Source organism: Numenius arquata, chromosome 7 (genome assembly GCF_964106895.1).
Source record: "Numenius arquata chromosome 7, bNumArq3.hap1.1, whole genome shotgun sequence".
Taxonomy (NCBI): domain Eukaryota; kingdom Metazoa; phylum Chordata; class Aves; order Charadriiformes; family Scolopacidae; genus Numenius; species Numenius arquata.
The window spans coordinates 21,561,902-21,633,990 of NC_133582.1; the positions used below are offsets into that span (position 1 = coordinate 21,561,902).

General features: G+C 40.6%; 1 protein-coding gene across 1 annotated transcript; it reads left to right on the top strand.

The window, feature by feature from the left end:
- The first annotated feature begins 8,570 nt into the window (after nucleotides 1-8,570).
- Nucleotides 8,571-59,671, top strand: CLVS2 (clavesin 2). The gene is made up of 5 exons (XM_074150761.1): nucleotides 8,571-9,022; nucleotides 18,928-19,102; nucleotides 50,954-51,064; nucleotides 54,068-54,288; nucleotides 59,390-59,671. The coding sequence occupies exons 1-5, from the start codon at nucleotides 8,634-8,636 to the stop codon at nucleotides 59,475-59,477; spliced, it is 984 nt and encodes a 327-aa protein (XP_074006862.1). The 5' UTR covers nucleotides 8,571-8,633; the 3' UTR covers nucleotides 59,478-59,671.
- The last annotated feature ends 12,418 nt before the right edge of the window (nucleotides 59,672-72,089 follow it).

Genomic DNA, 72,089 nt, shown 5'->3' on the forward strand with positions numbered 1-72,089 from the left:
ACTGTTGCCATTTAATAGGGCTTAATTTGTTTTTCAAAAGGCAGGTGTCCAGCACTATGTAAGATTCCCTGAGATACGGATGGCACCTGCGTAGGACTGGCAGGTGGAACGCAAGAGCTATGGGTGACCCACGCCTTCCAGAGCAGTGGCTGAAGACCGGGTGCAATTACTGAAGGCACCTCAAAAGACTCTAAATGCCTGTGCTTTGCCAGCTGAATTGAATCCTAAGTGACTAAGTGAAGTTTAAACTTAGCATTTTTCAGGTGCTAAAATTAAATGACCTGCAGCAGTGGCAGAATTAACTTCATTTCCAAAACCAAATGTGCCTACATTTGTCAGCGTTGAGCTGGTTCCATCATTGCTTTCAAAGAAAACGGAATGTCTGTTGCCTGCTACCATTACTGTCTGTAAAATGCCGTGACAACAAGCTCTCTGTGTGTGTAAGTTTAGAAAATAAGGCCACCTTTCTGCCCATTCTGGTTTAATGACTTTCAATGGCTCCATTTATTTTGAAACAAGTTACAGCATAAGGCAATTTTGCTACTCGATAGCTTTTGGGTGCAATCTGTTTTTGACTTAGTAAATAGATGAAGCTCTCAAACAGCTTGAATTCTTTAACTAAAAAAAAAAAGGCTACAGACAAACTTGAGAGGCAGCAAGCTTCCTCATGCCTTATGATATTCTCCAAAAAGAAAATCACAAAATATATGGATGATGTGCACAATTTTCAAAGAAAGGAGAAAAATGGAAAATCCTAATGAAATTATATCACCAAACATAGCCCATGGTAGTTACATTATCTTGCCACATAAGTATTTGTGCTGTGATGGAGTATAAGTACATTTTGCTGAACAAGCTGAAAATGCTGCCTCAGGAGGACAGGCTAACTTCAGCTTTGCTTTGCTTTCGGGCGATTTCTGGTATTTCAAAGTGACCGACAGAATCAAGCCTAATTCACAAGCTCTGTCATTCAAAATGATATAAATTATGACCGTTAAGATCAGAATGGATATTTCTGGTAAAATTTCAGCAAAGTACTATATAGTAATGCTAGATGAAAATAATTAATTTTTACAGAGAGCAGGGGCTTCTATGGCTGCTGTGTGCGGAAGGTGACATTAATGTTCACGAAGAGATCACCTGTAGGTTGCACCAATTAATGTGATCAGTGGTTGTAACAAAGTCAACGATTTAAGATTTGTTATTGTGTCTAGATGTGGGGATCAAACACTGCCAGAAATGGTGTGGTGATATTGTAGGATTAATATCAGACATTGCATCCAGCTTGCAACTGGCAGAGTCACATATATCATTATTGCTGCAGGCATGGTTTGAATTAAGCTTGCCCAGAGAACGCTGAAACTAAAACTGTAATTAAAACTACCTATGAAACTGTTTATGAAACCACATATCATGGGAAGAGTATCCTAAAGGAGATGATATGTTAAAGAGAAAAAATTCCTATGTGTCTTATCAAGAAATATGATGGTGTCCAAAGTGCCACATCTAGAGATAAAACGCGTCATGCTGTGTGTGCCAGCAGGCATCCGTGTCACACGAGGAGTAAAACAGGCTTCCAGTGTAGATATATAGAGTTACCTGATCACGTGGACAGAGTAAGAGTTAAAAAATATTATGAAGAAATACCAGGAAATGAGAGCTTGAAAACAGGATATAATAGTTCAAATAGGAAATGTTTACTTGCCTGGTACAAAATGAGCTCTAAACATGATAAATAGTTAGAAAGACACACAGACAGACAGAAAGATAAGTCAGGGAAACTAATAAGCCACAGAAAACTTCGCAAAGGCTGGATTTTTAGCAACAGAAGACCATTCTTTATGAAACAAAGCACTGCAGTCTTTCCAGTTAGATGAAAGCTGCAACTTATTCTAAAAGCAAATCCACTGAGTGATTTTAAAGCTGGAGATACTGAGGTTCCTAAAGATCACTCTTGAAAAGATGAAAACACGTCCATGGATTTGGCAAAGGAGTTTCAGAAGTACCTTCACAGCAGTGAACACATTCTACAGCATCTCTCCCATCAGGATTTGAAGAAAATAGCTGATACTGTCTTAGATGGTGCTCAGCTTCCTGAGCCGTAAACTACATGAGGCTCACTGAAGTCACAAGCACCTTTACTTTGTGCAGTCAAACCAAACACTACCTGGTCTCCAAGGCTGTGAAGTCAGCCGTTATTCCGGCACAGGTAATGCCGGTACCATACAACAACTGAGATTCGTCATTCCACATTGCATCCAAATGTGGCTTTCATCCATCTGATGCATACGCTGGTGTGTGCTCAAGGACAAAAACTGATCACCTTCTACTTAGATATGCAAGTTTGGATAATGACTTCAAGAAAGCCAAGGCGCAGATCATCACTGGGAGCTTTTCAGACTTACGTGTCTTTCTATTACTTGCATTAAAAATGATTTAATGAATAATTTTGTTCCATGACTGCATTCATCCATTTTTAATAAAATGAGCATTTATTCCAAACTTAGCATTCTTCAGCATTCTGTATTAATTCTGTACCGAAATTTCGGAATGTTTAATGTCCTAACTCATCATTTGACTAAGCTTACTGAAACTATTGGCTCAGTTATGAATTCATTATCTTTTATTTCCTACATATCTCTGATATGCAAATTTTTATAGCAGTGAAATATGTCTGACTGCTTTGCTCCCAGTTAATGCAGTATTAATATAACAATGAACTTCATTACATTTCCAGATACCTTTTTACTTACACTAAATTAATATTTGAGCTTGCTTGATAGAGTCCTGCAGTTGCCTAAGTTTGGAGTTGGGCTTATTTTATTTTTTTTCCAAAGTAATACAGCTATTAAGATATTTTGTGTTGGCCTAATGCTGGGTGAAACTTTTATGTACCATCTGTTTGTGAGATGTTGACTTTTTTAAGACAGATTAAATAATTCAATTTAGAATTTCACCTGTGGAAGACTATCTGTTCCAACAGTAAAAATGGCATGGAAAGACCTCATGTAGATAGAAGAGGAAAGCCCACCAAAATACTGTCCCCACCATGCTTCATACTGTACATCTGAAGTGTTTTAAATGCCAGAGATTGAAAAGAACAGAGTTTGTGCAGCCGAAAAAAAAAAGGGGAGAGATTTTACCTGAGACTTTATACCAGTCTCCAAATAAAGAAATTACTCTGTCAGTCTACAGTAGATAAGATAAAAAGCAATGGGCTAAATTGCAGCACGTGACAGATAGGCCAGACATTGGGAAAAATGTACTGCATGGATACTGAAGCTTTGGGACAGACTGTCTAGAGAAGCTGTGGAGTATCTGCTGCTGGAGGTTTTTAAATATCACTCAGACAAACAGCCATCAGGCTGGGGGATAGATAAACTAGGCAATCTCTTAAAATCCCTTCTCCAGTTTTATTTTTTATGATTCTGTGAGTAGGCTTGTCATACTGAAATATTTCTCTGATTAGGGTCTGATGCTATCCCTTGTCTACTGTAAGGCTATTTATCCTTATGTTGTTAGAGACCTATGATGATGAATAAAAGACAGATGACTAGTTTGTTCTCAGAAGCTGATTTTTCAGCTTGTCAGCATCTGAAGTCGCAGACAGATTTCCAACAGAGCTCAGTTCTAGAAGTTCCCTTGTTTCAGATACAAGGGGACTTTCTAGGTCAAGCATCCTGACATTTTCTACAAATACACTTAAGTAAGGATCACCATCATGCTCAGACACGACTGCATTCCCGTAACTTGCCCAATTACAGAATGACACCTGTGGTGAATCCTAAACCTCACATGGCTCCCACTGAGGTCTAAACTGGGAGGTTTTATCAGCCACTTGCAGTGAGATAAGATCATGGCATGAGATCAGTTGTGAAGTCACAGCTGTCATGTGGGAACTTATTAAGTTACAGCACTGTGGTCAACGAATGACTTCCAAGGTTAACTCATATTGAAGACAATATTTCAGGAGTTTAGGACCCTAACACTAACTGATACTGTTCCTTAGGCTTCCACGTTAAGCCACTCTAGAGGCACACTATGAACCTATGAAGATGCTTGTTCTGACCACCTACAGTTGTTCTTGTGCTCTTAAAATGTTTGAATGAAGTTTCTAAATTGATTCTGAAAATGGGACCTACTTTGAATTTAGCTGCTTTTAATTTAGGTGTCATTTAGGTGCTTTTGATAAAGTTCTATTTAGCCCTTTTCAGAATCTTCAAGGACACACTCAGCTATATGCACCTATATAAACACTGCTGAAGAGGAATGGATGTGAGTATATATTCCTGGTTATATGCGCTTTCAAACATATTTCTCATCTCTTTAGCTATATTACGGCTAAATAGGACAAATTCTCTTGGAAGTTTGATCCTATATGCACAGCTGTCCCGAAGGAATACCCAGAGCAGGATGCTGAGGACAATGTAACTGCAAGTCAAAGACAGCAGCAAAAGCCTCCTGGAGTCTTAAACCACCCCAGAGAAAGTGAGGTACCGATATTGGTCTTAATACAGTTATTTCCTTATCCACCATCTCGTATTTAATTTGTTTAGCTTTCTCTGTTGCCTTTTTGTACCAGAATGCCCTGTTCTATTGCTATTTTTAAACAATTTCATTCTGAATGTGAATTGGCGTCTCTGATATCAAACACCTACACAAACACCTTTGTGTCTTAAATTTGTGTTTTATTTTTATTTCTAATCAGGTGCCTAATTGTAGTGCTTACAGGATTGCAGGGCGCTTGGATTTTAATTGTATGAAGTTCAGGCAAAAGTGACTGTAAAAGCATCAAAGAAAAATAATAGTTTGCAAGTGCAAGTGAAAAGATGCTGAGATTTACACAATGGATTTAGTCAGACACCCCCACTGTTTTACAGAGGGGAAAGTGCATGTGTACAATAAATAAATGACACTGTGCCATCAGTATGTTGCATCTAACTGCATTAGTGGCTCCATTTTTCCCCTCATGACTTAGGTAGGATGACATATTGGAAAACACATATTTCTTCATTATACTATTTAAATGCTTTGATAAATCTGCTTACAGATGACAGAAACATTTTTTTATTGCTTCTACCAAGTTATTTATATTTAAAACAAATCTTTCATGTGTTTACATGCAAGATGTCAAAATACTGAAAAAAGGTCATTGTCATAATAAGACCCATCTGGGGCTTGGGTAGAACATGACCAAAATCTTGTTCTTTGACCTACTCTACCTTCAGGCTGCCTGGCTACATGTGTTTTTGTAGTGCCAGCCTTCTAAATCTGCTGTGTTCAGGAAAGAGCTGTGTAAACCATTTCCTTCATGATGAGGACATTTTGATCTACGTTTCAACTATTCCCCGCAAAATGATTTTCTTGAAATACTGTTAATATTTGGTGAATTTCATTTTAATGTGGCAAAGTATCCCTTAGAAATTGTTGAATTATTAAATCAATTTTTATGGAGACTGAACCTTGCTTTGAAAAGGAAATGTACAGAAATTGGTTTTGATGAAATGAATTAATATATTTGGCTTCCAGATATTTTTTTATCATCCTCCTCCACATTTTTCTCTGTGTTTTTCTGTGCTTTTTTATTTTATAAAGGGTAAGAAGAAGAATGGCTTAAATATGGTAAGAAATGGGGAAAACAAAAAAATGGAACAATACTGAAAGTTTTCAGATAAAATTCCATGTATTTTCTTATATTTTTAAAAATTAATAATCTGTAGAATTAATATTTTCTCTAGTTTCAAAATTGTTAATATTTTAATTTTGGCCTTAGCTCACTTCTTTTCTTTGTCCAGTGCATCTACGTGCAGGAATACATAAGAAAATCTAATATATGTGTGTGTTTCCATTCGCAAAAGAAAAATAAAGCAAATTGAGGAATGCGTTACTGGAGGTCATAGACAGGATATATTACGGAGTTGATCTTGTAAGACACTGAATGCCTGCAGCTTGCCTTGCACCGAGTGACTTTAAGGCACTTGTCACGTGACCTGCTCTTTTATTAGCTTAATTGCAGTGGATAAGGCAGAGCAATAGCATCAGGAATGGAAAACGGTGGCAGGAAAAGTTTGGTTGTTGGTTCCTTAGCGGTGATGGAAACAGCTGTTCTCAAAGGATCTTTGCTGAGGAATATGTAAGCAATACAGAGGAAGATAGCAAGAGCAAAGGAAAATGAGGATTTAAGAATAATAGAAAACAGAAAAAAAAAAACCAACACAAACTATTTCTGGAGCAATAGGTGCTCTAAGGAAAAGTTATCAACCCAGATGAATCACATCTACGTAAGGGGGCTAATTTAAAGGCATTTTATCAGACAAAGAAATAAGCATTTCTAGAGAGTAATTCAGTCCTTAGGTAGACTGCGTGTCTTTCTCTCGTGTGAGGCATCTCAAAGCACATCGTGAAATTCAGATGGGATAAAGCGGGGCCATGATGACTGGGCACTATCAGACTGGTCCTTCCAACAGATTTTGCCTCAAGCTGTGCCACTGCAGTCTGGTACCCAGCTCAGGAAGGACTGGTGCTTCTGTCTGCCCTTCCAGCCATCCATACTGCAGGTGTTTTGAGATGAGGCAGCTATGAAGACAGAGGTAAAACTCGATCCCTATTTAGCACAAAGAAGGGATCTGGTGAAGAACTGCAAGACCCTATAAAGGCCTATTAAAATAAAAACTTCCTTTAGTCCCCAGAAGAATGATGATTTTGCCGCCTAACTACTGCTCGCTGCACAGACTCACGCTCAGAACAAGCGCATTGCTGAGGGCTCCCTCCCGCTGTGGAGGTCGTCTCTTTCATCTGATGATGGCCTGCAGAAAATGCAGAGTATCATTTAGATGTTTTTATGAGTACCTTTATTTGCCTTTGAACACATCTTATACTTCCCGCTGGTGTATTCCCCGTGTATACTCTCTGTACGGATCAGTGATCTCAGCGCCTTTTCAATAATTCAGCCTGTGTGCTCTGGCGATGTCATCTTGGGAAAGGAGCCCAATGCAGCATCCAAGAGCTGCGCTTCCTATCGGAAGGAGGAGGCGGCACATGTTTTAGGCTTCCCCGTGTTTGCCGTTATCTTTCGCGTAAGCTTCATTTTCAGCCGTATTTGCATCGGAAAGGTCCGGTCCCTCAGACAAAGGTCAAATGTTCTTCAGTGGGAACTTTTCTTGAAAGCAGATTGCAGCATCAAACTTTCCCGCATGAAAAAACCGGCATCTTTCCTCACTGGAATATTCAATACACAGAAGCAAGATATTTTTGCCCTTTATAATACAACGCAACTTACAACAACGTTGCCTCCGAAACGAGGCCATAAAAGAGGGTTGCTTTATTTTACCCCCAGGTTTCGGAGCTCACAGTGTTTCACGTTAAGCAATTCAGCCAAAAGAGAGGATTGCGCGTAAAGCCATCGCCTGATGAACAACATCTCGCCGCTGGCAGGACCCCGAGATTTACGCGGGGCCCTTGGTCCGACTTCCGCGGGATGCTCCGCCGCCCCCCCGAGGGCCCCGTTAGCCCCTTGGCCATCGCCCCGCCGGCCGCCGCCCCGTCACCGCAGGACAACCACCATCTTGTTCCGCGCAGCCCCGGCGCAAGCTGCCGCGGCGCGCCCTCGCGCAACGGCGTATCCCCCCAGCCCGCCGCGGAGACCCCGCGGTGCGGCCGCAGCCCCCCGGCCCCTCCCCACCGCCGTTCCCCTCGGGGGCGGCTCCCGCCTGGCGTTGTCGGCGGCGGTTCCTCCGCGGCGGCGGGCAGGTGCGGCTGGCGGGTGCGCGCCTGTGCGCGTGCCCGCGTGCGTGTGCAAGGCGGGGCCGCGCAGCCGGCAGACCCGCGCCGGCTGGTGCCATCTGGGAGCCGGGGCGTGGAGCGGAGGAGGGCGCGGGAGGGGGACGAGCATCCTCAAGGCCGAGGCTCCCGTTTGTCTCTGCGGGCTCCGGTACCGGCGAAGCACCTGCGGATCGGCTGCCCTCCTCCTCGCTGGTGGTTTTATTTTTTTTTTTTTTGTTTGGTGGTTTTTCGCTGGTTTTTTTTTTTTTTCTTTTTTCTTTTTTTAAGCCTCCGTCAAATCCAGGGAGACGCTTCCGAAGCGGGGCGAGCGCCGATCTTACGTAAATGGTGCTGCTCCGGGGAGGGCAGCCCCCCTGCCAGCCCCGGGCCGGGGGAGAGCCCCCGGCAGACCCTCGCCCTGCCTAGCGGCCGGGTCCCCCTCGCTGCCGCTGCAGCCCGGCCTGAGATCCGCACCGGTACCGGCACCGGCGGGGGCGGGCGGCAACCGGCAACCCCGTCCCCGGCGGGTTTCGGCGCCTCGGCGGAGCGGGCTGCGGGGATGATGCGGAGCGTCGGACCCCGCGGCGGGGCGGGCGCTATGTCAGAGAGATAACGCGCCTCCGCCAGCAGCCCGGGGCCAGTCTCGGTGCCAGCCTCCCCTCCCGTGCCCGGGACCCGGCTGCCTGGGAGCCGCTCGCTTCTCGGCGGCCGGACTGGCAGCGGCGGCGGGGCCGCGGAGCGGCGGGGCGAGGCCCGGCGGGGCGGGGGAGCGGCGGCCGGCCGTGCCGGGGCACCCCGCCTCCGGGGGGCAAGCGGCCGGGAGGCTGAGGAGCGCAGGCAGCAGAGGCGGGGAGGAGGAGGAGGGCAGCGCCATGACTCATTTGCAGGCAGGTCTCTCCCCGGAGACTCTGGAGAAAGCCCGGCTGGAGCTGAACGAGAACCCCGACACCTTGCACCAGGACATCCAGGAGGTGCGGGACATGGTGATCACCCGGCCGGACATCGGCTTCCTCCGCACCGACGATGCCTTCATCCTGCGATTCCTGCGTGCCAGGAAGTTTCAGCACTTCGAGGCGTTTCGCCTCCTGGCCCAGTACTTTGAATATCGCCAGCAGAACCTGGACATGTTCAAGAGCTTCAAGGCCACGGACCCGGGCATCAAGCAGGCGCTGAAGGATGGTTTCCCCGGTGGGCTGGCCAACCTGGACCACTACGGCAGGAAGATCCTCGTCCTTTTTGCTGCCAACTGGGACCAAAGCAGGTAAAAGCAGAGCCACCCGCTCGCCTGAACCCCTTCTTTCCCTGGGCAATGTGTGGGAAAAGCTGTGCCAGAGCAGAGGATGGGTGGGGGGCAGGGACACACCCTGCTCTGCCCACAGGGGGCTGGGCAGCAGCCTGCAAGGCAGAGAGAAGAGAAAGAAGAAATGTATTTTATGGCTTAGGGCCTTTTCAACCTTCTCATCCTTTAGGCTCTGAATTTTGGGAGGGAAGCAGGAACTGCTCGGGTGGTCTTCTCAACTGGCTGATATGAGGTTTACACTCTTCTGCCTCCCCTTAGCTGAAGTGAGCTGGAACAGTAGATGATGTGCTTAGCCCCCTGACAAAGGCTGGTTGCAATCCCTGTGCTGGTCTGTCTGCTTCAGCACACACAGAGCTGCCCAGTTGCCGTAGGAGAAAGTGGGAGATGCTGTGTGTAGAATAGGAGTATCCATCATGGCTTTTGAACTGAAAAGTTTGCCTGTGCAGGAAACGGAGGCTCTGAATCCTTTCCCACAGCGAAAGAAGGCTCTTCCCGAGCCACCTGGAAATGCCAGGGTGGAACTTAGAGTAACCACTTCTTTTTCCCACTCATGCTGCTCCAAGTGTGAATTCCCTGCATATTAAGATTCAATCACACAAAGCTTTGGCAGCAAATTGAAGGAGACCAATGCAGTCCCTGGAACAATTTCTGATCCTTTTTGGAACTTCTGTGGCCTGAAGATGACTTAGCAGGCTGACCCAAGAGCTGTATCCTACCAAGGCCCTTTCTTCTAGCAATCAGCTTGATACTATGTGACACTATTTGGTTATTCTAAATACCTCATTGGGTGTCATACCTAGTTTCTCCTGCAGTCTAAAATTACATCCACAAAAATTGCTTGATTTTCAGCACATGAAAATGAATGAATTCATTAAGAGTGAGCTCTAAAGCTTACTTCTGTAGGCTTTTCCTAGCTCCTGGAGGCTTTCCCTAGTCTCCCAGCCTGAGAGAAGGTTTAGGATTTGAAGCACTTCATAGTGACAAAACTTAAAAGTCTTGCTAGTCGCCTTCACATGAACCCCAACCATGTTTTGTGCCATCAGCACAGGCAGTGCTGAGTGCTCAGTGCAGATATCCCAAGCTCAGCTATTTTGAAACGTGGGGAGTGTTTCAATAGCTTGCAGTGGGGATAGAAAGGACAACATTTGGGGGACTGGCATGCTTAAGCTTGCCCTTTAAGTGTTTGTGTGGCTGTCCTCTTGCAGGCTGTGTCGATAGCTGTTGCAGGGAGTGACCCCACAGCTCCCTGTAGCAGTCTGTGTTACAGGTTGGGATGACTATCGCCCAGAGAGAGCCATGCCCCCCATGGCTTTCCTCCTCTCCAGACAGGGTGGCCACATCCACACTGCCTATGGGGAGAGTTTCCTGGCCCTTGCTAACCCATGAATCATGGCCAGGGACTGGGAGAAAGCTGTCTGGCACAAATCAAAACTGCCCACGACCTTGTTAACAACTAGAAAGTGTGGGTGAACATATGCAGAGCGGGGGCCAGTGTCCTTTCCCTGCTTCAGTTTTCTGGCAGATGGAGCCAAAGAAGCTGAGTGAGGAAGCAGAGGTGATGAGGCTAAGGACTCTCCGGGTGAGCTTCATTGCCCACATAAGGACCAGGTCAACTTTTTATTTTAAAAACAGCTTCAAAAACTCTTAAAAAATCCCCAAATGAAGAATTAGCAAAGAGGTGGATGTTTAGGCCTTTTATTAAGTCATATGTCTACCATGAAGACGTTCCCTTGTTAAAGATAGTGTGCCTACTTTATACTGTTATTTCTCATTAACAAAAAAAAACCCCAAAGCTTGATGTGACATCTTTCAGATCATTAGTTCCTAGTCAAAAGAACACCAAGAATTCAAATTCAGAGACAAAGTAGCATTTAAAAAAATAATTGCTATGTGAAAAGAATAGATTTATTTTCTTCTTAATTTTGGATGTGCTGATATTTAAACTGCATGGAATCAGCTGACACACCATTAAATTTATTGTAATCTTTTTCATGAAGTCCTGTTGGTACAGTTGGTACCTGTTGGTACATTTATATTATAGTAGCGAAGTGAGTGGGGTACACCAGAGTACCTAATGGCCGTGTTTGCAATTGGGTGCCTATTGCGCTTCAGCACTGCCCGCCCACTGTACGGCTGTAATTCAGAGCCAGGGATTTGTTTTCAGATAGACCACTCAGACAAAGGGGAGAGACCTGAAGCCCAGCTGCCGGGAGTGGCTTGCTCCAAGGCACATGACAAGTCAGTGACAGAGCCGGGAGTGCAGCTAGTTCACTTTCTTTTCTAATTAGTTTAGGGTCTTCCGTTATCAGCAACTGAACCTGGGGAGCACTGTGTATGGAACTGACACTGGAGCTGCTATGCAATATGTCTCAAGCTTATGCCTTAACTGACTTGAGATCTTACAGTAACATAAACTAGTACTCCTCTGGCAGCAGCACTGGGAGGATTACTTCTTGAAGTCTGTCTTGTTAGGGCCTCTTCATATGCTTCATAAACTAAGTTAATAGAGCACAGCAAGCCTCCAAATTTATCATGTGTTTACAACTTATTATGGCCAGCATGTAACAATTAGAAATAAAAAGTTCCAATTTGTTATTTAAATGAATAGCAGACATACTATAGATGATTTATATAGCACCGGCAGCCCATGATTTACATCGTTCCAATTAGAAAGAAAAGTGTGGGAGGCAAAAAATTCCTATGGTAAAACAAGCCTGTGTACTAGATGTTAAATCATTAAGCTAAAGCAGGGCCTGAAAACTGTACCAGATGTCCTACCATCTGAGCAACTAAACCAGACATGTATTTAAAACAAACAAACAAAAAAAAGGACAGGTGAAAGATAAAGCATTGAGTAGCCCAGCAGCTTTTCAATGGGACCCTGCCCAGTTCCCCACCCTCCCCAGTCTCTACTATGGGGAAAGTGAAGAGGGTGGCATTCCTGCCAGGAGGCCGGATAGCCCTCGGGGAGGGATCAGCCTTCCCTATTAGCTTCCAGGTTGTTGATTTGTAACTACATTTGGCGTGTAGGTGTATAAGTGCATTTGAAGACTCCCTTTTCCTTAATGTGTCCAGCTGGTGAAGCTTTTTTCAGTTAATGGTACAATTAACTTCGACACAGTGGCAAGGGATATGTTGTCACACATGTTCTTCTATGTGCTTCGTGGCACCTAGACCCAAATTCCCCAGGAAAATCAGTCTGTTTTGATGCTATTTATTTGAAATCTTTCCCTGTATTAATTATCTCAGAACTTTCCCTAGAAAGTGCAATAGAAAAGTGCAGTAGAAAGGTGCAGCGATACCTAGTGCCTGTCTGTGTCACAGGGACCCAGTCAGCTCACACCATCCTCAGAGAATATGGAAATCCACCGCACTCCGTACCCTTGGCTCTGCTGTTGCATCGGATGAGTGACAGCAAGGCAAAGACAGAGTCCACTGATTTGCTTTCAAAACTATGCTTTCATGTGCAGAAGTGCTAGAAACTTTTCTTTTCCTCACGTTAAATGAAAATTTCAATTCTGTAGCTCTTAGGAGGCTGGGCTGCTCCTCAGCTCACTATTAACCACAGGCAAGTTAGCAGGGTATTTTTCAAGCTCTGATGGAGGCAGTGTGACAAAATAAATAGTAATGCTAACAATAATAACAGATTAACAATAACAAAATATGTGGCTAATAGAGTCAATTTTTGTTTGGAAGTAATATCTTTCAAATAATAATTATTAACTAGTGCAAACACTGTCATTTTTTCTACAGTTTTCCTGCTGACTGATGCTATCTTATTGTTTCCTAGCTTTCCCCCAGGTATCTGTATCTGCCTATTATCACTTGTATTTAGACTGAGTGTTGTGGCTGGGGATCTTTTTTTAATCAATGCTAATGTAAAATTTAGATCAGCTGAATCTTCATCCAGGGCTGTGACTACTAGGCACTGGGCTAACATAAAGGGGTAATAAATGGTATTAAATCTGAATCTAAAAGGTAATCTGGTAAAATATTCGAGGCAGTTTCTATTTTTCTATGCATTTTTGTAACACTGGTGGTGATTTTGGTGTTTAGAATAAGTGTCCCTAGTGGCACGCTGCCACTATTTAAGCAGGATAGCTATAAGAGAAGCTTCAATCCCCCATCTTTTCTACATTCAAATCTGTACCAAGACTGCCAAACTGAGGAGACCTCAAGCATCATTTCTAGGTACTCCTTTGTGTATCTCAAGGGCTCTTGTTTCACTGAAATCCTAAAAATATTAAGCAAGAGCAGTAGGTTAGAAATGGGATGATGGCTCGGAGACTTGACCAGCTTTCTCTTTTAAACCGTAGCTGCACAAGAGCTCATTTGACAGAAACCTTTACTTGTCCAAATGGTGATGATCTTAAAATTCAAGCAAAGAAGAGTTACCATTTATCTCTTATAGCTAACAGTTTGCATCCTGAGAGGAAGGCTCATGCCACTCAGTTTTAATTCTCAAAATAATTTGAAATTTCTTGATATTGGGGGGGTGGGGGAGAGATGACAAATAACAATAAGATAGTACGGTAATTCTGCCGAATCAGATTATGCGTTATTCAGTGCAAGCGTGAATTGACTGGAACCAGAATCTGGTTGAACAGATGATATGGTGGATGCCACCCATCATCAAGAACATAAAATACTGAAAACAGCTGACACAGCTGGATTTGACGAGATATCTGTACCCTGCATCTCTCTGTCTCTTCTCTTTCTGTTGGCCTGGTGGAAATTACAGGGGCCTCTGGGAGTGAAGAGGATGCATAGACCACATCACTATGATCTTTCACCTTTGCCTCTTGGTTAAGTACTACCAAGAGCTGACAGCAGTGTCTGCCAGACTGTTTTTTCCAGAAATCCTTGAATTTGTTCATGTCCCATGGAAAATTCTCAAATAATTTCTTTTTTGTAAAGGAGAAATTGCTGCCACTGTTAAATTACAAGAGAGCAGGATGCTCAGTTAATTGTTTGAGCTGTTCTGTTCTTGACAAATCAAGACCTCAGTGAGGCATTACCCTAGAAAACTCTGTTGCTGTCGTGGTACAAATGGTAGCCATCCCGAAGCCTTTGAAAGAATCGCTGTCAGTGTGGCTATTAACTTGTCAGGCCTTCCCAGGCTCTTTGCTTTAAAGTCAACCTGAATGAAAAATTTCAAGAAGTAGCAGAATGTGTCCGCACACCAGTCCCCACCTCATTTGAGCTCAGGCTGGGACTCACATAGAAAAGAAACATGAACAGTACATTATATATGTGATAACATATTTCCAGCATTTGTTATTCCCAGTAACAACTGGGCAAAAAAAAAAGTTGTCTAAGCTCTCCGTTGAATTAATCACGGTTCTATAAATAGAGGGCATTAAATACATTTAAATTAACTGTGAGTTCTCGATTATCCTAGCAATTAGTAATACCTTGCTAGCTACGCTATGTCCCATAAGAGTCTGTTTAAACAAGTGAATGCAACTGAATTTAGCCATAAATAAATAAGGATTTATTTCTGCACAGCCTAACTCCAGGGTACTACAGCCACTGCAGCAAATCAGGCCCAGCACACCCTGCCTACCCGGCAGCACTGGAGCAGCCCTTGTGAAACTGGGGCCAGGGCAAAAGGAGTGACTTGCTGTCCCCTAAATACACACTGTTACTTAACACAGATTGGTAAGAATGACACCATATCATCTTCCCTCAGACTGAACATCATGGTCCCTTAAAATTAAAGGCTAATATGTTGATTTTTTTTTTTTTTTCTTTAAAGTAGAAAGGCAGTAAAAGCCATCTTAGACCAATTTTATTTCACGCTCGCTAGCTTATCCCATTTTTCTCCCATTTGATTGGTTATATTTCTGTATCTATATAGAAAGTAATTCCAGTGTGGAATAAAAGTTTCAGCAGTGCAAAAATTTCCCTAAAGTCCAGCCGAGGCTGGCGTGAATTTTATGGCAGAGCCTGTGCATCCTGGTGCTGACAGGAACAGTAGTAGCAGTGAGGTGAAGTGTTGAACAACATGGAGCTGCAGTGGATTAAAGATGAGTCTTTATGCAAATAAGTCTGTGCTATGTGAAAGCTTCAGTATGGTTTCTTTAATCATGTTTCATTTGCTTGGGCTGTTCAGCTGATACTTTCAATACTCAGCTTGCCATTTGCACCACCTAAGATTTCATCTATCGCACCGGGTTTACAGCTCTGGCTTGCCTCAGCATGTGTCCAGAGTAAAAGCTGCTTTAAATATCCACTAATGGATTTGCCTTTCTTGTCTGGTTGTCTGTGCTGTACTTAAGTAAGGTGTCAAAACGAAGAGAAGAGGTCCATCACAGAATGAAGGATAGCTCCTATCCTCAACTAATTGCGCTGAAGGGTATTTGAGGTGGAAAGCTTAGTTGTTAGTGACTTGTCTCTGTCGACTCCAAATGTGGTTTTTTAGACTTAAAGAATACTTCAGGTACCTTCCTCTGGCAGAAGGTGTTTATGCTTACTTTTAGCTAGACTTGTGTTCTTCAGGACTTGTTTTCACTGAGAAGACAACCCTTTGTCTTTTTCAGTGAGTAAACATACAATATCGTTGTTGTTGTGGACTGTATTTCTTACACTGCAGTAGGAGTGTAAGAATACTAGCAAACCTGCAATAGGAGTTACAGTGATGGTGAATTTGCCATAGATTTGTGGAAGCCCAGCCCTGCGGCCATTTGTTACTCTCTGTGGTGGATGAAATCCTGTCTTGTTGACAGCTTTCCCATTGACTTGTATGAATTCTGGACATAATTAGGTGTATTTTTATCACTTAGGTATATATAAAAGCATTTTATGGCCAGTCTTAGAGATCTGATTGGCTTCATAAAAAAAGAATCTTTACGTCTAAGGCACCAGATTTCTAGCAGCCTTGTGCCACTAGGGAGCCGTTAATCCAAAGCACGTGATGTCTTCTTGAACTCCTTAGGGAGGACATTAGAGGTCTACATCAGGAACTTGGGACCCATCTGTTTGGACTGGATGTAGGGTGCTTGCAGAAGCCTTCTGCTTCGTGGAGTTCTTCTCCTGGAGTATGAGATCCTCTGAGCAGGGCAGCAAAAACGTCAAGTGAGGTTGAGGCTAATTTTAGGATTTGAGTATTTTTAATGTCTGTTTCTTGTATGAGCTTTGATAGATGGTCTTCCTCAGAGTGAGGCATTATGCTGCTGCTCTCCCACTGTCTCACCTGATGTGATTTCCTTCCCAGTGCAATATTTCCCCTGGGAAGGCCTCTTAGAGGGTGTACCTCCATCTAATTTCATGAAAAAAAAATAGTATTTCTGACACCTTCACCACCTTGTGGAGGTAACCAGGGGTTTGAAGGCAGTTGGCCATGGTCTGAGCCCAGCCCTGACCCTGAACACGACTCTGTAAGCCTCCTTCCCTCAGGCTAAGCATATGTTTTAATCCTGGTGCTGGCAGTTGTACAAAATGCATGTCAAACAGGGGATTTTTAGTTCCCATGTTGATTAGGTGCCCTCCACTCTCCATGCACCAGTGTTGTACTGGATAGGAAGACTGGTCTGCAGATACACTAGGCAAACTCAGACATTTTTAGTGCCAGGAAAACCATCTATAGTCTTCATGCTGCCAAACACTCCCTACATGTCCCATTATACATGCGCAAACTCATTTGGGAAAGAGCCGATGCATGATTTCATTTTTCCTCAGGTCACTCCTCACACTGCGGTGCTGGGGGTGAGTGTTTGTTTGCTTTTTCAGAGGTCTCAGCAGCGACGGTGGCATTTTCCCCACACATCCAGCAGTTGGGCTTGAGGGAGCTGCTGTGCCTGGGGAGAGGTGGAGCATCAGCAGTCCCTCTGCCCCCAGGCAGGTTGGCTTAAGGGCATTCCATTTAGAGAAATGGTCTTTCCTGCGCCCCCCCCACCCCCCCCTCCCCGTCAAAAAGAGATGGAGAGTTTTAGCATTTTGAAGATTTCCATAGGGAAATTAGAGAGAAGAATTTTTCTTGTACTGTTTCCTCCCCCAGTTGAAAAAGCCTGAACAAAAAGGAGAGAGCATTCCAAACTTCATGTAAACCTTAGATCTCAGAAAAGTAAAGCCTTAGAAAAAAGTTAAATCTCAGAAAATATGAATATGAAAATTTTTATCCCAGTCAGCTAAACCAAATTCAAAGCAAAATAAGGGTTTCCAAAATGAAGAGAAGAATCATGTAAAACAATGCTTCCCCTAATGTCTTCTGGGGAAAACATACTTTGTCTTGTTCACTTGTGTTAGGCTGACGTTAAGATAGTCCTTTCCTAGTCCCTTTCCTAGGAATGCATAGTTGAGAAGTTCACTGAGTTTTATTTGGCTGAAAGAAAAAGATGGAAAGATGCGAGGAGTCAGCTTGAGCAGATTAATTTCATTTATGTTATTTCCTTTTATAGATACTTTCAAAATATGGTTATGTACACAATAGAACAGTGCACTCATATTAAAGCAAGTAGAAGTCAGTATAATTTAATGTAATTTCTAAATAGGCACACAGGCTCTTTGCTACATATGCAGTATGGTAAAGATTTCTCAGGGGACTCATAATTTTGAGAACTTCTATGTTTGATACCATCATGGGAGGCTTTTAAAAGGCCTTATTTAAAAATATCTGCACAAACACTAAAGATTTAACTCTTTCTTTTATTCCTGGAATATTTGCTGATGTTTTTCTGGTTTAGCTTTCTAATGCTGCATCTGATACTGTGGTGTGGACTGGCAAATTTATATCTGTTTCAGTAACTATATATCTTACTTTTAAAAAAGATTTTTAGATATAAAACATAGATAAGCCTTGAAAAAATCAACAAACTATTACTTTCATATCTCTTAAAAAAGCCTGGATAATTCAAGTGTTTCACCTTTTAAAAAAAAACAAAACTCAATAGCCTAAACTGCAAGTTGATTAATAACTCTATTATATGGCAGTCTAAGATGACATTGCTGTATATATTTAAGCTATTGAGCTGCTGTATTAGGTGCTTTAGCTTCAAAAAGAAAGATCATACTCATCAGGGCTTGGCAATATGGAATTATGTCTTCTTTTACAAGTTCATCAATCTAAGAAAAGATTACGTGCATATATGTAAACCACATAATTACATATTGTAGGTGGCATCTCTAAATTTAACCCCAGATTTAATACAGAAAATTCTAGGACCAATGAATACCGCTTTCCAGACTTACTTCTGAAACCACATAATTTGGATATACAAAGTACTCAGTACTCAGAAGGCAGTTAAGTAACTCTTAAAGGTTGCTATTGCTCTTAACCAGAAACACCTCAAAGCCCTAGTGTGTGTTACTTTCTGCTTTCAAGATTCTTGAGTAATCAGCCTTCTGTAATACCCTTTGTAGATTTAAGAGAAAACATTACCCAGAGAGAGGGACAAGGGGAGCATGTGAAAATTCCTTTTTTGGCTGATAATTTTGTAGAAGCTTTTATTTCAATCTCTTGCAAAAATATACGAGGAAACTTTGGGTCTAGGCATCTGGTGTTAGACTCTGGTTTTGGTATCATTATGATTTTAGAAAAATACTGTTTGCATAGGTATGTTTGTACAGACATTTAATAAAAAGCATAGATAATAAAGCAGCTTAGGAGACTACAGTTAGTTATATTCCTGTGGTTTGTTCTGGCTGGCTGATGGTCTAGACGTACGTAATCCTGCTCCAGAGGATGCGTTCAACTAATTGAGTTTTTGAGACTTTTCCAGCTTTACATACCCAGGACTGCTAAGGATATGTTGGCACCCCTTTAATTTAACCTCTTGATAAACAGTACAAAGGAAGAACTCTCAGAACTTCTCCACGTCTGTGGTCGTTGCTCCTTTCCTAACCAGCTCTCCCCTTAACCTTCACAGGTACACACTGGTGGATATTTTGCGCGCCATACTTCTTTCTTTAGAAGCCATGATAGAAGACCCGGAGCTTCAAGTGAATGGATTTGTTTTGATTATAGACTGGAGCAACTTCACCTTCAAGCAGGCCTCCAAGCTCACACCAAGCATGCTTAGATTAGCCATCGAGGGCCTTCAGGTAACATTCATCTTTTCTTTCTTTCCCTAGTTCTCCTTCATTTTGAAGTTCCTTACAAATCTAGGTGGCTAAAGAAAAAACGAACAAAACAAAAATCCAAGAACTTCTGAATAGCAAGGTTATTAGAACCTTAAGGTATGGGTGAACAGGCAAGCTACAGTGGCACAGGCTGACGTGTGAGCTCAGTCTGCTAACTGCAGTAACTCCTGCTGTACAGGCTCCTTTGCCATAAATAAGAGGTAACGTTTCTGTCTTTATTCCAAAGTGGCTGGCTTCCTGTAAATTCAGACTGTAGCTTCTGCGGCAGCAAGTTAGAAGTAATCAGTTTATCTTGTCATTTTGCACAGGGCTAATGAAATATGGGTTGCTGCTGCCACACCGGTTGTTTTTTTTTTCGTTGATTCCATTGGAGACAGGCTCTACATCATTTGTCTGAAAAGCGTGGGGCACTGTGATTAGACAGTTAGCGGGGACTATTTACTTACTCAAAGTTCAGCATGTGCTTGGCTCTTCTGCTGGGTCAGGATTAAATTGAGCAGCAGCTTCTGGGACTGAGTATACAGTGATTTACATTTCTTTCTGCTCATTGTAAATGCACTTTACATGGCACAGGCACATTGGTGTAAAGGATACTACATAACTCTTGGCTGTCTCCTATGATCTTTAATGCTTATTAAAATGAAAAACTAGAATCTGCAAAATAGTTGTTTTCTGTGCAAGTTTGAGTTGCTGTGTTAAAAATACCAGTAATTCACTCCTGTGGCAGTGTGCCTTGGTTTTACAAGGATATATATTCCTTTTCTGTGATGTTTTTATCATTTATACATTTTTATTACTCATAAAACAAAATAACAGCCTTATCTTTGAACTTTCTTCACTTTGATATTGCTATTTTTGAAGGAACTCGTATAGCAGTAGTATGGAGTTTTGATCTAAATCTTGAAATGGCTTAACCAATATTCCACCTGCTGTTGCACACAGAAGGGTAGTGAGAGTCATGAGACAAAGATCTCAGTTTTCATTTTGTTGTGTTTCCTTATGCAATGGTGTGATTCCATGGTCTTGAGAACTACATTAGAAGGCAGCAGTGAGATCTGTGCTCTAGTAGTGCTGTGTTTCCTTTTATTGCTTTCAAAGGTGTTTTGTTTTTTGAGCTATTTTTCAAAGTTAGCCATTGTTTTCTTCTTTAGAACACAAATAAATAATTTAGTAGTCTTTTTTTTTTTTTTTAAATGGTGGTGTTTCTTCTTGGACGTTAATCAGAGATGGTTATTTTGAGGAGAGTTGCACTGGATAATTGCATCTGAAAATATGATGTATGACCTACCAAACCAGGTGGGCTCTGAGAGTCCGTGTTCTCCTGCCACTGAATGGTTCATTAGTGAGTTGAGGTGAAGTCCATTGGCTTAATTTGCCCATGCCCCCAGCTTTGTATGTTCAAATATCCCGACTCTGATGGTGGCCAGCACCAAGGGCATCATTTTGTGCCCACGGTCTTCAGTCCTGTTGACTCCAGAGATGTAAAACTGTGCATGAAATGCTCCAGAAGAGGGAATAAGAAGGCACTGAAATGGCAAATGTGAGATAAAACTCTCCCAACGCTCAAGGAATCTGTCCTAATCTGTGACAAGTATTGTTATCTGTAAGCAGCAACTTTTACTAGGCCTTTTACCACAAGTCTTTTGAAGAAATCAATTAATTGGGCTCTCATAATACAGCTTTTAATTTTCTGTGGAGAACCACTGAGGGAATGAGGACTAACATTCTTATACTAGCAAAATTGACTGACTCTCTAATGGTATTTTCTCAGTAGTTATACTACTTGGGGGTTTATATTTAATTTATTATATTTTTTTTTGCCTTAAAGACACATTAGATTCAATGGAAAGGACTAAAGACAACTGTACTGAGCATCTTGGAGGGAGAACCTCACTTCAAAAACAATTGCTATCAGGAAGGAAATAAGAGGAAAGTATGGTGAAAAGGTGGTACAGAGAGAACTTGGGCTTGCACCTTCTTGCAAGATTTCATGCCTGAAACAGGGACTGCCTTTTCTTTTATTTTGGACAAAAATGCATAGTGGAAACATCATTCTGAATGATGTTAAAGTAAAAAGTGCTTAGTCAGGTGGTATGAAAAAGAACAACTCACACGCACTGTTTATTTTTGATCTTTGTAAATACTCTCTGTTTAATCAGAGAAATGGAATTTACTTTGGCTTATAAGATTTAACAGGGCTCAAGATGCTGAACTTTACCATTTGGGGAATTTAAATATTTGTGTTACTTGGGTGGAAAGGGACAGGGAAAGTGGGATTACTGACCACTGAATTTGATGTTAACCAAATCCTTTTGCCTCCTGAGTGAAATCTACTAAATTTGCATTATATTTGCTTAGAGTCCATGGTAAGCAGACTATTCAATATGGTATGTACCAAAGAGAGTCGATTACAAGCTATGGAATTTCTGGGATCTTCACAACTGGTTATTTTTTAGGAAATTGCTTTTGAAAGCAAGATATAGTAAGTAAAGTAAATATATACAGTTTTCTACTGGAGATAAATTCTGCCATACGCTTTGTCTGCATATCTATGTTAAATGACAGTATGAAAAGAATCATACCCTAACTAACTTGTATACAAGAGAAAAACATCCTAGGTAGTTGTTTGCAGGAAAAGAGCTTTTTGGCTGTGGAATTTTTAATGTTAAAGAAGAGTGATTATCTGTAAACTAATGTGAATTTCCAGCATATCCATCCCAACAGTGCTGTATCAACCAGTCCACTGGTGCAGTGTAGGTCCGTGCTGATTTTTATATCAAAGGTATTTACTAGTCAAGAAGCAAAAACCTCCTGTGTAGGTTGTGGCACTTGGCTAGGACTCTGGAGAGCTCAGAAGAAAACCAGTCCTAACTTTCCATAGACAGTGATGAGCTCCAAGCTCTTACCACACAAGAATGACATCTTGATGTTGTGGTCTGATAAATAGCTCTATGAAAATACAATCTCAATACATAATGTTGCTTGAAAAAGCAGATCAAATGTTAGGAATTGTAAGGAGAGGAATGGAGAGCAGGGAACATGGTGAAGCCACTGCAAAAATCTGTGCCGTTGCTTCCATCTTGAAGTCATGCTTCTGATTTTCTGTCTTGGAAAGACTACTGTAGGACTGGAGAAGGGCAAAAAACCCCCAAAAGGTGTGGGTTGGTTTCTGTATAAGGAACAACTAAGTTGGCTGGTATTTTTCTGGATGGAAGAAGAAAAACTGGAGGGAAACTACAGGTATTGATAAAACCATAGGATCACAGGATAACTCAGGTTGGAAGAGACCTTATGAGGTCAGACCAGGATACAAACAAGGTCATGGGTGGCTGGAGAGAGTGGACAAGCTGCAGACATTCTTTGTTACCTCCATTTTAAGAAATAACCATCATTAGATGATACTAGCAAGAGGCCTGGCTCTTAATATGACAAGTGATTCGTTGTACAATATCCAGGTGATCTGTGGAACTCCTTGCCATGGGAAATCCTGAGTGATAAGAATTTAGTTGTGTTCAGGGAAAATGGGTAAGTTTCTGGAAGAGAAATGAACTGAGGATTACTGAATATGTAAAAACCACATCAAAGTTCAGAATTCCTCAGGCTGCACATAGTTGGAGGTGAGATGAATGCTGAGTGGAAATATCACGCATGCTGTCTGTATTGCATCTACTCTAGGCTCTCATTTTTCACCTTTGTTAAGGAGAGGGTATGCGGTTAGATGAAGTTTTGATGGGACACAGTTAAGTGAAGTGTATATTCTACCCCCGCCCCCTATTTTTATAACCTGTCTTTCGTTTTACTGCTCCTGACACTCCCATGGCCCCTTCTGCCAGAACACTGAGCTGGGAACACTTGAGCAAAGGAGGGAGGAGGTTCTGGGTATGGTTCTTTTCTTTGTGATAGTCCTTTTATAGCTGTTTATATAGGCTTTTTATTAACTATCAAGAGAGCATTGTTTTTACAAAGCAGGTGAAAACAGTGTCAAAGACCAAAAGTTTAATTTGAAAATTATATTGAAAGTTGGGGTTTATTATTAACTTCGACAGACAGCTTTGGGGGTAATTATAAGTGAGCTTTGCAAAATGGAAAATTGTGGGTATGCATAAGACACTTTAACTGATTAACTGATATTTAGGATTCTAAAACCTGGAACACTAAATCTTTCTTAAATGCTTGATTTCTGTTTAGCTCATAATAGTAGTTGCACACATGACAGATTTGTTTTGCATGTTGTCACTCAGGCAGGCTGTACCTCCAAATGCTTTGCAAAACTGTGTAGATATTGGTGGCTGAATATTAATGCTTTTCCTCTAGGTAAAAAGCTGGGGGAAAAGAGATGATACACATTTAAACCATGAGCTGAACATACGTGGACAGTCAACATTGTTGCAGAAGAGAAAAGACTCTTGCTTTCGGGTTGAGGATGTTTACAGGAAGAGAGAGCGATAGTGTTGTGGGGGACAAGGGAGGTCTTTCTGTAACAAAGGAAGGCTTCATAAGCTAAAACAAACTCCTTACTGTGAACATGGAAGCAAAACAGAAAGAACATGAAGACAGCATGCTTGCAGCTACTATTGCTATCCAAAAAATCCTTCAAACAGCTGTTCTTGTGAATTGTAAGGACAATATCTCCAATCAGATTTGCTGCAGCAGTGTAAAGTGGAAGTAACAGAGAGCAGAGCATGTACAGTCCGGTGATGAAAGGGACAGGACTTCCTACTCCCATTTTCTTTAAGCATGAGCTTCATCAGTATCTTACAGGGAATCTTATCTGGAGGACATCATGTTTGGTTCAACCTTCTATTTAGATATCCACAGACAGTGCTTAATTTTTGCCACCTAGTTCTGGACTACATCTATACAACCGGCAGGTTTCAGTGTCAAGAATGCGTAAGTCAGGAACTTAGAGAACTAAGGACGCCTCTGAAAACAGTATTTTGACTTCATATAATTACATGGTCACATGCTATGTGCAGTGCATAAGATTGTTAATAATGAGTTTAAGGAACAGTTACTCAGTACTAGCAATGAGTTATCAGTCAGCAGCAAACCACACAAAAAGAGCTTTAAATGTCTTTGCACCCAAACTTAAAACCCTAAGAGCCATTCATTCAGTGCTTGAGTTTTCCGCCAGTTTTTGAGAATAGGGTCCTAACACGTGACATAGTGTTTGGGAGGGTATTAAAAAGTAGCAGGCTCAAGCTTTTAGTGGGAGTATCTTCTGCTTTCAGGAGAGCTAGTAAATCATGTAGCTGCTTTCATTCAGCTTTTTATCAAAGAATTAAGCTGTTTGCAAATGCTAGAGTCCCCTGAGCCCAGGACCAGTCCAGAGAGTGGAGGAACGTGCCTGTAAACAGCATAATTTCAACACCAAACCAGCACCAATCCAACTCATGTTCTGTAGCAGCAGCAGCATAGGATATTTTTCCTAAGAGCTTGTTATTTTACAAGAGTGTGCATATATTTTTCTCTTCTGTACTTGTAAAAAGGGCATCAAAAAGGCTTGCTAGGAATTTAACGTGGAAACATGGTGGACTGGAGGTGATTGTTAGTTCTAGCTTCTCAACTGCTGTCTGAATGGGTTTAACCTGCCAGGTGAGAAAGGACTTGGTGGCCGGAGCTCGGGTTCAGTTGCTAACAGGCATGTCTATGTAGACATAGCCATTATTCAGTGTGCTCCCAGCTGTTAACCTGTTATCTAAAGACAATAATTAATTTCCTTGCCAGATTCTTTTATGATGCTCATCAATAAAAAATTGTTGAATGCCTTTCAAATGGTAATTTATTTATTCTCACAGACACAATTTTAAGATGAGGGGATGCTATTGTCTCTTCTTTTTTTCCAGCCAAGAGATATTCCACTGAGACATTACTGTTAGAAGTGTCTGCTAATTTGCGATGCCCACTGTGACAGGCCATGGTCTGATTTTCAGTCACCTTTTATACATTCAGAGTCCAGCTGCCATTTCTTTTTGATCAGGAGGATTCAAGACTTCTAAAATCTTGATCCTGAACCCCCAAGCCAGGAGCCTCAATTCTAGCATGGCCCAAATTTAGAGCTCCTCATTAGATGCTCTTTGAACGCACATAACGCCATGTGGGCTGCTGCATCTTTGAAAAAAGTGGTAAGAAGCAGTAGACTGAACTCCCCTTTCACCCCCAGAAACTCTACTGTGTGGCATCTTACTGAAAACTGCAAGGATGCTTAATAGAGTTAAATATCCACCACCCAAACACTGCCACTGGAGATAGCGCAATAACTGCCTGCAGTAGGTTGTCATCCTCCATGTGAACCCGCATGAGAAAAAGAGTGGGCACTTTGCCAGTGTTTTGCAGATATTTGCTGTAAGCAAGGCATGATTATTTGTGGGGATCTTGGCTTCCGTTCAGGCACTTTGATCTAACTGGCACAGACTCTTCTGCCTGTTCCTTCTGCCCTTTTCCCTTTCAGCAGCCTTTGCCCCAGTCCTACCACTTCCCCAGTTCCTCATCCCACTCCTGTTGACATTGCCTTACTTTGTACTAGACTTCACAGGTGTGTTTTTTCTTGTCTCAGTGTTCTGATATCATGCTGCAAAACCTCAGTCACCATGGGTGATTGCATGGCATGTTCATCTTAGACTCCCTAGGAGATCTCAGCCTTTTCTGGTCTTGCTGTCCAAATGCTTTCCACGTCTGGCACCTAATCAGCTTCAAATCTCTCAACTTCAAATCTCCTTTTAACCAGTGTTCCCATTGCTCTTCGTACCACTCTGGAAAGCAGTACTAGAGAGGACGTCCTGACCTGTTCACATACCAAGTGAATCCTCTAGCCACCCAGCTATTAAGGAAGCAGTCCTTGTAGTTTCTCACACTGGAGTTGGTCTGGTGGGTATATACAACTCAGTGCTCATGGGGCCAGGCAGGAGATGTTGGGAGCTTCTGGAGATGTAGCGAGATGTCACGGTATGATCTGAGAAAAGAAGACTTTTTGTACCTGAAGTTTTTTCTAATTCAAGAAAGTATAGGATCATAGAATAGTTTGGGCTGGAAGGGACCTTGAAGATCATCTTGTTCCAACGCCCCTGCCATGGCCAGGGACACCTCCCACTAGACCATGTTGCTCAAAACCTCATCCAACCTGGTCTTGAACATTTCCAGGGATGGGGCATCCACAACTTCTCTGGGCAACCTGTTCCAGTGTCTCACCACCCTCACAGTAAAGAATTTCTTCCTAGTATCTAATGTAAATCTCCCCTTTTTCAGTTTAAAACAGTTACCCCTTGTCCTACTGCTACTCTCCGTGTTTAGGAGTCCCTCCCCATCTTTCCTGTAGGTGCCCTTTAAGTACTGGAAGGTTGCTAGAAGATCTAAGTAGCCATGGTGAGTGTAGAAACCAATGAAAATGCTCATAGTTGACATTTTTCCATCAGTTCTGTCACCAGAGAAAAACATCCAATTAAAATTATTGCAGCTCGAGAGAAAGAAAATAGAAGATATTCTTCTTGTTCGTGCAGACTGCCTCTTTCATGAGCTTTTGCTAAATGCTAACCACTTCATTTATTTTATCAGAAAACTGAATCTACCTGTATTAAATAAAGGTAGTGACTAAATTGCCCTGATTAAGCTGAAAAACTAATATATGCTAAGGTGAGTGTCACCAGCATGAGAAAAGAGGGCTTCTAACACAAACTCAGTGTAGGGAATTAACTGTTGGCACTGTGATTGACTTCCTGTTGCCTCTGGTAGGCCACAGCTTAACAACTATAGGGTTATGACCATTCCTCAGCTTTGAAATGTATAATTATTTTTGGAAGTGATTTTTCTCAATCAAGGTCTAAATAATTTCTCTTTGCTTCAGTATCTTAAGGCCATGAAGGGAATAAATAGTATTGCTCCTTGTAAGGTCACTCAGAAATAAAACCAATTTGTTCTGAATCATAACGTCAGAGACAGAAGGCATGTTTTAAGATCATAGTTCACCTTCCTGCTAAGGCAAGATTATCTCATGCGTTATATTTTCTAGTACTTCACACAGTTTAATTTAAAGTCTCGAAGGCAGAAACCTTTCTATGACTGCTTGCTCTTCAGATTTCCTCTCGGCTTTAATTCTAATTTTTTTATTTCAAAATGTCACCTCCTATAAAACTGTTTGCTATTTTACCATGTGCTGTTGGGTCCAAAGCAGGAATTGGTGTGTGGCATTTCAGTAACACAAAGAAAGGAATTGTTCGATGGAGTATCTATCTCCAACAGCAATGATCTGGAATCAGGACCTGGAGACATTCTTCTTGTCTTGTTTGCCACTGGAGATGGCGAGATGTGAGAAATCAGTGGAATCCTCTTTATTTGGGAAGCTTAAATTTGCCTTTTTTGATATTGTCCTAATTGCCTGTGTTATCAATGCATTTTATATACACATCTTTCATGTTTACCTCATAAGGATATGCTGGGTCATTTGGGGAATTATTTTCTGAAATAAGTCTAACCTTTATTTTCTGTGATGCTCATAAATCCTCTGTGATGATATTAGTGTGCACAGTTGTTACGTTGTTGTCTTCAGGATATACTGCCTTTGCAATAGTCCCCGTGATATCAGTTAAGCCTTCAGTGCCCCTTCCCCAAAACGATACAGTGTAATTTTTTGTGATATTTTTTATATTCCTTAGCAAGTGTTCGGCTCCTATCACAATTATTTTTTATGAATCCAGTTTGATTATAAGCAAAAATTTGATTTTGGTTATAAGTGATTGCCATGCAGGAAAAACACTGCTGTGATATTTCACTAATGCTGAAACACAAACATGGGAGCTTCTCTAGGGGAAAGTGCCATAAAAATGTGAAATGATATGGATGGTGATGGTTTCTGTCATCTCATGTTTCATAATCAAAAAAATTAAGACATTCTCATATGTTTTAATAGGCATAACTATGTTTAAGTAAGGGCTGCTCTGGTGATTTAAAGTAGTTCAGGAACTGAATGTTTAGATTTATAACACATAAAGAAAATTATATTTCTTCAGGAAAAATTAAGTATGAACTCCTCCTAAAACTTCATACTCCTACTTGGATAATATATATTTTTCAAAAAACCCCAGGCAAATTGCATTTCTCCAGTCATTTCCTGCATATCTCGCAAAGATCAGAATAAGTTCTTAAAAAAAAATATCTGACTTTCTGTTATGTGGAATGGGAAAATAGTGCTTGTGATCTTTCCCAATGTCTTCTGAAATAAAAAGGATTGGGCACTTAAGTTTTGTCTATACATAATGAATATACAAACACGGATATGGGCTGAAGCCTGAGGTGGCTGCACATATCAGCCTATTGGTGGATGTCTGGGTGTACTTCATTCCAAAAAACTGAATATAACTCCAGCGCCTGACACTGAGAAATTCTCATGCCAGCTTCTCACCCAGAATAGTTCTGGCCATGTCGGGGTGCTTGCTGGTTCTCGTGGGTTACATTTTAATTTGTACCTCACAGTATAGGCTGACTATAAAATGTGTATTCAGCTTCCTTATTTTATGCGTCTAACTTCAATACCACACAGTGACATTGGAAAATGCAATCTTAAATCAGTGATTAAATATTGTATTTTCAAATATATTTGTTAGTTTCTTGCTTTTTAAAGTTGGTTCTTAAGAATCTGTTATATCTATTAGAATAATTTTTGGGAGGGCTTTCTGTCTGAGAAGTGGTGGATTTCAACCCCTTGCACTTCCCTTGTTGAAAACATTTTCTGGAAGGAGACAGTGGTTCTGCTGTGATTCAGGAGAGGGCCTCCCTAAGGTATGTTTAGACAGCAGTTGTCATTAATTCTTACCTGATCTTGCACTGGATGTGCCTTATTACCACAAAATCTCCCGAGTTTGTTGGGAAGCACCTTCATCCTGCACTAAGCCATTTGACTGAAAGTATCATTTAGAGCACTGCATCTTCTGGCTGAAAGCCACCATGCTAAGTATGAAGGATCCAGATTAAATCATCAAGTACTGGTAGTTCTCCAGCGTTCTTCTTGTGAATTCTTTGCAAGGTACAGCCAGTCCCCTGAGGTCTGCAGTGGATCCTTCAGACCATCATACGTAAAACCCACAGAGTATACTCCAGACACCAGTGAGTGCATACAGAAAAAGCAGATAACATTCAGTAATTCAAGTACAGTAATTAAAAACCTAGCCGTTTCAGTAGGGATTTTCAACCTGCAGGAGAGTCTATGATGAAAATGTAGCTTCATTTTGGGAGGAAGATGGAAAAAATTTTGAAGGATGGTGCTCAGCAGAGGAGAAAAGAGGACAGAAAGGATGTTAGAAGACAGAGTAGTTATGAAAGGATAGGGCAGGGTGTAGGGCAGAGTGGAGACCTAAAAGCTGCCCTTCAGATTAGATTTTGAAATGTTTCAAAGCAGACAATTCCATTTCCTATTTTATGGCTGTTTCCAATCTCATTGAGTAAAATGTAATTTCTAAAACAAATTTTAAAGGCTATACTGCCATACCATTACAAAATAAAGATTAACATTTTTGAAGTCATAGCTGATGTACACCTGCAATAATTAGCCTATATCATGCTACCATATGTAATCAGTCCCCTCTAGTTTTAGTCGGTAAGCACACCGCCATTACATGGTGACTTTGACAGACCAGTTGCCTTGCAGTTGTGTTCCTCCTTGAATCCTTACACCGCTTTCTGGAAAAATGGGTTAGCCGCATACCTCCAGCAACATATTGCCACTATGAGGGGATGCAGTTAAATAGTTATGATTGATGAGGGAGTATATACTAGTGAGGAACTGGCTGAGTCCCTTAACCACTTATTTTCCCATCCTTTATCTTTGGGGGTTTTAGAGATGCAGAATTGCAAGCAAGGTTTGACGTATGTTTTGGGCATTAGCTGAGCTCCACTGGGTCACGCTTTTCAAAGCTTTTTGTTAGGAATATTGAGCAATTGATTTTCACTGGAAAACCGGAGGGCATCTTCATACTATTGCTATCAGTGTGATCCAATTCTGTTCTCCACAGAAATTCAGCAGGGGTGCAATTTAATGAGACCAGTGAAAGGAATCCAACTGCTCTATTTATAGCACACTAATTGATCAAGGTAGCCATGATAGGAGGAAACTTCAGAGAAAATCAATGCAGTATCAAATGAAAGTAGCACTCAAGCCTTTAAAGAGAGCTGCATGGAAAGCCAATTAAGAATGAATCCATTTGACGATCCATGGGAACAGCTTGGACCATGTGTGTTCTTACATTAAGTTGTAGGGATGAAATCACGCTGAGCAGCATCTTACTTGCAAGGTGAGCCTTACTATGTATTTTCTTCTTCATCCTGTTGGTATTCTGTCCCATTAAATCTTCTTGATGAATTGTTTTACTTTCATAGGGTGGCTGTAAAGTCTTCTTTTAAGAACTCCCCTTTGACAACCTTATGCTTTTTTGTAATGAGCTCTGATGTCCCTCCCCGAGGATGGCAGCCACGCTGTGTAGCAGAACTGTGCAGCCTCTTGGCTCTGTGTCTAGGACTCGGGCACAGTCCCAGGTCTCGGGGCTTTCACTTAAATGCAGGGAGAGGGTGGTCTGTCTACCTCCATTCTCATTCCTGTCATCCAAATGCTTGTAATCATAGTAGATAAACAAAGCGTAACTGTTTGTACTCATTGCTAGTGTTTCTTAAAGCTTTGTAATGGATCTTTTCTTCCTCCTCTAATTGCATTTTTATCTCATGATACCTGCTAAAGCCCTGAACAACTCCCCATGCTCCATCCCCGAGAATTTTGTCTTTGTGGCAGGTATTCTCGGTTACTGTGTGTATCTGCATGCCAGGGGGCTGACTGCCGTTCAGTACACTGCTTTTGGGTTGCTGTAGGAGGATGAAGCAAGCAACGAACTGCCATAAAGACATTTTAGCAGTAACTTGGCTCAGAAAGAGTCCAAAGGGGAGCACACGTACACTTTGGTGACCTTAAAAGTGCTTTTTGTTCTTGTGTTTGTACATACACAAAACTTTTACCTCTTCTAAAAAAGATGGCAAACACAGCAAGGGAAAGAATCACTACTTGTGCCTTATGTGCAAAGCTGTCCAAGCTAGTAACATGTGTCTCCTTTCCTTCAATGCTTAAATGTGATTGCAATTAAATGGACAAAAACCTTGCTTGATTTTACAGCATGTGGGATACAGCACTTAGTTTCATTTTCTGAGGAAGAATGCACATATTTTTTTTTCAGTAGGATAATCAAAGGCATGGCATCATGAAGTAGCTGCATGAATAATACTGTCTTTCTTCAGCTGAATGGGAAAGGAGTAAATAATCTGTACCTTCCATGAACAGTTAATTTCTGTGGGCTAAATTTATATAACACCAATAGCCGAGCATATTAATGGTGCTACATTTTCTGTTCATTCGGTTTTGAGCATATATAGTAGCATGGAGTTGTGGCTTAATTAGCTAGATGACTAATGTCGAAAATTTTGTCAATTATCAATATGGTCTTCATCTTTCTTTAAGCCCCAGTTGGGAATCCAGTTCCCAATGACATCAGCAGTTGCCGTGGTGAACTTTCATAAACTAGTCTTTAATCTTTCATTAAATCACAGGCTAGGAAAGCAGGCACGAGGACTGAGCTGAAAAAAGCATGTATTTGCAGCATTGATGTCTTCTCTGAAAAAAATAAAAGAATGGCAAGCCTTTGTGTTTTCGGAAAAAAAGATAATTTGCTGCATTGGTGAGCACGCTCTCTCAGCCATGTATGTCGTCTAAGCAACACCATGAAAGCTGAATTTGCAAGATGTAAACAGAGGTGAGATGTATGGTGATTGAGAGAGGTCAAAATCAAATATGAAACTAGGGCCTGAATGTGATGAACAGCTCGTTTCTGTTACGTGCAATGTTTGAGAATGGAGGTAAAGGCACCAAGTTTAGCAGCTCTTCTTCTAGCTACACGGGGCTTAAAAGGTGGACATTTTTCTGAGCAACAGCCTGCGATTTTGTTATTGTATAGGGGAGGGCTGGAGAAGAGAAGTCTCTGAGTGAGCTACCAGCAGAGAGTTGATGTTTGTACTCACAGTGGTGGAGGTGGGTGGCCGGGTGGACACATGGGAAGAGAAGAGAAAGGGGCAGAGGGCAGAGTGCTTTGGGGCCCATGTGAAGGAGAGTGGGTTCGGAGGGTCTTTTGAGAAACAGCTCAGAGTTGGGAGGGCAAATGGAAACTGGGCTGTGACTGAGCAGCCCCCTAGCGTTTGTTGCACTGAGCTGAGGTTGGAAGAGTAGAAGTATCTGTGGCACCACTGAGGGACATGAAGGTGCCATCTGAAGCTTTCATTTTGGAATAACCTCCTTAAATAGCAGTTTGGATCGATATGTAACTGTCTCATTCTGTGCTGTTTTGTCTACTAAGAAAAAATTCTTCTTCCCCATGAACCTTAACGTGCTTCTCTCATTACAGCATTATGGCACTAAGAATACCATCACTGTAGCTGTTACTGGCACAGGTCTTCTCAGCAGTTTGTTTCTGTCCAGGTCTTGGTCTACTAATGCAAAGCTCTGTCTCCTGTTTCCTTGTCCTCAATCAGTCCTGGGTCCTGACTGGGACCAGATGTTGAGCCAGTGCTTCCCTGTGTTTGGTCACTATGTGGTGTGACTACTTTTTGCGAAAAGAAGTACAATTGCAATTTAATATTTGTTTCTTGCACTAGAAATAGGAAAGCCATAATTTTGGAAATGCAAAAGATTTAAAAGAGGCAGTAGGGAACAGAGCTACAACTGCTTTGTTTTATTTTGCAAATACATTAATTGAAAATTAATGGTTTAGGTGTTGGGTTTTTTTGTTTGGTTCTTTTTTTTTTTTTTTTCCCCCCTCAGATTTTAAAGTTGGGATTGATTTCTTTTAAAGTCATGAAGTCTTGAGCATGAAGCTTTTATGCTTTCCCTGAGGCTTTTCCTTCTTGGAAAGGTTTTTGACAATTTTAACTTAGTCAAAAGCAGTACACTAAGCTGTAATTTATGTTGCCAAGCTCTGTTTCCCAAGGCCCTGCCTTCTCACACGTAGGAGCACACTGGTGAAACAGGGCAGAATGGAATTATCTTTGCCCAGGTCGCAAAACAAGAAGTTGTCCCTGAGAACACTCTGTCGTGTTTTCTTGCTAGCACCAAGTTCACACTTTTGCCCTTGAAAAATGCCGTTTGCAGGGATGACAGACTGTCACAGGGCTGGGACGCAGGTTATTGCTGTGAGATGAGAGCCTTTTGGCGTTCTTCTGAGTCACTGGCACCATCTGTCCCTCTTCCTGAGGTAAGGCCGGATGGAGCGAGTGGAGCCCTGGCAGGCCATTCGGCTTTTTACTTGGCATTCCTGAGCTTGCATCAGTTGCGGGCTGATAGGGAGGTTGGTTTAGGATAACTTGTTTTCTTCCATGTTCTGCAGCAAACCCCAGGCATAATCTGCTTTGATTCACATATTGTATTGCAGGAGACTTGTTTTACTGCAAAGCAGATGATTTCAAAATGATTGTTTTTGCTATTAGTGCATCACATTGGGTGTTGCTTGCTTCTCACCTCTTCTTGTTCAGAAGCTTGATTTTCTTTTGAACACACAATAAAGTCTGAAAAGGGGATTCAGTCGGATTCAGTCAGGATTCGCAAAGACCACAGTTCTGGTCAGCCTGTTTTCCTTCTCTGCTTTTACTGGTGGAAGATGTGTTCCTGCCCTTTCTCTCTTGGGTTTGATCCTTTCAACATGAAGTGAAATTCACAGCCCTGGACTCATCAAACCCAGATTAATCAAAAAAGTCCAACCCTTAAATGGAATAATTTTTAGGCAACAAAACGCATGGCAGTAGGCTAGTAAAGATAAAGGGGTCAGGTTCCCCACAGCATTGTTTGTGGGAAGACATGGTAAGCATTGGTCTTGCAGTGGAAACCACGGTGTTATAGGAGAACAAGACTTTACAGATAATCCCAAGGATGTGAGTTTACTGAGTGCTTTGTGAGGATCGCTGCAACACTACAGAAAATCAAAACTGAGAGAATTTGAGCTGTCAGTGAGCTTTCAGCCAAGTAGTATGATGAGTGAGGCTTGGCTGTGGAAGACACAACAAGTGGATGGATGTGCGTTTCAGCACAGGGATGATTCTGAAATGCATGTAGGTAAAGGGAGTTCTCCAGAGATGATGATGTTCAGCGAAAAGAGAGCAGGGAATACGGTCTGAAGTCTTTGGGATGGCGAAAGGTGACCTACAGCATTGAAACCTGGAGAGGACAGTCTGCATAGAACAGGGAGACTGTGGAGGAGGCAGAGAAAATGGGTAGTGCAGCAACTGAGAGCATCCCGTTTCGTGAGCATTAACAGTAAAATAGAGACGGGATGAACAGTGAGTGATTTTACAGTGAAAGGTACTGTGACGCATTTGTATCCTAAAGAAAAGGAGAAGGAGGGGTGAAAATAGAGCTGTCACTGCAAAAAAAATGTCATGAGGCATATAATTAGAGGAGTTGGTGCTGAAAAGTGAAATCCCTGGGTTGTTTCCCAGGTAACAGGTGAGCGAGTTTGAGGCCGTGTAGTGGGACTTGGGGACAGAGGTTCATGTTTGTGTGTGCCATTTGTTTTGCCCTCATTTTCAAAGTCCTAAAATAGATCTCATTTTCCTTAGTATTACATAACACTGAGCCAAACCCAGCTTTTAAACATCTTTAATTAGTTTTAACAATCACATTTCTAGTTAACGCATTTAAGGTAATGAACACTGCTCTCCATCCTTGTAGAAAAAGCTCAAAGGTTGTCTGCAGTGAGTGTGCAGGTTCCTTTCACCAAAACTGATCCAAACCTCTACCACCCCATTTCCATCCTCTTGAGGTAGATGAGATGCTCTAGTGCAGGAGGTCTGAACTTCCCTGTCCGTAATGCCGGTGTCTTTCTGTGTATGACACTGCTCTTCATGTTTTCTCTTCCCCTACGCCACCCATCTGCAGGCTCCTGTGAGCTCTGGTGCATCCTCCTGTGCTCCTGAAGCCCCGTGGCTTCGGAGACCTGGTGCCAGTCTCCTGTCCATGGAGATCACCAGAGCTGGTGTCAATTTGATGTGGATTTAACTAAAACTAGGCATGCCAAGTTGGACAGAGAGTTACTTGCTTGAATTTCAAAATTTTGACTTCTGGTTTGATTCTTGCTTCAGGCGTTATTTCAGATCCCGCATCTGAAGAAAAAAATATCTTCTCTACCTGGCTGGGAGCCATATCCTGGGCAATGCAGTATGATCTTCACTGGGAATACTTTTCATCTGCAGCAATTGTAGATGATGCAGTTACTTGTCCACATGCTTTGACAGTAAATAGCATCTGTAATTTTTACTGCTTTGTGTAGTACTGAAAAATCACCCCATTATGATAGATAGGGATCAGGGAAGAATGATATTTTATGTGAATTATACAAAACTGTATACAGCCTGCTAATCATGCCACAATGCTTTTGCTTTTTAAAGTTGGTGCTCTAGTGGAATTCACATTGCAAACATTTTGCATTGGTGCTGTATTAGTCTGTCACCACTTGTTTAACAATAGCATTTTAGAAAAGATAATTTAATTTTTTGTGAACGCATCCACATGTATATTTACTTTTGTGTCAAAAACCACAAAAGCTTGGAGCTTTATTCCAAAAAAAAACCCCAAACTTGTAAATTGATTTTTCTTCTGTGAAATACAAAACCATGAAAAGGTCTTGATCACATTATTTATTTACCACAAATTCAGCTTCTCTGTTAGCCTAGCTCCTATTCCCACTGGGGCTGTGTTGTTCACCCTGCTGATGATAGGGGATAATTCGTTTTTATTATTATGCTTATGAAGTCTCTTATACAGAAAAAGCATTCAGTAGATACTCAATAGTGGAGAACTGTTTCCAGACAGGTATGTTGTTTTGAAAAAGGGGAATCTCACAGCCCAGATGAGTTACTCTTTAAGACTGTCAGAAATAACTATTGGTGTCAATGTTTACAACCCCACATGTGGATTATTATTGTGTAATCAAATTGGGCCTGATTCTCATCTGATGCAGAGTCTAGCTCCTCAGAAGCAGTTAGTGATGTTGCTGTAGCTGAGGTTCTCCAAACCTGCTGCATGCTCTCACCACATCCGCTGGTCAGCAAGCACTGGTGTCCCTCACTTGCGGCTAATGTTCAGAGCTGGTCTCTTTCTGCTCCCACACTTTCTGCAAGTATCAATTTTATTATTGATCCCAGTCTTTTAAGGCTGAAACCTTTGAGTTACCTACTAAGTTAATGGAAATACGGACAGAACTTACTTAACACTTATCTTAAATGTATGGTGCATTGCTCAGTCCTCTAGGAAAGGGACTGGTATGTGAAGACCTAATGGGTAAAAGAGTAATAATTATCAAGTATTTTCCTTGGAGAATTGTTTATATCTTGCAGCCATTTCTAGTCTGCATTTCAGACTATACGGAATGTGGACAACTGAAGTTTAAACAACAGACAAAATGAACAGAAGCATTTGTGAGATGCTGATTTTCTTTAAAAAAAAAGCTATTCAGTAGAGGTCACTACAGTGGATGGAAACAGCTCCTGGGACTCCTTAATACATATTTACACAATAGACCTCATAGTGCTTGAGTGGCCACTCTGTTTAATTAGTGGTATTTAAAAGGTTTAATCTGTGTAATCAATAGAATTTAAAAGGTCTGTAGCTTACATTTGAGAGTGAATATGTTTGCTTTGTATGAGACACAATAATTTTAAATTACTTCATATTTTCATGGGTTTCTTGCTGTTTTATAATGGGCAGCTGGCAGTAGAAAATGTCTCTAAGAGAATGTAACTATGTCTGTACTAATAAATTAGACATGCCCAGGGCTGCTCTCTATTGCTGGAGTGGCTACGTTCTGACTATTAAAGGTTTGTTATCCTAAAGAGATAGCTACATCCAAAGAGCATTTTGGGAACGTGCCTGATTTGTGCTACCCTCCAAATTATTTGGGAGAATGCTGGGTGGCTTTGACTTGCTCAAACAGTTTCATAGTATAGATAATTGAGTTTCTCCTCCATGTATGCTTTTGGGTACTATTAAATGCCCAGTATAGGTGCTGCTTTGGTTTGGGAAACATTATTTTGTGTATCTTGTATTTGTGTATTTTGTATTTCCTCTGGTACATTTAATAGGGCAAGGCCTGTCTCATAGTCAGAGGTTGTGGAGTACACCTGATGCAGTCAAACTAGTGCAAGTCCCCAGTGCTCAAGTGAGTGAGCTGTCTACGAAGAACATTGGAGAACTTTGTGCTCACTCTTGCAGGCTGGTGGAGCAGGACTGGAATTTCACAGAACTGAGCTCAGCAGACCCACTTGCTATTAACTTTTATGGATCTTTTCCATGTTAGGTATTTGTAGTGATGACACCATCACATCTTGCATTGAATAAATTTTCATGTCTGGTGTTTTTCAATGCTTGGTGACACTTTGAGGCAAGTGAACGCTGCAGTAAAAATGCTGGAGTCAGCTGAAAGTATAGAGAGAATTTAGATAGGCAGAAGGAGATTACTTGAGTTGTTATTTGACCAAGACATTGGGGTTAATTCTTCTACTTCTACAATGGCACCATGGGACTTCATACAGCCAGAAGGGGTCAAGACCTACGTTGCTTTTTTTCTGCTGAAAGCTGGCAGCTCCAGCGAGTGCACCAGTCCTGTTCAGTTGTGCTGGAGCTTTGGGGCGGAGTTGAGTCCAAAGGAGAGGAACCAGTTACTGAAGTGCCAACTATCCTTGTGCAGCACTGCGGCTTCCACCTGGAGATTGACCTGAGTGGCCTCGCTTTGCGGGTGAGGTCTGTCACAGTCACAGAACTGGGTGATGAAGTTTCCAGAAGTGTAACAGCTCAAAATAACAAAGCAATCTGTTTGAATACTGAGGGTGTCTTGGGACACGTGGATGGTGCTTGTCTGTAATGTATTTCATCACGTAACTCTCCACATCAGATCTGCATGAAATTCAATTGCTGATCCTGGCATAAGCTTGCATTTTCTATGATCGTGGCAAGTAAGAGAGTGGAATTTGTTAGTATAGCTCCGAAGTGCTGCATTCATAGGCAGAAAAACAAGGGCACTGTAGTGCTTTTAACAATTTAAGCAGAAACATTATGACCTTTGACACTACAGCCTTTCTAAGAGGAGTCGCAAATTCTCCATCAAGATTAAATGAAAATGTTTATGTAAAGTGTTTCCCTTCTAGAGATTTTTTTTCTTTCAGTAGACAAATATCAAATGGGTCAAAACTGAAGCGTTTCAGTTTGGGAAGGCTGCCAGCATTGAGTGGAGCATTCAGACACCTCACGTCCCCATTTACCTCGAGGCTGTATCTGTTCCTGTCTCCAGGAGACACTACTGTGTACCGTAGGAAAAAGATTTCAGCCAAATAACGTTGTCTTGTAAGGAAATGGAAGCCTAGAGCACTCAAGCTATAGCTCCTAGGGCAGTAGTAATAGCTAGCAAGCATTTTGAGATAATTTCCCTCCCCTTTTCTTTTTTTACATCTTCCTTCCTCCCCTCCATCCTGTATTTCAGTGAACTCAAATTCTAAGGTTGCCTTTGCCTTTTGTATACTGGCAGATTTAGCTACTGCATTCTTATCAGAAAACACTTAAATATTCATGCTGCTTTTAATTTTAGTGCTGAAAGGCTGTAGTGGATATGATGATGCAGGAATTTGGGTTCAGAAAATGGAAGACTTTTTAATGCTTCAGCTATGTGTGAAGATTTATCAGCCGGGCTCCAAAATGAGCAAAGCTTTAAATTATCTATTTCAGTAAATACAGAGCAAGGAACTTTAAATGGCTAAGCATACAGCTGGTATCTGGTATCAGAACGTGTCTTGAAATGTTGTTCATTCAGGATGAGAACAGGTATTACAGATCTACAGTACTACAATGTACACATATATACATACCAGCAGATTTCTTTGCCTGAATTGCCAAAAAGAAGGGTAACAATGTGACATATTAATAATGATCTTATGGTTATTCCAAGTGGGATTTATTACATTTAAGCAAATTTAAATGAATTATATGTGGATTTTTTATTTTCCTGTGTGCTGGCAGTAGGCAGCCTGTCTCTCCATTGCCAGCATTTGGCTGCGTTAACTGGCCCCTTGCTTGATCTGTTTTCCTTTTTTTTTCTTTATAGCTAATTCCAGTGCTTTCCCTTTTTAATATGGTAACATCAAATTTGCTCAAGGTCTGTGAACTAATGTGGATTAAAAGTCAAGCAGCAGCAGCTCTAATACATAATTGATCTACCAGTAGGACACAAAGAACTGATTCTGGTTCCTAGATAGGAAATGCCTTCCTTTTTTTTGTCCTACGCTGATAGTCTGAGCTCTTAAATCTATTTTAAATTAAAGTGAATAGGCTACTGGAAACTGACAAATTATCCATGGTAATAAATTGTTTAAGAGATTAATTTGATGTTTGAGGCGTAATGATTTTTATACAGAGACACACGCACACTCTGACACATTCTTTCTAAATCTCGATGCAGTTCTGTTCACTGGCAGCTGAAAATATGTCTAGCAAATGTTGTATGTTTTTTGGGTCTGTTTTTGTCTCTTGCTGTGACCCCACACCTGTTAGTACCTAACAGAAGATTTTGCTTACTTAAACTATTTTTTGTAGAGATGCGAGAGCTTTGTGACATGCTCTCCGGTTACCCTCAACAACTGCATCCCTTTTCAAACGGACAGGTTGGAAAAGGCCATGTCTGCTTACATTAACATTGGCTCTGATTTTGCTTCAGCTTGTCACATGTCACTTTTCTTAGTTGCTGAGGAATGACTCTTGACTGCTCAGTTAAGCGGGGGTAGAGGCTTGTTTGAGTTTTAACATTTAATGATATTCTCACTGAAGTGAGGAGTTCTGTATTTTCAGGCTCCTTTTGAGGTACCCATGGCGGTCACAGCAGGGGCATCTGCAGCTGTGGCATGAATGACAAGTGGATGATGGTTGCAGGGGTGTGTGACTAATAGCACGTCTGTGCTGGGTGACATGGCATGATGCAGTGGTTGGTGCTAATGGATGGGAAGCAAGCGACAGCCAACAGGGTGTCTCTTCCTTCCGTAAGTCCATTCAGGCATACCATACGTCATCGTCCCTGTACTGGGGGTTTAATTCTCCTGTTAGCATCAACCACTAACATTGGAGTGACAGTAACATAAGAAAGCAGAAAATTTAAGCCATGATGTAGAAGAGGGCTGCGAACCAGACGGTGGCCAAGTCCGAGAAGTAGAAAGGAAGGAGAGGGAAGTGGGATCTTTTTGTGCACATTCTTAAGCTGTCTGTAAAAAATAGGTTACGCTGGTTTAGCATACAGCATTGGACTTAAGATGCTACAATTTGAATAACATTTGAACAGCAGAGCAATGAACATTTTACAAACTATAGTTACAAACATTTGAAGATGTTACATATGCAACAGCAATATCTTTTGTTTAACAATGCTGTATTTGGAAAAAGATTTACTGTCAGATGCAGCCACCCTTTATTAGGTTGGTAGAGCTAAGAGCATAGTGGTAAACAGTCAGTCTCAAAATGGAAATCGAACTTCTTTCCTAGAGGTTTTGTTAATGAGTGGAGTTAATCAGTGTCGCAGGCTTTCCCTGGTCTGTGAGCTGCATGCATTGCCCTCTGTGACATTTCCAAAAAGCTGGGCTCGCAGGTGGGTGTTGAGCCACAACTGGGGGCTTGTTCCCAGCCTGTGGAAGCAGAACCTCTTCAGTAGTGTGCAGCCAGATTGGCAGTGGCTACCTTTTGTAAATCCTGGTTCAGAGAATGTGATGCATGAAACTTCAGAGTTTTCAAGTAAGGTAAGCTTTCATTTGGGTGGAGTAAGCCGTGCACATATTCTTCAGCCACTTGTGATGACAAGATGAGTGATCTCAAGCAAGCCAAGCAGCTTGAGTACATTACATAGGGTAAATATTAACATCTACCTGCAAATCAGTTTTTTATTTAGTTTGAGAAGTCTGTCATCACATTAGTTGCTTTGGCTGATGATGAACTTCAAAAATAGCACAGCTTTGGGAAATAATTTGGAAATATCAGCTAAAAAGACCTTGTTTAACCTAAGTGATTTTGTATTTTTCATCAATATTCTAACTTGTTGAGAACTGTGCACTCTTACGTGGTTTCCTGACGTTCAGAGGGAACCTCCTCTGTTTTGGTTTGCACCCATTGCCTCTGGTCCTGTCACTGGGCACCACTGAAAAAAGCCTGGCTCCAGCTTCTTATACTTCAGGTATTTTTATACATTGATAAGGTCCCCCCCTAGTTTTCTCTCCTTCATGCTAGATAGTCACAGCTCTCTCAGCCTCTCCTCATATAAGAGATGCTCCAGTCCCTTAGACATCTTCATGGTCCTTTGCTGGACTCACTCCAGTATGTCCCTGTCTGCTTTCTGCTGGGGAGCCCAGCACTGGACCTGGCATTCTGGATGGTTTCAGAGTTCAGTTCTTTTTCTCTGTGAGTATCCATGTAACATGGAATGAGGCTACTGTTATTTTCTCTTGCTGAGGAGACATTCACATGGGTTTCACTTTTATCTTAGCAAGAAGAGATCTGCATTTCTGATTTTGATCTTCCAACTGCTTGGATATGAATTTTCAAGAGTTCTGAAAGTGTGATTTTAGGGTAGATTCTAGCATCACATTTATTCATTTCTGGCACATACTGATAGCAGAATAAACATATTAGCTTTGTCCTAGATATGTATGATAAAAGAAATAATTATTTGTTTGCCCAGATATTGTGAATCTCTGTTTTTTACTGAGAGTGTTTCCATTGTAACAGCTAACACAGAGACAGCCTTGCTTATATGGCTTTAAAAAGACAAGGGATTGATGTCTGAAGTTAGAATTCAACAACAGTGATTTATGATCCTCCAGAGTAATAACTGGAATGACAGTTCTCCCTCAAACAATATTGAAATTGCCTGGGCTCCCAGGAGCATTTTACATGTGTGTACCACTAGCAGTCATTCAGCAGTGAAGAAGAAGAGGGAAGCTGAGGTGGAGTTACCTTGTAGGAAACCGTATCTTTTCAAGCGCCTTTGTAAAGATGAAGTGTAGCTGAGCAGTTCAGACTGAGGCCTTCTTGAAGTTGAAAGGCTGAAATAAATCTCCATTCTGTATTATGACACAGATATTTGAACCCTTTTAGGAACTGGAAATACTTTTGTAGTGCTGGGAACTGACCTCCTGAAAATTTGTATGCTGCATAGTTCATGATACCTCTACTTTTAATGAAATATAATACTTATTAATGGATCTCAAGTCAGTTATTCAATTTCCCCAGTAATTTAAAGCTTAATTATGCTGCATTCTAGATCTCAGTGGCTGTCCTCAGCTGATTTTTCTTAAATCACTATCCCTCCAATTTTACAGTTCAGTTCAATTCTCGGGATGCTCATTTGCATGGAGTGACAGATTAAAATTGGATGGCTAAAACGATTACCGTTCTTAGTGCCTACTGCAGTGATGGAGATTGATTCCTCATAGTATGAGGAAACATATGGCTCATGAAATAATTCTTGAATCACTACAGTTTTCAGTCTATTGTATTATTGTAAATTGAAACTGAAAAATTGGTAATCCAATTTTAATGCATCCCGAGTGAAACTGAAGGTTGCATTTATGGGGGAGCTTTGGATAATAAAATTGTAAGCAACAGTTTAGAAGTTCTCCGTTTTCAGGGAAAAAAGTGAATATTCTGGTTGGAGAATCAGTGTCTTTTAACTACATAACTTGTTGGCACTACGAAGCTGCGCAGTGTTGTTTGAAAGCTGCCACAACAAGGAAACTTGGATTTTTACCCGTGTGCAGTATCTCTGTTCACCCTATCCATCTGCAGACCTGTGTGCCCCATGGCCTGGACAGCTATACTGATATACCACTAAGGATAGTCAGTTCAGATGTGGTTTCTTGCAAATTTTGGCGGAAGGCAATACAGAATTAAAGATCCATAGATTGGCTGAGGTTCTTCTGGGAAACTGTCAGTTGGGATGCTATGCAGAAATTATATGGAAGGCATAAGATTTGGTATTTAGTTTAGGTCTGTAAAATCAGTTTTGACATGTGACTGTAACACATGGGTCCTCTATGTAGGATTACTTTGCATTTCTCTTTCCCTGCCTTTCTGTGCAAGTTTTGAAGAGGGTCTAGAAAAGGAACATGATGAATATCTTTTTCTCTTGTGCATCATAGTAATTTCTCTGTGTCCCTCCCTGAATTAATTTATTCTCTCCTCTTCTCCTCTGCTTCTCACTGTTACATTATTTCTATGGTTTCTGCCTTGTCATTGCTTCTTTCAATCCTTGTCCTAACACTATCCTAAGATTTCCCTCCCGTCCTTTTGCTGTGAAGGGAACATGAGATAGCACGAGAGATCTGTTTGAATAAAACAGAACAAGTAAGTGTAGCTCCCCTAGGGCAATTCTAGATAAGGTACTATTTAGCCTTCTCACATTCAGAAGTGGTCAGGCACAAGGCAGGAGTTACTGATAACTACTGATGCTCCTCTTTGGAATGGCCTCAGGGCTGTGGAGGCTTTCTACACGATGAAAAGCATCATGACAAATAATCTTGTGGTCAGGGGTCTCTGCAGAGACCAAGGGCTGCTAGGGCATCAGGATAGCCTCACTGACAAAACGAGGGTGACTTTAGGATGAGGGTGGTACAAGCTGAGATGCTGGTGTGGCATTTCATCTCCTCCTCTACAGTCCCTGGCCAAAGACTTTTGCCTTCAGGAATGAGAGTATGCCATTTTTATGAACAGTAATTTTGCACATTATTTTTATTTCACCAGCATTATGAAAGTATTGTTACTAAGTTTATGCACAGCAGTTTGCAGTATAGTAGTTTTTTCCATTTATCTGTAATCTTAATCTAATAAGACATTCACAAGCTGCCTGGAAAATGGATTTTTTTCCCCCTATGGGAATTTCCATAGAAGAAATCACTATCTGATAATTGCCTATTGTAAAGAACGATTTTCATCACAGGAAAATAAAACAGTATAGAAGAACCAACTTCTGCCATCTTTCTTACTGTTTTTCTGGTTTTGCCAATTTGGAAACAGCATCATGCTGTGAAAAGGTTTGGGTTTTGACATCCACCCTCTCCCCCCCCTGTTTTTAATATCTCACATTCCAAATGAAATGTTACTTAGAATTAAAAAAGAGACAGTGTTTGTAGTTGAAGACAGAGTTCTCCTCGGAAAACAGCATTTTTCATTTCCTCTTTAAAATTAAAGCCTTCTTTTTTTCCAGGTTCAAACTAAACAAATGAGCTGAGGGGAAAAAAAAAAATACCCAAAATCCCAAGCCCCTGTCAAAACAAGCAAGAATTGCTAAAAGAATTTTACACAATTTCTAATTAAAACTTTTTAAAAAGTCAGGCCAAAACCTCTTGAAGTTAATTTGCAAAAATAAAGTAATTCCAAATGAAAATGAGAGGTTTTATACAAAATATTTTCTTTATCAAGCCCATTTAATTAAAAAAAAGAGAGTGATCTGAGCCCTTTATCCAAATAGCGGAAGCACAAAATCTATGTAGATTTTTAATTTTATTATATTTATATGTAAACATGCAGACACATGTCGTTAGATGGCTTTTAAATCCCTATCCACCTAATTAATTTAACCAATATATAATTTTTATGAATAGCATATTGAAATGAAAGATGGAAGATTATTTGAAATTAAAACAGATACTTCAATAAAAAGAGCAATATTCTCACTGGATGGATACCATCTCTCTCTCTTCTCATCTCATTCAATTTAACATATTTCTATGTGAGCTGTAAGATAAAATGACTAATAGAAATGAAAAGGAGGACTGCCAAAAGTCAAATTGCTTCACTGGAAGCTTCTTAGCAAAATGACAACATCCAGTTCTAGATAATTAAATCTTATTTTGTAGGAATGTCACTGAAAGATGTTAATTTGCCTTTAGGTAGTGCTCTTTTAGTTGAACACAGTAACAAAAATTTATTAGGGCACTTTTTGTTTGTCTTAGAAATCGTTCCACATTGTTTAATAAAAATGAAAAGCCCAAGCTAGGGGAGAACAATGTCCTAGTCATCATTGAAACCTGAAGGGTTTTTTGGGTCTGAACCTTAAAGAGCTTTAACACAGAGGGACAGAGGCGAAATCTCCTGTTGTTACAAACAATCTGAAGCTTAGTTTTCTCATAATTTAGTAATCTTTGTCTCAAAATGAGTTAGATTGCTTATTCCCCCCCCCCCCCGACTTGTTGAATATTTGGTGATTCAAAGCTCTCTACCACTTTCCAGGCTGGCTGTGTTCATGGTGAGCTTGTTCTCATTTGTTTGGGTGTCAGCATTCTTTATTCTCCCCAGTGTGTTTATAGATAGCATCTGCCTTCCAGCATTTGTTTTCATAAACAAAACAATCAAAATTCTTTTAGACTCCACAGTTTCAGTTTTCAGTCTATCATTCTACCATGCCACTGGATGGGGTCCCAGTCTAAGGTCATGCATTAAGCACAGGTGATCAGTCTTGACACACAAATGATTTCGTTTTGAGACATTGCAATTACCCTTGTCGTGGATGGATGCCTGCAGGAAGTTTGATACTAGGAATGCCTTGTTCTTTCATACCTTCAGTGAAAGTTACACTTTGGGAGCAAGACTTGGGTTTCCCTTCCTGATGTGGATGGCAGTTGCTATTGGTTCCTTTAGTAATTCAACTCTTGGAGTACTAAGGAAGTGAAATATTCCTTCTAATCAGAGCCTTTTCTTTCTGTGATTTTCCATCATTTCCTCTTTAACATGCTAAAAATTAAGTTTAGTCATGGTGCGTCTTGCATCAGACAGAATGTTTCAGTGTCTTTGAAACATTCATCTTTCATTCATGTCATGAAATATCTTCATAATGGAACGTGGGGCCTTCCATTGTGAAGATACTATTTTAGTTCATCATAATGATTTTTTTTTTTCTCCCTGAGGTGCTTGACTTTTTAGAATAGCTGGAGGAGACCTGAATTTGTTATCTTCAGGAATAACTCTTGAGTGACATTTAAGATATTAATTTATTATGCTATCTTTGAACTTGTAATTTTTATTAGGAAGATACAGTTTTCATAGTGTTGACTCTGTGGCCTCCTGTCACCTGCAGATGCTGTAGCCTGAATTCATCACAGCACTCAAACGCAGCCTTAAGAAAAGCGTGTGAGTGTGTTCACTATATTTGTCTAGACAGTCCTTTGAAGGGCGCCTCTAGACTGTCCGCCAAAGCAGTTTCACTGCCCATAAGGACAGCAAACCCTCAGACATGACCCCAGGGCGTACGTGCCCAACCCCTCTTGTGGTGTTAGCAAGTGGCAAGGTGTTTCCAGATGGGCTGTTTGCAGGTCCTGTGCAGCACACTTGTGAGACCCTGATGTGGCTGGGCTGCCAGTGCACCTTTGGGCACACAGCGGTCCCAGCAGCTTCTAAGACTGTGCTTCTAAGAGCTGTACAAACAAATTTGACTCCAGTACTGATTTCAGCTTGGAGTGCTAATTCTTTGAAAGTAGACTTCAGAGGTTTATATGTAAGCATGATACCCAAGGTGTGGAGATGCTTTGGCTTTAAGAAGTTCTTTAATTTTTTGCATTGATAACAATGAAAGAGGTGGGCCATTTTTATGTGATAACTGTGATAACAGTTCTGATAACTCTGTGATAACAATTCTGACACCACTGAGAAGACTCATGCTGATTTTCAGTAGGAATTTGGCGGTTTTCTCTCTTAGGTACTGTTGAAAATGTCATATACTGGTTTTGCTGTAAGAGTTTCTGCTGGCCGCGGCAGAGAGAGGGACCCTCTATGAAACCCTGAGAGCTGGCTCAGGTGATGGTTGAATACATCACAGGGTGGGATGTGGTGCCCAGCAAGTAGAAACCCAGGTTCTTAGCATGTGCCAAGGGCAGTAGTAGGCAACAGCAGCTGGGTCCTTGGAGAGGAAGCTTGTGGAGACAGGTTGTATAAATTGTGTGTGTCATAGAGGTAAAACTGCTGTGCTGTGAGGGAGCAGAACCATGTCATCAGAGATGGCAACCCGGTGAGGCAGTTTTCTCGGGATCATTCTCCAAGGCGGGCTTATGGATGTTAGAGGAGAGGTCAGTTACTGCCGTGCATTGGTGGTCTCTCAGTCCTACAAACAGCAGTGTAGGGGTCTGCCTCTTCCTTGCCAGCCCACTGTTAATTGCCACTTGCAAGCCTTGTATGATGAGGACTCTGGTCCCTAATAGTAACTACCTGCTTCCTGCGTCTGTGGCGTGGCCATGTCCCAAACTGTGTTCATCAGAGGCACGGTTAGGTTGTCTTCTCCTGCATAAACAGAGGTTATTGTGAATGCTTAAAAAATCCCCACACTGTGTATGTATAAGTAGTTCTTTTTTGTGGTTTGGTAATACCCCATCAGATTTATTGCTTTTCCAGTCAAATGTACAGCTCGCTTCATGGCTGATCTCCATTTCTTACTGATTTCTGGCATGGGATTTCTTTTACTTAGAATACATGTGATTCCTTTTACTTAGAATTCATGTGATTCATGGGTTACAGGCTTTTTTGTTGAAGTGCAATATGTCTACAGAGGCAGTTGTGACTGCCACCATGCTTGTGACTTAATCTATGTAAAAACCGCAAGAATCAATGATTTGGAAGAAATTCTTACCTGCTGTTTGTGTAGGATGGCCATCTGTCTGACAAATCCCCATGTGGAAGTCAGATACGTCTGAGAAGAGCCAGACAACCTTCTGACACCTGTTTCTCCAGCAGCTGTAGTTGCTTATTCCACTTTTTTATTTTCTCACCAGGTGCTGTTGAGATTGGGTGTTAGATCTGCATTCAGCAGCTTTTGTATTCTCATTCCCACACTGCGTACAATGCAGGATCATTCTCACCAAATCACCCTTTCTCTTTCCGGGCCCAAATTTTGGGGTTTCCTACTTACATCTTAGGAACTGCTCTGAATTTGAACACCTCAGTTCAGTCACAGAAATTGATAAATATCTGACTTCTTTAGTCAGTTCTGGAAAACGCCTTTAGAATTGCTGAAAAACACTGAGACAAATTGGCTTTTAATATCAAGTGGCATCTTTGATTTGAGGATCATTCCACATATATTCATGATCTTCCATGTACATGGTTTCCAAGATGCAGGAAAAGATAGCAGAAGTGTCGAAGTGGTACTTTCTAAAGATACTTCTTTTATCTGCTAGAAATGTAATATCTTTATAAAGATACTGGGTATTGACAAGTCATCCCTTCTGAGCCCACGACAGAATAAAAATAGCTTTGGCTCTCAGCTCTGAATGTGTGTGTGTGCGTGGCTGTTTGCCTGTTGAGATTTCCCCATTCACAAATTTTCCTCAGTTTTTGTGGGAGACATTTTTTGAGCAATATAGAGCAAACATTTCATAACTTGGTTTGTGTAAGTTTGGGGGCATTTACATTAAATTAAAAGCTTATAAAATCACGCAAGAAGGGGCGCAGCCAGGAATGGATGGTTTGCTTTGCTGTCTTCCATAGCGCCTACATTATAAAAAGCGTTTGACCCCCACGAGGCTTAACACAGTTACCATTCCAGAGTTAACTCTTAAGACATCTTCAAAGACATCTAGATGAAACTAGCAAAAGATGTCTTCTGCATCTCCAGTGTGTGCTCTTTTGTGCGTGGCACACAGCACGCTGCACCGGGCTTCTTTGCTGGAGCAGCAGCCACGATAAACCAAATAAACACAACCTTCTGCAGATGAATGGTATCTCCTGCAACTAAAGGTTAAGGTGTCATCCAGTGATTTATCCTTCCTAATGGGTTTGTGGGATTGATGTGATAAGGGCATAATTTACTACCTTTTGTACATCAGAGGTTGTGTTCTCAAAATGGTGTTTGGGGATTTACGATATTGAACAGGGTGAATTACACATCAAATTATCAACTATCCTGTTTGACATTTAGTCAGCCCTGACAGGAACTAGGCATTTAGCAAGATGAGCCTTCTGTAGCACAGTCTTTTAACAGCATTTTTTTATTTCAAGGCTGTTGTTAATCAAACATTTCTGGAGAAAATCTGTAAAACGGACTTTTAATTGCATTGACTGTTGTGCTGTGGCCAGCCAGATGTTAGTGGTGTGTGTTGTAGCTGTTGTCCTCCCTGTAGATTGTTGTTAAGGCATTGCCTCCTTGATGGAAAATATTTCATCTCGTAATCCCTCAAATTTTTGCAATTTGGAGGCAGGTGGCACCCTGATATAAAGATCCCTGGGGCTAGGTGTGCCTGCCAGTATTTGAATTGTACTTTTGAGAGGAGCAAGTGACCTCTTCAGGCTTCATTATTGCCACAGCTCTGTACACATTCACAGAACTAAGGAGGTTTCTTGGCATATGCACTTTTTCAAAGCATATTCCTATCTGGAAACATTTCATTAAAGATTTAATTCCTACAGTTTCTGCCTTCCTTAAGTTCTTGATTGGTTGGTATAGCTTATGCTTTTTTCTTGGCCATTTTTTTTGCTGTGTGCTATATGACCTTAAATCAGTATGCTTCAAATGTGGATTATATCTAGACTGTTGGATGCTTCTGTATGGCCTGTTATCTTGTCTCCAGAGGAGACAACATTTATCTATTTGCACAGTGCCCCATCTCACTGTTTGATTGCCTCCTCTTGAGCCTCTGATCCCACTGACACAGACCTGAAGCTGCCTTTAGTGCATCCACACAGGAGGAGAAGGAGGTATAGCTGGAAGACGTGTCCTTGTTTGCACCTGTATTCTCAAACCAGAGACTGGAATTGCTGCTGCTGTGAGGAATCTGATTTTGATCTAAGTGACTGTTGTGATTGCCTGGAGTGGAGGAGTGGACCACCTATTGAATAAGGGTTCATATGAAAGCCATTCACTTAATAAGTCTGTATACCTGAGCACTGGGAAGTTTCTGACATAAGCTGTGAAAATAAAAGAGGATATACATCAATTTACATACCTGTTTGTGCCTCTTGCTTCCTTGCTCAGTGCCGTAACTCCAGGCAACACAGGGGACCGCAGCAGCTTTTTGCATTGTTTGAGTGTGTGATCAACCAGGCAAAGACGAAATGAGGACACGCAATGAGTTTGGCAATAGCATTCCAGGACAGAGTGGCTGCCCTCTTCAAACTGCCAAACCCTCTGGCATATTCTCTTGACTTTGATTTGCATTTTCAATTTCTGAATCTTTCCTAGTGAGTTGTCTGCCCCTTGTGTTTTTCAGCAAGAAAAAGAAAAGTCATTGCTTCAATACAGATGTGCTGTCCTTACATTTAAGCTCCCAGCAGGCCCCTGACTATGTGACAAGAATTACTGTCATGGATATTGCATAACAGTTTATGCATAATGTTTAATGCATTCTCAGTTTTATGAAATATGGATCATATTGGAGACATTTTGAATAGTAGTATATAGATTTACACTTTCTTTTTAAGGCAGGGACATTGTATAGATGGATTATGGGCAAATCATAAATGTTTAAAGCATTTCTGGAGTTTAGAAATGACATGCCTTTATTTGAATGCCATAGCTGTCTCCGCACGCTTCCTCACTCCTCTGTCCAGGGTGTGTTGCCGCTTGGTGTGGGAGTGGACACAACTGAGAGGGCACAATTTTGAAGAATGTTTCTTCTTGCTTAAGGTTTATTATTAAAATGAAGGCATTCAGGAAAAAAAAAGAAATAGGAAAAGATTTGATGCACGTGCAACTTCTGTTAAGAATCAATTCACATTGTATGTATTTCTTTTGTGACATACAGGACAGCTTTCCAGCTCGGTTTGGAGGAATACATTTCGTCAATCAGCCATGGTATATCCATGCCCTCTACACAGTTATACGGCCCTTTCTAAAGGAGAAGACACGAAAAAGGGTATTCTTCTGTTTAATTGTCCATTACCTGGCAGTTATAGTCAGCAGATGTATCATACTCTAATGTAAAGTATATATACACAATATATCAGCTTGCTCTTAGTGGAAAGTACTTAAATACATCTGCATTGTAAAGAGTATCTTTAACTGTTTTAGAAACTTAAGCAGCATTATCCTTTAAGAAGACAGTCAAACAGTGCACTTAAGTGTATTTTAAAATGTAAGCATATGCTTTTACATTGGTTATATTAAAAATATTGTCAACATTAGAGTTTCTATTAAGATTTTATTCAATTCAATTATTTTCAATATCTATTAAAATTATTTGTGTCTTTCTTTTAAGAACAAAGGTAGTGAGTATGAAGTCCTTTCCTAGTGTGATTTCCTTGACATTAGCATGGACTAAAATACACAGCTGGTATATCGTAGTTTGCAAATACTGATTTGAATGAAAGCCAATGAAAGGCAATTTGTGTGCATGCATCTGGGCATAAGCACGAGCAGTCTCTGAGATGTTGCTGAATTTGCAGCATTTGCATCAGTGCAATTAAATTAGAGCTTGGTGGTGATAGCACATAGAATGATATTATTTCTGCAACAGGAAATTTGTCATCCAGGAAAACACAATCAGCATCATATAGAAAGACAATATAAAGAATGTGATGATTTTTTTTAGTGGGCTCAGCTCTCTAAGCAACTCTATATTTTCTCTCCTCAAACACAGTCTACAAGGCCACAATGATCCTTGTTGCTTAGCTTAGCTGTTTTTTTACTGACAGATTATGCTTGAGAGGCCTCTGGTATTCACAGATTTTGAACTATAGATCACAAAGCCTTTTATGTAATATCTGCTATAAATATGCAAATGAAAATCCATTTTGCAGGATTCAGTTGCACTTCGTTGACTGCAGCTTCAACAAAGAACATTATAGTGAGGCCTTTTTAAGTCAAGTACTGTGTATGCATAACCAAGGAGTAAAGTACAGCTCATGGGTGTGTTACAACATTAAAAATAAGTGACAAGGCAGTTGAACATGGGTGCTTATCAGTTAGCATCTAATTTTTTATTTAGACACCTGAATCAATGGCATATATTTTTAGAAATGCTAACTTTTTACAACTGTTTTTGTCAATACTGAATACCTAAAAGAAGTAGTCAGGTGGTTAAATATTGGTTTAGAGTCCAAAACTTAATGTCAAAATGTGAAAATTATGCCCAGTACATAAAATTTAAAAACAGCTTTAAAAAACCCCATAAGAGACAGAACAAATAATTATGAAAAAAACTCCAAACCCAACAGGATTCTCTTCATAATTTTATCAGGCTCATTATTTGTCTGTTGTATTTATCCTGGATTATTTTTTATTTTTTAATATGTCTGGTAGATTTGCAACTGATAACTATGGTCAGATTAATGTAGTACTAGGCATGTATAAAAACAATTGCTAAGAAGCAAAACATTCAGTTGGAAAGGCACGTAAAACAAATTACTTTTGCCATTAATATTTGTTCTGTCACACAAGGATAAATTTCTTTCTGAGATGGAAGAACATTACTGGATTTGCATGGTCATATTAAGCTTCCTGTCTCCAGAGTTGACTGGAAGATGGGGTGAAATAAGCTGCGCAAGACAAGCTTATATTTGGTCTTTTTGTCTTTCTGCCTTTTGAGTTTAACTCTTGATAAGTCGTGCTGGGGGTATAGCTGTCCAGAGAGGTCCCTGCAAGGTGAAGTGGAATGTGAATTGACGGCGCTTGACGTCTGTCTGTGCGCGCACCCCTGCCTGCCCCGTGGGGAACGAGAGGCAGCCCATGGCTGCTAGGAGGCAACATCCGACCTTGCCTCCTTGGCTGCTTCTGTGCTAGTCAATTAAAAAGGGTTGGGCGCTGCCATTCCTACTGTTTAATTGTACAGACACTTTCCAGCAGGGCACTGGCCGGTGCCAGCTGGGGCTTTCATAGGCATTGCCCAGGAACAATTTGGAGATGGCATGAATCAGTGAGCAGTATGGATGGGGTGAGCTTGTTCTGGAGATGAAAGGAGTTTAACCATATGGATGTGAAGTGTGCCACGGCATTTACTCCTAGTCCCAAAGGGTTTATCCTGGTCCATCTTACTTGCTAGTCTAGAAATAGCTGCAGGGAGCTGCTTGTGCAGCTGTACCCAAGAGCAGGCATTTCCTCCAGTGGAGTCTGCAGGTCCCTAGTATCTGTGGGAGAAGGCTGTCCAAATCCAGGGGTGCTCTGTTTCTAGTGCTCATTGGTCACACATTCCAGATCTCTGAGGAGAGACAATGAAGTTAAACATAAACATAAGTATACATATGGCATATTAATGGACATATATATAACTGTAAAGCATATAGGAAAATCAGTCTACCAAAGCACTGATGGAAAATATCAAATCATCCACCAACTATTCCCTCATTGTTGTCCCAGAAATTATTTTGCTACTAGTACATACTTCATGTATTGTCAAGTATGGATGGTAGTTAGTAGCACCACCATATTAAAGAAGAAAATATTTCCAGTGGAGTTTTCATTACATTGCACTATTTATCTTATTTATAGAACTCATGGCTGGATGCTGAAAGTCAATATATATTCCGTAATGTATATGGTGGATATTAATTTTAATTATTATTCAAGTTCTTAATTTATTCACTTAATTTAATTCACAGGATTAGGGAAAGCAAATAACAAAAGATAGGCAGCCTGCCCAATCTTCAGTCCATCTAGCTACCTGACATCAGTTCTTACCCTCCTTAGGGCCCTTGTGCTGCAAACATTTTAAGTCATTTGTGCTTTAGTCACTTTTTTGGTTTATGAACATAGTCTGGCCATGCTTAAGGCCAAGGCGATGTGTGCATTGCTGGTCATCTCTGTTAGCCCAACACAGCCAGAATATTGGAACTGTACAATATCCTCTAATAACAATGATGTAATTTGGGCTTTGATAATTTTTGTGATACTGCTTTGTTTTTATCTGCGTGTGTACATACAGATATTCCTGCATGGTAATAACCTCAACAGCCTGCATCAGCTAATACATCCTGAGATCCTGCCTTCAGAGTTTGGAGGAATGTTGCCCCCCTACGACATGGGAACGTGGGCGAGAACACTACTTGACCATGAATATGATGATGACAGTGAATGCAATGCAGACTCCTACAACACTCCTGCAAAGGATATAGAAAAGGATCTCTCTCCCAAATCCATGAAAAGGTGGGTTAAAGGTACTGTGGTCTTCTACTATTGCTGTGAGGTTAATATTTGCCTTCTTCCTCTTTTATGAAGTTGCAGGTAGTTCCCTCAGTTTATTACAAGTATCTTTTCTTTTCCTTTTGTAAGAAGATCACTGTTAATTATAGACCATAGTGTTGATTATTACCCACATGAGTTGTGATAGTGCAGCTAAATATTTTCACACTGCCATATAGGTACTGTATACGGTACTGTGGAATAAGCTGATACATACTGTACAGCCTACAGTATGTGTTAGAGAGACAGTGCGAGCTGCAGTGAGCCTCGGTGCAGAGCCTGGCCACCCTCAGCTGGGGCCAGTTATGATGATAACTCTTACCTTCCTCCATCTCATAGCCCAGTGCCTGGTATCCATCAGCCTGTAGGTGCCAGGACATTTACAGCATCTGAACTGTCAGTCACAGTGACTGCACGCAACATGAGAAAATGTAATGAGGAGAATCAGGAAAAAAATCAGTGCCACTCATTTCACTCGAGTCTGGCAAACATCCTGGTGTTCTGATATTCTTCTATTTGAGAAGATAATTGCTTGCTGCATTTTACCATTCAAAATAAAGTATAGGAAGAAGTTAGTTACCTCTCCAGTAACTATGGAAGCAGCGAGGTGATTCACTTGGGAGGGGTAAACCTGGTCCAACCTTGCCAGGGCAGTAGAGGGGAAAGAGGAGCAGGAAAGAAATACAGCAGGGGGATAGAAAAAGCGGAGCAGTGCAGCAAAAGTCAAGAGTGCAGCTCAAAAGGAGTAGGACTAACAATGAATCAGAAAAGAACAAACAGGGCAGAAAATAATATTAAAATTGTCATGAAAATTAAGTCAGAATGTGCTAAGCTGAGAATTCATTTTCAGGAGACAGCATTTGATGCAAAAGGGAGAGAATCTGGAAGCAGATCAAACAGGATAAAATATTTTCATACTCCTCAGCCAGGAAGATGATTTTGGCTGGAAAATGTTGCATAGACTGGGGAGAACAGTGCGGTTTGAAAGGGATATATTTTTTGGAAAACAGAGGAGTCAACGGGAGATTATCATAGAAATAAAAAAGAAAAAAAAGCAGTGAAGTTTAAGGATTTGCAGAACAGGGAACTACTGGAGAGAGTCCAGCGGGGGACTATGAAGATGATAAAGGGAATGGAGCACTTCTCTTATGAGGAAAGGCTGAGGGACTTGGGTCTGTTTAGCCTGGAGAAGAAAAGACTGAGAGGGGATCTTATCAATGCTTATAAATATCTAAAGGGCCGGTGTCAAGAGGATGGGGCCAGACTCTCTTCAGTGGTGGCTGGCGACAGGACAAGCGGTAATGGGCACAAACTGGAACAGAGGAATTTCCATCTCAACATGAGGAAAAACTTCTTTAAGGGTGACAGAGCACTGGAACAGGCTGGCCAGAGAGGTTGTGGACTCTCCTCTGGAGATATTCAAAACCTGCCTGGATGCACTGCTGTCCAACCCGCTGTAGATGAACCTGCTTTGGCAGGGAGGTTGGTCTAGATGATCTCCTAAGGTCCCTTCCAACCCCTATGATTCTGTAATTCTTTGATTTTGTGTTGAAAAAACCTACAGTGCTTTGAAAGTGGGAGATGGCAAGAGACTGGATAGGAATGAGTTAAGATAAGGCAAAGTTAAAAAAGGTCCTGAAGCCGTATGACAAAGATGCAATTAACACAAGTAATGGAGAAAATGAGACAGCAAAGTGCCAGGGGAAGGAGAAAAGTGAGCAATACGTCTCTATGTTTTGCATGTAATATAAGAATTACGGGACAATAGAAAAACTGTCTTGGAAAGAAGTGTGGAATTTCAGAGCTGAAATGCAGAAGTCTTACTGTTGCAAAATTAAGTCACAAGAGTAAATAGATTCATCCAAGGATGCAACAAAAAAGTGTGAGAAAGCCTGTGACAAGACTTTTTGGAGCAGACTTTTCCAGACTGTCCTGGGCAAGCACATTATTAAATGGGAAAACAATCCATAAAATGGATTGACTAGATTCCTTATTCTTTCACAAAGAATTTTTATTCTCGTTTAACTTGTGCTCGAAAAATCCTTCATGCAGAATTACACTTCAATGTAAGCTTCAAATTGACATTCTTTCATTCTGGGTTAGCTGACACGATAGGAGACATACTGCAGAAAATAAGCATGTTGAAATTTGTGTTTACATAATATTGAACTGAAATTTCCTCACCTTCTTCACATTCTTTTTCAGTTAGCATGTCTGCAGCACCGACTAGAATCCTCCTTCCCTGCTGTTGGAGATAAAAAGTACTAAGTAGACTTACTGTACTAGTACCAAGTAGAAGGGAATGGTAGTAAGATGGACAGAAAGTCCCAAGATTTCTAGGTATTAAATGCACAGGCTGTGTTAAAACAGAAATAAGAAGTTAAGGTAAAACAGATAAACTTTGCTTATCTAAAATTAAATTTAACTTGAACTTGGCTCCTGATGGATTGTTTCTCTCAGTTTAAACCCACACTCAGTGTGGTATGTTAGTGCAGAAGAAGGTTTTTAACATATAAAAAACCATGACAGTAAATCAATGAAAAGTGCTTAACTGCTTAGAACAAATTTCACAACTGTCTAGCAGGTCTCCAACAATTATCTTGTTTAATTTGGCTTGCCATTTTAAAATTAGTTTATTGCTCTGAAAGAATATCCTTCTTAAACCAAAATCCTGGTGAGAATTCATTTCTTTGTTACTCATTTTTGCATCCACGTGAACCACTGAGGTTCTTCCAGATCTCCTTGAACTTTTGGAGAATTGGATGACCTCTACTTGAAAGGAAGGCTGATTATAGGGAGGGTGGTGGAGATAAGAAGGAATTAATCCCACCTGTAGCATATATCTCTGTGGAGATCATGTTCATGTCACATGGCACCATTGCAGCAGTCGTGTTTAGCCTGTGCCTGTGTCCACCCGTGGCTCTCACGGCTGAGGCACCCAGCTGGGGACCTGCATCCTCTTCTCACCTAACCCTGCAGGGCGGATGTCTGGGTTGATCAGCTTTGCAGAGTATCTGCGTGTAGCTTTGCTTCTTCACCTCTGCGATGGGGCTTTGTACTACAACTCTCTCCTGCTGTGTTTTGTGAGAATTTATTCAGTAATGCCTGTAAAGTTATTTGGGAGACGTAGATAGAAGGTGCTATACTCACACAAATATTTTTTCTTTACATACCTTCATCCGTGAATTGCTGCTGAATGAAATGAAGCTTGTCAGTAAATGTTGACTTAAAACTGAATGAAAACTATTCCTCCTTCTTCAAGGCGTTTAGGTTCATGAGCTTACAACCCATAGATCAGGTTTTGTGCAGTTTCATTTTCACATCTGCCTTGGCATTAGAGAGTTTGGAGGCCCTGGGAATTTATATCCAAAACTGCTTCACTGGGAGTTTGAGGCCAGGTTTGCAGCCTTTCCAGCTCCCTTCACTTCCCCAGTTGAGAACTGGAAACCTTGGCTGCTCAGACATTGGCAGTGGAAGAAGATGCTCAGTCTTCTATTAGTACTTACATTCAGTTGGAATCCTTTGAAATTAGTATGCTTCCACAGCATTTTTTATCTTGATGAACTTTGCCAGGAGTACAGCTTCCTACCAGCAAATTTTCAATCAGTTTTGCGTTGGCACGGTGCCTTGTGAAGATTTTAAAGAAGCATTTTTAGTTCAGTGGTTTAGTTTTCTGCCCGAGGAACTGACCAACGCTCTAGATCAGGGTTATTGCACAGTTTTAATGAAAAAACTTTAATTACGTTTATCACAAGAGAAACCGCCGTATTTTTAAAGCTAATTTTCTTGATTTTAGCATTAGTAAGAGAATGTGGTATTATTAGAAAAATCCTTGTGTTTAAAGTTTTGATCTAGGCTTTAGTTCAGATTTTTTTTTCTTGTGTTTTTGAAGGTTTTTTTTAGATTTTTTGAGGAAGACCATATTGTCTCCTGCTACCAGCCTCATTCATTGGTTTCAGTGGATGATGCCATTTTGTAAGAATGGGGGATTGACTCTGTATGTTTATCTTTGGAGAGATCAGAATTCTTAAACGTTTTTCTCTGTGCTGTAGCTCTCCAGATGGGTAAATCTGTAGCAATGCTGCAGTCACAATGTGCTTCCAATGATAAAAAATAGATGCCTGCACTGTAGAGATGTACACATGCTCTAGCCATCTCAAATCTTTACAGAATGGAAGAGAAATAGGCGTTTCTAGCATGAGATTTCATCTCACTAAGAGAAACATCTAACAAGGGTTGCTTTTACTTTACCCCTGAAGTGTCTGCTTTTCAACCAGCTGGGACATAGGTCATGTAAGACCCCATATTAACGCTTTGGACTTTGTTTTTAATGGAGCATTTTGATTTTGTTGGAAGTTGGGATTCCCTCTTTTCCCCTCACACCCAGCTGTTGCAGGATACCAGTACCAGTGTTATACTTCTGTGCTGAGTCAGAGAATCTGGAGAAATTTTACAATCACCACTGAATTTGTCCTTGCCATTCTTCTTGACTCTGTTCAGTTGAACTGATAAGTGAGTTTGACAGATGTGTCCACTGCTCCAGAAATCCTGCTGGCCATGGCAGGGTTCCCTAGGGTTGGCTTAGGAGCTTGCACTGTTGCATTTAAGTGTCATTCAGAAAAGGAGCAACTTTTGCTTCCAGCTAACACATGCCACTAATTGCAGCGTGCCATTAGCCATCTGGGTGGCTGAATTGTGCTTTCTCTACCAGCCTGGTACCATATAACCTTCTGGTAGAGAGGGTCAGTGCTTAAATCAGTACAAGAGACAGCTTAGTTTGCCCTCTGTTGTGTGCTGGAGATGCACCCTGCTTCACTGAATAAAAGAAGATCCACCTTATTCCACCTTTTGCTCCTATATCCACAAACCAGCACTGAGTCCTTTAAAGCCATGTGGTCGCTCCATGAGGGTATTTTCTGACCATTTGCAACGATCAGATGCTCAGGTAATGCTATACCATTATTTTTAAACCCTGGCAGAAATTAAAATAAACAAAAGAAAGCTGAGGTTTACCCTCATTTTTCTTGATCTAGAAATGTCAAATAAACATCTTATCCCTCTGCAGGTCTCAGTCGGTTGTGGATCCTGGGGTGCTGAAACGCATGGATAAGAATGAGGAAGAAAACATGCAGCCTTTGCTTTCACTTGACTAACAGTTCCTGAGCATTGGACGTGAACTGAGGTGGAAGGCACTGCCTCTCAGCAGCAAGCAAACCATTGGGAAAGAGTGTACCAGCTGGAATCCTACTTACTCATGTAATGTAGCATAATGGCAGCAGGCAGCAGGTTTTACTATTCTGCCTGAATTCTGGATGCCCTGGGGCAAAAAAGAAGAGGAGAAAAGAGGAAAATAAAATGAAATAAAAAATAAAGAGGAATCAGTAATTTATTCTGTAAGTGCCAACTTGTTTGTAAATACCATATAATCCTCCAGTTTGACTTTGTAAGTTATGGTAAACAAATACTATGGAAATGAGTGACTATTAAATATGTTAGTGAAGTGCATCATAAAAAAAGAGAAGAAAACGGGTGTGTGCTCACTCATGCACACACACATACACACAGAGAAACACATACTGAACAAGGAAAAATATCAAAGCCAATTAAATGTTGTCCTTCTCGTGGGAAGCCATATTGCAGCTAGCATATTGACTGCTGGTTTATTTTCTCTCTGCAATGCTCATGTAGTGTGCAAAGATAAAGAGGGAATATAAGAACTTGGAGATGCTGTAATCAGTTGACTATTTCCTAATTGTAGCAATTGATTTCCCAAATAACGTTGTGGCTTAGGATTGTGATTTAGCATAAACCATGTAGCATTGTGAAAAAGATAACAGATGAGCTGGAACCAACTCTTTGACAGCTTTGTTGTTTGGCTGTATGGATCTCTGAGGTTTCTTCCTTAACTTTTCATTTACAGTTTGCAAGTAACCTGGCTTGTTACCCAAATCTGGGCATTGTAACGTGGGCCACATTGGAGTTACTTCTCTTGCATTTTGTGTGCACATCAAGAATTTTTCCAGAACTCTGTGCTCCCTTGGAATGAGAAAATAATCCTCTAAATACAGTGTAATAACCAATATTTGAAAGCAAAGCCTGGCAGCAGAGGTTAAAAGTTTATCACTGAATTCTGTGCACTGAGAGACTGGATACATATATATATTTTTACCAATCTTGGACAAGCATACAAGGTGACATTGTTAGACAGGTGTATTTAATTGAAGGTTTATACAAGAAATCATACCTATTCAATGTACTTAGATATATTATAGATTGTATATTGAGACAATGTCATTATTAATATAGTGAAACTTTCCATAGAACAACAGCATCCCACTCCAAGTAACGATTAATATGAATAAGTTGTAGTCAAACATCTCAGCCTATGTGTTCAGGACACTTTTGTTTTGGTTGTAATGTAACTGTATATATTGAACATGTGCCATAATGGAGAAATACATTTTACCTCAAAAGGGCAACAGGTTTCGGTAGGGATTGGGTAAATCGGCTGAAACGCAGGGCCTGTGTCATCTTTGTGTGCTGGCTGGTGTCTGTGCAGCCTGTTGTGTGCTGGGACAAGAATGTCATTTCTTATGAGGACTTAACTCTGCAATCAGAGTGAGAAGACACAGAGTGCCTACCAAGACATCTGAATAGTTAAGAGGTATTGTAAAATCAAGTCCGGGCAATGCAGGGATTAGTTAAGAATACACTGACCACAGTGGAGGAGATAGCTCACAGCAGTCCTGCCTCCCAAGCGCCAGAGTTAAAAGGATTTCTTCCCTCCCTTCAGTGATGACTGAAGTTTCAGAGTCAACTGTTTGTCACCCAGGATAATTGCAGCTGTAAGATTTGGTAGGCTGGGATGAGTTAAGAGAGAGAGTGGAGAGTGAAATCTTGGAAGCGTGTGGTCTCAGTGTTCAGCTGTAACTCCTGTGGTGGCAGCTTTGGCGTTTCTCAGGGCTGAGACAACCCTGTCTCTTCCAGCATCACCCTTGATTAGCCCAGGCAGCACACAGACAAAGCTTTCCTACTTCGCAGTTCATTAGCAACGACAATAAATAGTGTATGCCCCAACATGCCATCGCATTGCAGGAACTTGTGTGAACAAGTCATTGCCTTTCAGCTCTCCTAATTCTATTTTCATGATACGTGTTATGAAATGCAAAGAGAAAAGATATAGAGCCTGAATGTCTTTTCAGTCTGTCCCACAAGTTTTCAGTTGTAGAAACTGTTGTAATACTACTTCTGTGCTTTGAGAGACTTGAAAGATTGATGAATTCTTAAATACTATTTTTTTCATTCCTATTTCTGACATACCTTTAACATCATGCTGGATAGGTGAGACGTCTCTAGGGTTTGCATAAGTGCCATATTTGAATGTATGTTTTGTATGCCCACACGTATGGTCAGTACATTGGTATATTGACATCAATCTGATTTCTAAATTCTTATCAGATAAAACTGTAACATCAGCAGAAATTTTCTGCTTGTAAGGGCTTTAGGATTTAGTCAGTATTCCATATGTATGCAAACTGTGACACAGTGGTGATCAAAATCTTCATGAATGCTTTTGGCTACATGGGCCAAACCTTGTTGTAAACCAGCACAACACTGATTTTAGAGTAGACCAGCCGTCTGGTCAGAAAATGCAAATGCCTCTCATGTCCCCACAGAGCATCTTTGTAGGAAAGTGTATCTGCTCAACTGTATGAAGCTTAAAATTTGGTTTGAAGCTCATAAATTTGTTTTGTTTGCAAGTCCTTTATTGATGTGCTAAATTTATGTAATTTATGTAATGTTTTCTGATGCCTGATTTCTGTTTCAAGTTAATGAATATTAATATATTCTTTCCATAAAGAGAAAGTAGGATATATTGTAGTTTAAATGGGACCTCATCTTTCACCGAGAAGAAAGCTACTTTTTCAATAAGATCCTCACTGTTAAAGAGTTGGGCTACAGGTCTTCTTAGCTGCAGCTTTTATTTTGCTGAAGCAAATTCTGGCAGTGGTAATTGCGGTTGTGACATTGGATATTAATATGAAAATGCTTAAGAAAAATAATTATCCTTTACATATTCTCAGTATTCTTTAAAGGCATTTCACTTTTACACATCAGGGTACATAAAGGGTTTCCACCTTTCCCTTGCTTCTTGTAGAAAATCTTTATAGGTAGGTCAATTTTTAATAGATTAAATTTGGACTGAAAACTTTTTCCAATCTTTATTGTCATAGGAATTGATGTCTAATTTTTATAGAATAATTGAAGTGCTAAAAATAGAATTCGAATGCTTGGGAGGAATTCCTCTTAATTTCTTACCTTTGTTGTGTATTGGGTAGAATAAACCTTGTTGTAATTATGCATGCCAATATGCATATAAAAAATATCCTACAATATGAGGAACTTAGTGGAAAAACTGGATGCACCTGTCCAAGCAACTAAGTGAAAAAAAGGGGGGAAAAAAAAGTGTAAAATTGATAGTTTCAGGCCTTTGGCAAGATCTAAAAATGTCCCTTTACTTGGTGTCTCTTCCATGAAACAGATGTTTAAAAATATATGGAAAAGTTATGGAAACTTCCATGCCCAAAGCCTTCCTCTTGTAATCAGAGGTGTCAATAGTCTCTTGGCTTTATAAAGACAGGCAATCAGTCCCACTAAGCTCCAACAAATACACAGGCTCCCAATAGTTATTAGTTGTAAAATAGCTTTAAGATGTCTTTACAGAAATGTAAATTTATTGTATAGCATATTTAAAAAGATGGTTTGCACTCTACAAACATGCTATGCCTGGTCACAAAAGATATTTGTAGAGACATACATAAACTAAACACTGAATTAAAGAAAATAGGAGTAGAAGGAACCTCAAGACGTCATTGATTTGTGGAGGAGCAGATTCGCTTTATTGTCTCTCTTCAAGAATTGTTTTAGCTCGGTACTTTGCATGGAATGCTCTTTGTATTATTTAATCACAGTCACAGCAAAGTCTAAGCACATTACCTGACAAAATTGTAACCTGGCAGTATTTTGTTTATGCGTTTTATTATTTACCTGTTCTATTTGGGAAATTAAAAAGTTTGCCAAGCATCATAAGAAGTACCATTCAGAATTAGCTGGGAAACACTTTGCAATAAGATTTGGTCGTGGTTGTTATTATATTGTTTCTGTTATTATCAGTGTATGTATTCGTCAAGATTTTTGAAAAAGTCATGTTTGAAAGAGCATGAAAGAGAGAAGAATTCAAAATTAGGCTTCAGGCTTTTGATAATCTTTGCCTATGGGGAATGTCCTGCTGAGCTATTGACAGCATTGGGTACCAGGACAAATTTGGAAGATAAATGTCAATGTGAAAGGCAAGAGCAAAGGTCTCGAAGGATTGTACTGAAAAATCACTTAATCATGTGGCTAGATGTATCATGTCCTTCTAAAGAAAGGCATTTTGCAAGTAGCCTATGAGCATGTATTTGTGGTGCTGAGAATAGTACTTTTGTCCACAAAGTTCAAAGCACACTATGAAATCAAGAAAATAAGAGATATCTGATTTCTTAGGTAGAAAAACAGAAACAGTACCAGTTAGAGACATTAAAATCTCAATGGAAGACATTCACATTATGTTTGTTTATGGCAAAACCAATGCTTTCATCACTCTGTCTGGTTTCAACTGCAGGAGAGAAAATGTGTCCCTCTTTTGTGTGAGAAGAATGTCTGGCTGTTGATTCAGTCATGCCTAGTTTCTTTAGAAGCCTACCTAGATGTTTTGCCATGAGACCTTTACAAACCAGGGATGATCTGCTTTCCTGCGGACTTAAATCTGAATGTACAATTTGCCATTTCTGCTGAGAAAACAGTAAAAAGGTAGTATGTCCCCCAAATGAAATGTCTGTCTTTGTATAATTGAGGGGAAAATGGTAGTTTACTCTGAAGACCCCGGAAAGGAAATCTTGGCTGCCCAGTAGAGTTCTGAACTTAGTCAGAGAGGATCTTCTTTTGAGGGCCTTGAAAGTTACTTATTTCCCATTAATTGTACAGGGAACACTGGTATTTTATTTAGAGGCATGCTTAAGTGACGACAAATGAAAGTGCAAGCCAGGTAGATAGGACCCCACATCCCCTATTGCCTTGTAACCTTGAATGATCCTGTGTCAGGCGTCTGTATTTAGCACGTTGACTTGGACATACCCTTCAGTCTGCATTTCGCCTTTCAGTTGTGTGGGAATTTTTTCCTATCACCTTTTGGGATCTTAATTTTTTCCCTTCATATGGGTCTGTTGCCACAAAATGGCATTGACCCCTGTTGGATTGCACAATTTGCAAAGTCATTTTGTTGTTAAAAAATAACAACTTGTGGTATGCTGGGCAGTGGTGAAGTTGAAACATAGGTCGCAAGCTCCCGCTACTTTGTCACTCATTCCCCAGTGTTTTGTGTGTGTAAACTGCTTTGATTGATAACAGACATGTCGCATATAACTCTCATGATACGAGTTTAAGAAGAGGGAAAAAGAAGTTTATTCAGTGAGTTCAAAATCTGAGTTCATGTTATCACTGTGGAATTGAAGTGGAGGGAAAGCACTGCACACAGGCAGAATAGAGGGACCTCCAAGGGAAGATGCTGATGCTTCCCTGACACACGTTTTTGTTAAAATGTGGCCAAAGTATTTTGTCTATGGGGACCACGATCAGCCAGCTCTGTTGTTTCTGAATCAGTCACAACAATTTCTCTCTAATAAAGGTGTGACAAATCTTCCTTTTGCTATTAGCAGAGAATTTACTTCCCGAGAATTGGCATATCTGTCAATTTGCAGCACACAAATGGTGGGGGTTAATTAGGATTTGTATTTGATATGGAAATGCTGCTGTAATTCTTTAAAAAGGCTGTCGCATCATTGGCAGCGCACAGCAGAGCCTAAAGGCAGGCATCTCAAATCAGGTCCCTTGGTTAATAAAAATTTAAGGGGAAAAAAAGCAAGGGAAAACATAATAGAAGATGGTAAAACACAATAATGAAAATAAAAACTGGAAGCAAGCCTGCAGTGGAAAGCCGTGTAATTGGCAAAAATGTTGTGAGTGAACTTGTATGAACACTTCCAAGAAGTGAATCAGTAGCCTGTCTTGTGTCCCCCATCTACGTTATGAGCAGAGTTCCCATTTTTCACATGGTCTACCTTGTTTGGCAAGGTACAAACAACAGGGATTTGGAGTGAACTGAGCAATCATCTAAATGTAATGGTGCAAGAGGCCTTCACTTGCTCTGCAATATAAGGGGGCTTACAAACCCCACCACAAATCTGTCATCAGAAAGGAGAGAGTACATTTTTCTCTCTTTCCAACACAAACTCGATTTCAATATATTTAAACCTAATGTTTAATGCCAGGCCTGCATTGCTTCTGCTGCTGCTGTTTCTATGGTGGCTCTTGGGATGTGGGTATCACGTATGCAGGAGCTGGAGAGGTGGTGTCCACCAGCCTGTCCATAGGAAGAGAAGGAAGGGATGCATTCCGCAAGTCCCTGCTGCAGAGATAATTTCATGGGAGAATTCAACACTTGCTTGAATTGAAGTCTGTCTTGCCCTGACATGGATATCGGCGCTGACTCTGTGTAGAAGGCTGTGAGTGTAAGCGGTGTGGGAATCTCCCCTGCTCACCTCCCTGTCTTGTGCTAATTATGCAGCCTTCGAGCTGTAGCTGGTGATCTGTGTCCTGTGTCTTTAAACAGTTCTGCTGGTGATGTTAATTGTATCCATTAGTTACTCAGAGAGGAGATGATTTAAAGGAAACTGACAACTTTAAGCATTACACAATGTCTAAAAATATTAAATTGGTGATTTTTACAAGTAATGCCTAAGATTATGATAACTTAAAGACTTTCAGGGTTTGGTTGCATTGTATCCTTGATGGGACTTAGTGTATAATTATTTTCCCTTAAATACGTTTTTCCTTGATGCTCATGTGCATCTTTCACGCATCAGTGGCAGAAGGAATTAAATAGTGGAACGTGTGATTCTAAAACTATGAATATATTCAGCAGGGCACATATAGGATACCTGACGCTATTTAAAAAAAAAATGTTTTGCAGTTAACTAGTGTTCAACTTGACAATAATGTCTCTCCTCAATCATTTGGTTCTCTAGCTCTTTTACCCTATGGACTGTTGTGTGAAATGTGTCCTACAAAACTTGCCCAGTTCTGCATCCTTTCTTCTCTTACCCCCTTGCATTCAACAGCATCCTCTCTTCGGTACGTACTTTTTTTTCTATGAATAACTGGAGAAAACTGGATTACTGGAAAAACCTAACACCCTGATACACGGCAGACTAGAGCTTGAGGACCACTATTTTAAATATTTCCCTTATACAAATCTGTGGTAACAGGGTGAAATGGCAAATCAGAGCAACAGCTGACCTCATCATAGAGGAATGCAAAAAAGGCTCTGGCTAGGAGTCCGCCCAGGTGTAGATAGACAGTCATCTGAGACAGCTCTTGTGATTTAAGATGTTACCTTCCCCTGACTGTTAATTATCCCTCTTCAAGTAGCGACTACTGCCCCACCATTTAAGGAACAGTGAGTTATGGAAGTGCTCCTGTCCCAATGAAGGTTGTGCACAACTCATGCTAACTGTTGATTCTGCACTTGTGCAAATGTAAAACCATGCACATAATCTATTAATACAACTCTATTATGAGAATAACGATTAACAGCTAGTCGTGGTGACACCTAAAATTGCTAGATTGGCTATCTGTGCCTTAAGGCTCTCGTGATCTATAGTACTTGCATAGCAGTAACCACTGAATACATTTTTTCCGCATGCAACAATCTGCTTTGGAGCCTTACGGAAAATACTAGAGCACCATTTTCAAAAATTTGAAAATTAAGTTACAGGAGTAATTTGCAAACAGTGCTTCTATCCTCAGGATAAAAATTGTTTGTCTGTTTCTCAGTTTAGTACTGTTAGGACTCAGGGGGTCTGAGATCTGTAAAGCCAGGACAAGTCTATCAATCATGTTCTCTCTATGTATAGTTTCGATGACTATTTTCTTTTCACAACTTGTCGGTTTGAATTTTATTCTTGGACCTAGTAAGATGATTACTTTTGGTCTGTTGTGTCCCAACCTAAAATCTGAAGATTAAGCAACTTTGTGAAACATGTCACTCTTTATATTGTATATTTAAATATCATCAGTTCTCTGTGATCAATGGGCTGCTTTGGAGAGTACTACTACTTTAAATCATTGTTGGTTACTGAGGAAGAATGACATTCTGTTAAATAAAATATGACCAAATGAAAATTAAAGTACATATATATTTTTGTGTTTGTACATGGAAGTGTTTGTCTGGATTGCTTGTGCTAGAATATCTATGGAGGACATTTTAATTGGATGAACTGTACTTGATTTTTATCAAGGTTTGAAAGAAAAATGAGAAATAACTGAGTGGTATATCACCATGTAAGTTTTTTTGTGGTAACACTGAAAGTCTCTTTCCTCCCAACATTAAGTTTTAGAGAGCTAACATATTCCACGTTTACAATACTCTTGTGAGCTGTCACTTCTTCAAAGTCTGCAGGTCGGGAATGTTCACATTCACAGATGAAGATCATGCAGAGATGCAGCACAAGAAAAGCTCATTTTCCCCTTAAAGATATTTCCTATTCTCATGTCTCTTAACTTCTTCTGTACTGTGTTCCCTAGCATCATCTCATGTTCATTGACTTTTCTTTTGATGCCACATAAGTGATATTAGCTCCTCACAGAGATGCCCCTTTCTTCAGGGAAACGTTGCTGTTCTCAGGAGTGTGTAACCAGGGTAGGATAGAACAGGATATGTGACCTTGAAGTGGTGCCTGCATTTCAATCTAGTTTTTATTCTTCTTGCTAGGGAGAGACCCAGTAAGTGGTAGTCATGTGTTCATGTGCTTCTCTGATGTCCTTTCTGTAGTATTGCTTACTTTAGGCACAAGGACATTTACTCACATTTTCTGTACATTTTCCATATCTTAACTTTGGTTTAAATGGATTTAAAAAAAAAAAAAAGCAAACAAGAAAAAGGCTTCAGTAGCTTTCTGTTTCACACATAATCCCAGTGGTATATTGAGATGTATTCCTTATGCCAGTTCTGCAAGGTACAACTTCCCAAGAAGTAATACAGTTTTCCCAATTACCATGTTGAAAAAATAGCAATGGTTTCTCATCTACGTGGGAATGTAGTCCTTCAGCTCCCGGGCGCTGCATCGTTGTATGCAGTGTATAAGCCATTGCTGCACAAGGGTGCATTTCGTCATTATGGCTGTAACATGACAGACGTCCATACGGTTCTCTTGCTCCCTTTGAACTCCCTCACTGGCATCCCTCTTACTGAGCAGAATTAAAGCCCCTGTAAGCCGCTGTGGTTTGCTGCGATACCTCACTACAGCGCTCTGAGTTACAACCGCTATCCATTTGTATGTCACTGGGCTGCTTTCCCCTGAAAACAATGTGACCCACTGTGTGCGTGCGTGTGTGTATGTACATGTCTGCTTGTGCCCATCCCCCCTGACACCCCCCCCCTTCCTATTTTGGAGCTCTTTTACCCATGTCAGTTATCTTTGGGACAGAGACCTCAAAGCTCACATCTGTGTGGACTCGTGGCAGAGCAGTGTGACATGCCCAGGCTGCCCAGCCCTGCTGCGGGAGCTGGCTGGAGCATCCTGCAGCTCACTTGTGACTCCAGCACCTTCAGTTCCTACCAGAGGAGACCAGGCTGTCGGATGGAGAATGAGGGAAGGAGTACCAGATTTGCCTTTGGTCTGAGGGACCTGGGATGCAATGGAGACCTCTGCTAGGGCTACACAGAGAGTTTAGACGTGTAATACCATAGAAGTAGGTACATAGGCAGAGGACAGCAATGCTTTTCAGTCCCTGATGGCGAGCAGAGCGAGTCCTAGCTGTCAGACGCTGGTCTTTTTGTATGGGCAGGTCATACATGACTTCCAGCCAAAAGGAGAGTGTCAGTGTAACTTCTGTCGGTGTGGAGGCATGGTCAGTGGGATGTGCAGGAGTATGGGAGATTCGTCTGTGGCATTAACTTCCTATCATGCTACCACAACTTTGGAGCAGCCTGCAATAGCACTGTAATGGTGTGGGATACAGGAGTGGGTAGTGAAATTAGGAGTGGTGCTATTAATTTCAATAGTACTGGAGGTGCTTACACAATTCTCTAAGTGTCCTTTGAGCATAATATAAACATAGTAAGTGGTCACAAAGCAGAAAGTTCTCTATGACAGCAGAAAATATTTTGTTTCTTTGCCTGCATGCATCTTGACAGTGTTGGTTTCATTCTCAAGAGCTGAGTAGTGGGGCACTTGGCCTTCTAGACATGTATGGATGGTTGACTGGTCAAAAGCCCTTCCAGTACCTGAACCCTGACTGACAGTGTCCCTTCCCCTCTGGGCAGATTACCAAGCTGTCAAGCAGTCTTTCTTCCTTTCATCCATCAATTTAACTGTTGAAAGCTCTGGAGATTAGCAGCTTGGAAAGTGCATATGTAGCAAAAATATATCACACTGGTCAAAATGGAGATAACTATTTTTTAAATGCTATTGTTCTATTCAGAGCTACAGCTTTTTAACCTGTTTTTTGTGAAAAATTTAACACCTCGCCTCTTCCCGAGTTTACAGAAAAAAAGAATTATTAATGAAAAAAAAATTAATGAAATCTCATTGTTTAAATTCTATTTCCAGCAGTTGTAATACTAGAGAAAACAGTTAATTGTATTATTTCATAGCAATATTTTTCATTTCATTCTCTGGAAACAAAGACAATTTTTTAAACAAACGTAATTTCTTCCTCATGAAGCAACGAAGTGAGAATCAGACTGATCTTACCTTATCCAGTTCCTAGAATCAGCACATAAAGGCTAAACCTGATGAAGAAGCTGCCAAAATGCTGATCTTAATGAGAAGAAAAACATCAATTTTTCTTTTATTTTGATACATAAACTGAAAATGTATAAAATTTGAATATGAAATATGAAGCTTTTAATTAGTTTCTAAATTAACACAGTGTTGGAAAATGACAACATATTCAAAAGCTTTACAATTCTTTCTCTTTTTTTAATGCATATAAACTTTTACAGTTCAGATCAGGCTACCAAAAACCAACAAGAAAATACCCTGAAATCTTAAAGTGCGCAGAATAAAGTATGAGGTACAAGTGTGCATTACGCTATCAACTGGAATCTTTTTTACCATTAAGGCTTTACATTATTGTTATTACATCCTTTAAATGCTATACAGCAAAGACCTCAAGGAGAAATAAAGCATCATGTTTGCAGAAGAAAAAAAAAAAAAAAACAGAAAACAGGCAAAAAGAAAAAACCCAAAGAACTGGCATACCACAGCTTATACTGATCTTCCCTGATTTAATTCCTCATACATGTGACTTTCCTTCTTTAAAAAAACTGCAGCCATCCACCTCAGCCCATGTGGTGCATCAAGGTAATGCGCTCCTGTACAAGTGTGCAAAACCATAATAGCTTCGTATGTTATTATAGTGTCATTAAAAACATTGGATGTATAGAGTATTTGAAAAAAATTGTAGACTAAACTCAATCATGAAATATAGATGCAGCACTGAAGAGAGTGTTTGGAAAACCCCTTGCAAAGATACCTTTCAGGTACGTAGTCTCTTCAAGAGGTATGGTTTGCAGTCACTTTAGGGTACGATGGTCTTCAAGGTCCAGAATTAAAGAAAGGGGAAAATGAATATACCTGCTAGTAATACATGTTAATCAACTGAATTAATAAGAGATCACGCTATGGAAGAGTGGACTTAGCCTACTGTTAATTTCTCACTATGAGAAAACTGCCTCATTTTATGGCTTTAGTAAAATGCAGAGGCAAATGCAGTGCAGTGTGGATTAATTAAAATTCAGGCATTAACTGAGATTGACCTCAAGTCGTAACTCCTGGGATTGACATCCTCCACCACTTGTTGTTTTTGTGGAGGATCTTACAGAGGTTTTCAGGGAAAGTGGGAATGTGACATACTACCATTGCTTCTTCCCTTCTTCAAGTTCTCTAAAGCTCATCGCCTTTAAATTTATTCTCTGCTAATGTCCCTGCATTATGAAAGGAAGCAGGTAGATCTACTATATAGGAATTTCTTTAGTCTTCCTTTATAGCCGGCTCCCTGTCTTCTAATTTTGTTGATGCTGAGGTAGTTTTTGTGTTAGGATTTTTTTTTTGGAAGGTGGGGAGATGAGTCCTTTTTTCCATTCCAAGGTAATACATCAAATGATGTTTTCATAACCCTACAGCTGCAGACATTTATTTTTGACGATTTGATCCCCCCAATTTATTATTCAAAGATTGGCTGCTTGTAATGATTAAATATAAGCATCTCAGAAATGCATAATGATGCCAATTTTCTGCCTAGTTTCCCTTTTCTGGAAGCACCTTATCAGTGCAATATAAAGCCCAAGATGACAGCAATTTACACCTCTGCAGAGACAATAAAATGCAGATAGCATGGTTTAGCTTAAGTATTTTCTCCTGGAAATAATTAGTTTTACCTTCTCCTTATCTTCCCTTGTGCAAAAAACATGCACTAATTAGATGACTGCTGTTTTGTTTTGTTCATTTTTTTAAATTTTTTTTTTTTTTTTAAGCTCAGTTAAGAACTTGTCTGTTACAAATGCCTGTTAGGGAAAGCTGTGTATTTGTTGGATGCCACATAATGAAGAGGTGCCTGTGCCTGCTGCCTTTCACCACTGCTTGTTTGCAAAATGACATTTG

Excerpts from the sequence above, each read along its gene's own strand:
- CLVS2 (XM_074150761.1), top strand. The coding sequence starts at position 8,634 with ATGACTCATTTGCAGGCAGGTCTCTCCCCGGAGACTCTGGAGAAAGCC. Across the intron at positions 19,103-50,953 it reads TAGCCATCGAGGGCCTTCAG|GACAGCTTTCCAGCTCGGTT; the intron begins GTAACATTCATC and ends TGTGACATACAG. Across the intron at positions 51,065-54,067 it reads AGGAGAAGACACGAAAAAGG|ATATTCCTGCATGGTAATAA; the intron begins GTATTCTTCTGT and ends GTGTACATACAG.